We start from the raw sequence: 72,089 nt of genomic DNA, 5'->3' as shown, positions 1-72,089 counted from the left end.
TGATTTAAACCATTTGAGCACTGTCCCATTCATATCACAGTACTTGAGCTTATCTAGAAGTATTCCATGATTTACACAATGAAAAGCCTTTGAGTTTATCAGCAGCATGATTGGTAATAATCCCTAAACTCTCCAGAGGCTAGGTATGCTTAAGAGAGGCTGAATGGCTATGGATCTTGTAGCTTGTCACTGATGCAGACTGCAATCCTGGAGGCACTGCATGTAGATTTGCTTTGGAAACATTGTTCATGTTGATGTCCTGTGTTCGTACTATGGCCAGTGAGTAAGTACATCACTTGGGACATCTAGTGCTATCAGGATGCTGCTACACCGTGTAACATCATCGAGCATTTCCCTCTCTGGGCAGAACCATTGTGAGGTGTATTCAGTGAGACAATTCTGGCTAGTTTCTATGCTGGTGCTTTAGGGAGAGATCAGGACCTGTACGCAGATGTGGGCTTGACATTAGCTGAGCCAAGTGATGTCTAGGGTGGTGGTTATGGTGGTGGTATGTGAGACCACCACAGTCACATTTGGTTTGGATGACTTCATTATGGGCCATTTCTGTTGGTGACTTTGCACATCAGGTAACCCTTGAAGAACTCTACAGTATTGAGGGTCCAGGAATTTTTGGGATCAGAATTGTGATCTTTTATCCAAAACCATGGTTTGGGGCAGCCTTCAATGAGCAGTGGTAGATACCATGTTGCTGATGTTTGAAAAATTTGTCACTGAATCCACCACCACTAATTATGTGGAACTGATAAATGTCCCAGCAAATCAATGTGTACTCGTTCCCAGGGTACATCAGGCCTGCTTTTGCATACTAGCATTTTGATATCTCTCATGTGATGTGGCCAATACACATTATGTTGAGCCAGACTGTTCATTTGTGTCATACCCCAGTGACTTCACAGTACAGGAAAAATTTCTTACTTCAAAGTTATGGGAATGATGACACAATTTTGCTTGCTGTTTACACTGCTAAGTAGTATGCTGCATGCAATTGCTAGTTGGTGGCACAACAGGTAGGAAGAAGTGGGCAAAAACTTTGTCATTGTGCCTCACTTAGGTAAGAGTGATGTTACTGGGAAGTAGTTTCCCAGGGCTCATAAGGTAATTGGAAACATATTACCCTTTCCATGTGAAGATTGAGTTCTGTCCCAGGGGTAAGTAGGACAGTGTGTTGGCATTTCTGTGTTTCTTTCTTGTCTAGAAAAATATATCTTGTAGTACTGTGCATTCAGGAAAATAGCCCACTATGGCAACATCTGAAGCATTTTTTTTTTCTACTGGGCTAAATGGTACAGAAGCAGCTTGTGATAAGATGAAACTTAGTCGTACATAGATCATAATGCCTTTAATATGCTGTTAACATCTTTGAAATGAAATGAAGGCTGCTGAGAGCCAAATGTGTTTCTGTTAATGAGGGACTGTGCATAAATTGTACTGAGACACATCACCTGCTATCATGAAATTATCCGAGGAATGTATTTATCCAGAGCGTAACTTTTACTTTAGTTTCTGGAATGCATACTCATATGCGTCAGATGACAAGAAAGTGGCACCATTGTAACAAGCTTGTTGAATGGATGTATTATGTTTTCTGCTTGAGGGTTTAGCATAGTGGTTAATCTTCCTAGGAACGCTTGAAATTTTGTACAGGCCTTTGGATAATGAAGTGCATCAATTGAGCGTAGATACTTGGTGGAGTATCCTCTGCAAAGAGACTTCCAGTCACATGACAGTAAATCAAGGTCTGCTGTTGAAGCCACCTTACATAATATCTGAAACTGTTTGGGCCCAACCATGACAGAAAAAAAAAAATGCTTTCAGGCTGAATGTGTCATTTACCTTACACTCTGAGAACTGTTTTTGCAATCCCTTGACATAGGATTCACAGTCCTCTTGGTCATTATTATTAAGATATTTGGTATGTGGGGAGAGAGCATTAAACAGCTTAATGCTGGAGTAATAAATTCTTTTTTGAACCCAATTTAGACTTTTCAGTCCAATCTGCAGACTGTTTTTGGTTCTTGTGTTGTAGTTAGATATTCACTCTTGTCTTTGTATAGAGAAACGTTATTACAGACAAAGGTCATCAAGGAAAAATATGCTGTGAGGAGGTGGTAATGAACTCTATCTTTCGAACCAAGTATGTGCAAGAGAGTCTATGATGGATAGCACTTATTATTATGATTGCTTACTTTTTCTTTTTTGTGAAGTGAAAGTTCCTTTTTTTAGCCAGAATATGGTTCCCATAGAATATAATAGCCTACAATAGTAATGAATGAAAGCAGTCAGATTAGGAATCCTTAATGGTATCTACTTCAGCCACTGAAGCAATAATTCATAGTGCAAATACTGCTGAGCTATGCACCCGTGAATTTTGTAACTTCATCTTTTTCTGTTACTAATCCCTACACTTTACATTAATTGTTTCAAGATACATTTGTGGTGTATGGAACCTCATGTTATGTGTTTCACCTGCATTGAGTGAGGAACCATTTGATGAAAACCAATATAAAATATCAGTGAAAACTTTTTGTTCATTGTTTGCCAAAGATTGTTATGTGACAGTTCACCAGTTAGAATTGTAGTATCACCTACAAAAAGTGCAAATTTACTCTTAGTATCAGGACAAAGAGGGAGCTCATTAATGAAAATAAGAAATAGCTGTCACCCTACAACAGAGCCCTGTGGAATACTGTAATTTAAGATCTCCCACACAGGTGAGGCAGATTCTCTGGATGAGCCATTCAGAATTACAATCAGCTTTTGGTCCTTTAGGTATGGATGAATCAACAGTACCACCTAAACCATAATATTCTGCATGTTTCAAAAGAATTTTGTGGTTTTCACAGCTGAAGGCCTGATTGTTAAAAGAGAATCTTGCTTGTTCAGTACAGAGACCAGCACAAAATCCATACTGATTTTTGTTATAGATATTGTGGAAGTTGAGATGACTGCGTCACTCCGTGCACAAGTTTTTCAAGAATTTTTCAAAAGAGAGCTAAAAGAGAGATTGTACAAAAGTTTGGGAATGCATACAGTATATTTTTTTATCTCTTATGCACACTGATATACGGAGTCAGGTGAACGGTTTTGTAGGGGGCCTAAGGTTCTGAGGATTCCTTGAAGCTCCGCCTGGACATCAGGAATGGGATTACCTTGGCAAACTTTGTATGTAGTGTTGTCTGAAAGCTGACGCAGTCCCCCAGCCACATACTCCCGGCGATCAAGTACCACTGTCGTGGAATCCTTGTCCGCCGGAAGAATGACGATGGATCGGTCAGCCTTCAGATCACGGATACCCTGGGCTTCAGCAGTGGTGATGTTGGGAGTAGGATTAATTTTTTAAGAAAGATTGAGAGGCAAGGCTGGAAGTCAGAAATTCCTGGAAGGTTTGGAGAGGGTGATTATGAGGAAGAGGAGGTGGGTACCACTGCGATGGAGGATGGAACTGTTCCAGGCAGGGTTCAATTTGGATAGTGCCACTTTCCTTTATGTTGACCTCCATCTGTCCAATGGCCAGCTTCACACGTCCGTCCACATCAAACCCACCAACAAACAACAGTACCTCCATTATGTCAGCTGCCACCCATTTCACATCAAACGGTCCCTTCACTACAGCCTAGGTCTTCGTGGCAAACGAATCTGCTTCAAGCTGGAATCCCTGAACCATTACACCGACAACCTGAAAACAGCTTTCGCATCCCGCAACTACCCTCCCAACCTGGTACAGAAGCAAATAACCTGAGCCACTTCCTCATCCCCTCAAACCCAGAACCTCCCACAGAAGAACCCCAAAAGTGCCCCACTTGTGACAGGATACTTTCCAGGACTGGATCAGACTCTGACTGTGGCTCTCCAGCAGGGATACGACTTCCTCAAATCCTGCTCTGAAATGAGATCCATCCTTCATGAAATCCTCCCCACTCCACCAAGAGTGTCTTTCCGCCATCCACCTACCCTTTGTAATCTCTTACTTCATCCCTATGAAATCCCCAAACCACCTTCCCTACTCTCTGGCTCCTACCCTTGTAACCGCCCCCGGTGTAAAACCTGCCCCATGCACCCTCCCACCACCACCTACTCCAGTCCTGTAACCCGGAAGGTGTACACGATCAAAGGCAGAGCCACGTGTGAAAGCACCCACGTGATTTACCAACTGACCTGCCTACACTGTGAAGCTTTCTATGTGGGAATGACCAGCAACAAACTGTCCACTCTCATGAATGGACACAGGCAGACAGTGTTTGTTGGTAATGAGGATCACCCTGTGGCTAAACATGCCTTGGTGCACGGCCAGCACATCATGGCACAGTGTTACACCGTCCGGGTTATCTGGATACTTCCCACTAACACCAACCTGTCAGAACTCTGGAGATGGGAACTTGCCCTTCAGTATATCCTCTCTTCTCGTTACCTGCCAGGCCTCAACCTCCGCTAATTTCAAGTTGCCACTGCTCATACCTCACCTGTCATTCAACAACATATTTGCCTTTGTACTTCCACCTCGACTGACATCTCTGCCCAAACTCTTTGCATTTACACATGTCTGCTTGTGTCTGTGTATGTGCGGATGGATATGTGTGTGTATGCGAGTGTATACCTGTCCTTTTTTCCCCCTAAGGTAAGTCTTTCCGCTCCCGGGATTGGAATGACTCCTTACCCTCTCCCTTAAAACCCACATCCTTTCATCTTTCCCTCTCCTTCCCTCTTTCCTGATGAAGCAATCATTGGTTGCAAAAGCTTGGATTTTGTGTGTATGTTTGTGTTTGTTTGTGTGTCTATCAACCTGCCAGCACTTTCGTTTGGTGAGTCACAACATCTTTGTTTTTAGATATATTTTTCCCACGTGGAATGTTTCGATAGACACACAAACAAACACAAACATACACACAAAATTCAAGCTTTCGCAACAAACTGTTGCCTCATCAGGAAAGAGGGAAGGAGAGGGGAAGACGAAAGGAAGTGGGTTTTAAGGGAGAGGGTAAGGAGTCATTCCAATCCCGGGAGCGGAAAGACTTACCTTAGGGAGAAAAAAGGACAGGTATACACTCACATACACACACACACACACACATCCATCCACATATATACAGACACAAGCAGACATATTTAAAGGCCTTGCCTGTTGCCTTTAAATATGTCTGCTTGTGTCAGTATATGTGTGGATGGATATGTGTGTGTGTGCGAGTGTATACCTGTCCTTTTTTCCTCCTAAGGTAAGTCTTTCCACTCCCAGGATTGGAATGTCTCCTTACCCTCTCCTTTAAAACCCTCCCTTCGTATTTCCCTCTCCTTCCCTCTTTCCTGACGAAGCAACGGTTAGTTGCGAAAGCTTGAATTTTGTGTGTATGTTTGTGTTTGTTTGTGTGTCTATCAACCTGCCAGCACTTTCATTATCTGGATACTTCCCACTAACACCAACCTGTCAGAACTCCAGAGATGGGAACTTGCCCTTCAGTGTATCCTCTCTTCTCGTTACCCGCCAGGCCTCAACCTCCGCTAATTTCAAGCTGCCGCTGCTCTTACCTCACCTGTCATTCAACTACATCTTTGCCTTTCTACTTCCGCCTCGACTGACATCTCTGCCCAAACTCTTTGCATTTACTCATGTCTCCTTGTGTCTGTGTATGTGCGGATGGATACGTGTGTGTATGCGAGTGTATACCTGTCCTTTTTTCCCCCTAAGGTAAGTCTTTCCGCTCCCGGGATTGGAATGACTCCTTACCCTCTCCCTTAAAACCCATATCCTTTTGTCTTTCCCTCTACTTCCCTCTTTCCTGATGAAGCAATCATTGGTTGCGAAAGCTTGGATTTTGTGTGTATGTTTGTGTTTGTTTGTGTGTCTGTCGACCTGCCAGCACTTTCATTTGGTAAGTCACATCATCTTTGTTTTTAGATATATTTTTCCTACGTGGAATGTTTCCGTATATATATATATATATATATATATATATATATATATATATATATACACTTTTTTTTAAAGATATGTATCACGACACTCAGGTTTAGTCTATGAGGGACAGTTCCCTGTTGCAGAGATGTATTGAATATGTTGTGTAACACTGGACTTACATATTTATAACAATATTTCAATTTTTTAATAGAAATATTGTTTACACTAATGGACTTTTTATGTTTAATAATTTATTTATTCTTTCAGTGGCAGGTAAGGATATCTTTTGGGGTCTGTTTGCTGAAATACTGAAACCTTTCTGTAGAAAAGGGATTGCTTCATATACAGGTCCTTTACAGCCTGCCTTCTCTGCTGCTGTCAAAAAATTTTGTTCAATATTTCTGTGATCATCTCTGGTTTCTTTATAATATGTTGTTACTTTGTTTACTTGCTGTGTTATGTTCTCTGTTTTTCTGCCAATTTCCCTGTTTATCATATTCCAAATTATTTTTATTTTGTTCTCTCAGTTCTCAATTTTCAGATTTTAAACACATACTCATAGAAGATTAATTTATTACCTTCTTCAGGGTGCTAGATCAAAATTTGTAATGATGATGATTCTATGGGTCATTTCAAGTTTTGAGAGAACTATGTAGCATTCCTCTCTGATCTGCAGGATGATTTTATTCCTGCAGTGAGCCACATTTTTTTTGTCAGTGGCTACATCAGTTTCCTTCTTTTTTTGGAGGAGGGGTTCAAAGGAAGGCATGGATTCATTTAAAAATGTATTACACTTTTTATTTACAAACTTGACTCTAGTCTACCTCTTGCCAGCTGTAGTTGAGCTTTTTAAGCATCTCATCATTTATTGTCATAAATGGTGTCCGGCAATGCTCAAAACTGTTGCACACATTGATGTCAGTGAGTGTAAGCAATTGACCATTATAATCAGATAGGTCATTCACAATTGGACATCCATTGATACTGCTGACTCTTGAATTTCTATACGTATGTTGGCAATCAGACTTTGATAGTTATTAGTAATCCCAGTTGGAAACTTTTCTCCTATCATTAGGTTAAAAGACTTAAGTAGATGTAAATCTACTTCACTACTGCTCTCACTAGAAAATTTATCATAGTTGGGAATTTAAAAAATCTAGGTGCCTAGGAACACATTCTTGTTTCCTGTAGAAGCTCTGTGAAGTGCTAAAACTAAAACTGACAAGTCATTTATAATAATCTCTATTCCACATATTTCAACATGTTTATGATGTGTATGCTCTGTATGATATGTCACTTTTTAAGTAAATTCCTCCAAGGTAGTTCCAGGATAATGTGTAGCTAGACAGTAATCACTCATCTACAACATTCCAGTGTCTCTCAGGTGGTGTTCACTAAAAATCCTTTGTGGATCCCCTAAGAGAACAAAAATTCCATTTGCTTTACTTGCAAGACCTCATATATTTATGTGAGAAACTGTAATTGCTTTGTTATTTGCTGAAAATGTATACTTTCATCTAAAAGCTTTGAAATGACAAGCTTGAAGTGGGAACATGTGGAATCACCACGTACAAGCTAATGGTGTAATGGGCTGGTCTTATTGCCACACCCACACACCATGCTTGGGGTGTAAGGCATGGTGACAGTAATTGACAGAAAACAACACAAATGGTACATTTATTTGTGGCAAGGAAATACACAACCAATTAACAATGTCTTGTAATGCAAAAAGTCCATGCTTTTGCGATCACATGGTCACAGTAATGGGCATTGCACAATAAATTTGCTTGAAAACTCTTCCTGTAGGGTATTTTACACTCCTTAGTGGTTGAGCATATGGCCCTTTCATGTAACCACAGGAAAAATAATGGATGCATGACTGGATGAAACTGATAACCAACCATCTTCTGACCTACAGGGTGCTGTGAACTTTGCAGATGCAGTGCAAGGAGGCAGATGAGTGGACAGCAATGTCTAAATGGTCCTGTATTCATTGGGGGAGCTCATGGTAAGCTCAATCATGTAAGTATGGTGTGGTAATCAAGCTGGCCATGATGATAGAGGCAGCAGAGGTAGGGGGTCTGTGTGAAGTATCCTAACGCGCGCAAGTTTTGTGTTGTTTCAACTCGATAGCGGGTCCTAGAATTGCGATGGTGACATTGTGTGCAAAATCCAGAGTTCAGTGGAAATGCAAACACAGAAACAGGGACAGCTTTGATCCAGCCTCAAAGCTGAATATGATGGAGGCAAAGGGGCATGAATGTGGGCCTAGAGCTGTGATGGACAATGGGAGGTGATGACTGGAGCTCGACAGGAGATCAGCTGATGATGCAATCCTCTGGGGATAGGGTGTTTACAGCAAGCAGCAGTTTGGGGGGGGGGGCATTTTCTAACCCTGTATGATGGTTGGGGTGCACGTGCGGGTGCATCACGCTGTGTGACTTCGTTATTACGTAGCATGGGCATTTGATACGGATTCCGCGGCTGGACATGGGATGTGGTCCACCGGTGGCTGGGAAGAGTGTGGTCAGTATGGGTGTGGTGGGTGCAGCCTGGACAGTTGTGCTGGCTCCCTGGGCAAGGTGGGTGGACACTGAGGTATACATGGTGGTGTGATAACAGCTGTTGGTATCCATGGATCAAAGAAATGAGCAGCTGCTGGAGTGGACAATGTGTCCACTGTCACTTGGTTGATCAAAACTGTAGTTGGCTTGCCATTGTATGCGATGTCGAATGTTTTTTTGCTGTGGGTGACCACACAGTGTGGCCCTAAGTAGGGTGGCTGAAGTAGTGGCTGTACTGCATTGGTGTGCAGCATTATAAATGTACAGCTCTGCAGATCAGCATGTACAAATACTTTGCTGGTGACATGTTGCGTAGGTGCATATAATTGGAGCAATAGTGGGGTCTAGGAGTTGTGTGGTGGTGGTACTTTCCTCACGAAATCTCCAGAAATGGTGCAGTGTCCATTGATGAGATTGGCTAGTGAAGCACTGATCTCTTCCTTTAATGATACTTGGAGGCCAAGGAGTAGCAAGTGAGGGTGGCTTTCAGCATGCCACGGAGCCAGTAGACATGTAGCTAGTGGTGAACAGTGCGCAGTCAAAGTGGCATCCTCGGTCTGTTGTGGTGTAACTGGGACATCTGTAACATGTTATCCAGGTGTCAACAAGCGCTGTAGCAACAGTCTCAGTGGTGATGTAAGGTATGGGCATTGCCTCTGGCCAATGAGCAAACTGGTCCACCATGGTTACCAGGTACCACTTGCCACTGGACAGAGGAAATGGGCCTATGATGTCCACTTGGACATGCACAAAGCACCGTGTCATGTCAGGAAAGGCGCTTCAGGTCCACGGATGTGCCTCTCGACTTTGACGCTTTGGCATTTGGTGCAGGTGTATGCCCATTGACAACAGTGTTTCTGGAGTTGTAGCCAGATGAAATGAATGGTGATGAGTGACATGGTAGTGTTGACACTGGGTTTTGACAGTCTGTGGATGTGATTGAAAGTGCTGCACTGGAATTTCTCTGTGAGAAACAGGCTGTTTGTGCCTGTTGATATATCACACCAAATCTTATGGGAGGAGCTGGAAATGAGCACTAGATTGAGTCATATGCTGCTTCAAGCATCATGATGGAGACTGTCCATTGCTCTTCTGTTTGTGGGCAATGTCCTCAAACATCACAGGAGGAGAGACAATGGCACAAGTGTGGGACAAACAGTAGGCAATGATGTTGCATATCCTGAAAGAGAATATGGCCATTATCTGTGGAGCCTTGTGACACGTACTCCAACTGCTAGGATTGGTGCAGCAAACATTTGGTGTTGTTGGCCCAGAATGCATGAATGATCAGCTTGTGGTTGGTGCAAATATGAAGGAATGAGCTTCTACTGATGGGCGGAAGTATTTTATCGCTTCATACACTACAAGCAACTGATAGTCATAGGAACTCCAAGGGCACTACGATGTTGATAGCTTCTGTAAGAAGAAACTGGTTGACTGCCAATTACTACTGATGCCCTGCTGAAGCACGACACATATGGTGATCTGGCTAGCAGCAACACCATGGCCAGTTCAGTGTCGCACACTGAATGTGCAAGCAGTGTCACTTCTATGAGATTTCATTTGGTTTCAATGACATTTTTCTCCTTAGCGTCCATCCAGACACAGAAGTCCTTCTGTTCATGGTGGGGCTGCACAAAGGTGTTGTCAGCAGCTCCTGTGCAGTGGTGGCATTAGGGAGATTATGCTGATAAAAGTTCAGCATGCCGAGGTAGCAGCATAACTTTATGTGCATGTGAATGTGGCATGTTTAAGAACTCAGGTAGTCATGTGGATCCACTTGGAATGATTAAGTGTCCAAGAAACTCTGTTTCTGTGGCCCAAATACTCATTTCATGGGTTAATAAAGATGCCAGTGTCTTTCAGGTGCTTAAAGACAGTTGTTAGGTGGCAGTGATAGAGCTTGGATGTCTTTGAGAAGACAGAGTTGCTTTCAAGATATGTGAAACAATATGGTAAACCTCACAAAATGCCATCCAGATATCGTACCAAGCTCCAAGGACTGGGCAGCATTCTGAAGGCTGAACGTCATGTACATGCTCTTTAAGAGCCCAAATGGTGTGATGATTGCCATTTTTTTATTGTCTTCAGGTGCCACTGGAGTTTGCACGAACACATTCACACAGTTGATTTTGCTGAAAATTACTGAATCTACCTCACTAAAATCCAGAAGGTACAGTACAGCATATCAGCCTGGCACCAGTTTTGAGTTCAAGGCACAATGGTCTCCACATGGGTGCTACAAATTGTCTGTTTTGGGGACTATGTACAAGGCAGAGGACCATGGGCTGCTTGATGGTCAGTCAATGTCTTGTTGCAGCATTGCCTCGAACTCAGTCTCTGCCGGATTTAGCCTGCAGGCATGAGTCAACATGGACAGCACAAACTGGAATGACTGGGTGTAGTTATGATTTGGTGGACTGTCGAATGTTTCACATCCCTAAAAACACCATTTGGGTGAGTGAGATCCAGAAATTTGTCAAGGATGTTGGTGTACTGTCCAGGGCACATAACTTGTTTTACACTGAAGAAAGTGGACTGCCACTGGCGTACATCTATTTTTAAAGTTGTGGTTGCATTTGCGTGCTGGGCATTTGTGATATCAGCAAGCAGCAGTGTCTGAGAAAATCTGCACCCAGGATTGGCTTATTGACATCAGCCACAGTGAAGGTTCATGTGAATGTGTGACATAGTACAAGATCCAAATTTCATTGGCGTGTGCATTACATTTTGGTTGTTGAATTATTTTCAGCTCTGAAAGGCAGTGCCTTGATGGCCCTGCAGCACCTCAGCTTGTCTCTCAGGAATATTGAGAGGTCAGAACCTGTGTCTACAAGGTATCTGACACCACCAGCCTGTTCCACCTCAAAGATATGCTTTGGTATTGTGTTGTAGCAAATGCATCTAAGCCCAATTGCAGCTGGCATTTGAGGGCGATCAGGGCTGCCAGAACTTGTTCCCATCATTTCTGAAGTGGGCGTGGTTCCAGCAGATACTGTTTGGCAGCTAATCTGACATCTGCAGCATACTGCTAGAGCAGCTAATGCTGCATTGATGCTTGCATGTGCCAGATTGCCAGTAGCTGGATCAGGAGCCACTATAATAGCTGCTGCCATCTGTCTGCTAGTGTGACAATCTGTCAACCCGCATGCTGAGAGCTGCCATTTGTGTGGCCTTTGGCATGTGTAACTGTAAAGGTGAGGGAACAGTGTTGCTGGCTGCTACTGCTGCAGTACAGGGTGGTGTCATTCACCTAATCAGCCAAGTCGGCAGTGGCATCCAGCTGCATGCTGGTCTGCAGGGCTATGACTGCTTGCACCTATGCTGGGAAGCTGCACACCCAGATAGCACGCAACAACAATTGCAGAACAATATCACTGTGCTACGCTCCGCAGATGATGCAGCTACTTAGATGGCCTCTTGTCACTGCACTGGTGTTGGCACAGTAACTGATGCACTCATTGTTCTCGCCATGACAAAATCCAATGGATCAACTCCTCCTTCGACCATTTATGTGGGGACTACATTGGTGGGGTAGTAATTACATTCTGAACTTTGGAGGCATAATTCTGGTCGAGCGGTCTCATGGCGTGCCCGAATTTGGCAACAGTATGTTATTGCTCAAGAAGAACACCTCCACTTTCCTGAACAACATGAATGTGTTGCAAGGCCAAAAGGGAGACAAGCTGACCATCCAGTGCTTGTCACTACACCAGAGGCAGTAGGAAGTATCAGTATGGTGGGCTTTGCATGCCGAAATTTTCATGAGCTGTCTCCAGGCACGTGAAGACCATGTGTGTGCAGGGTGTGCCTATAACTCACTCTCAGGCCTCTGATTGTGCATTAGCAGGTTTTCTATACTCTTTTGCAGGTCCTGTAATGTCCCATTGTGGCTTGGAGTCAAGTTCTTGCACAAGGGGAAAGGAAACAATTTAAAAAAAGAAAGTTAACACAAAAAGATACATTCACCCACCCACCCACCGAAACACACACACACACACACACACACACACACACACACACACACACACACACACACACCAAAAATAAAGAGGTCGTACAAAGTACAAATGTTTCACGGATGAGCACAGAATTGTTCATTTGCTAATAAGGTATTGTCCACACACGAGGATGTCAGTGTCACTCCACTCACAGTTCCACGTTACACAAGCCAATGAGAGTTCCTAACTAGTGAAGTGGGAATGTGTGGGATTGCTGCTTACAAGTTAGTGGTGCAGTGGGCTGGTCTTAATGCTGCACCCATGCAGTATGCTCAGGGTGTACGAAGTGATGATGGTAATTGACAAAAAACATGACCACACAATGGTACATTTACTTGTGCCAAAAACACACACAACCAATTAACAACATCTTGTAATGCTGAAAGTCTGTGCTGTCACTATTGTTTGGTTGTGGTAATGGGTGTTGCGCAATAGATGTGCTCTAACACTGTTCCATGGAGAGTGTACACTCCTCAGTGATTGACCATGTGGTCTGATCACATAACTGTGGGAAAAATGATGTACAATGAATGGATGGAACTGATAACAGTGTTCCAACTTGTGGGGTGCCCTACACTTCATGGTTGCAATATAGTGAGATAGATGAACTGACAGCACAGTCTAAATAATCCTGTACACACTGTGGAAGCTCCCATTAAGTTCACACCACATGGGTTGTGGCAAGCAGATTCATACACCTGGAGACTTGTCTACAATGGCCCATTGCTTAGCTTGGCACTGGTCTGTACTTTGTCTTGTGCATGTCCATGCGGATCACACTGTTCCCAAGATTTTGCCTAATGGTAAATCTGCAGTCTCACCAGTGGATGCTGGGTACTGCTAGCTTGTACTGGCTTAATAATGGTTTACACATTTTTTGGCATGGCTGCCACAGGCTTGATGTTAGAGTTTCAAAGATATTTCCAGCTTGAAAATTGGCCTTATCAGGTTGCTGCAGCCATTTGAGACAAATATGTCCTAAGTGTGGAGTTATTTTCTTGTCTTCTTCCATAATCACTGCATTTAGAAGGGTACCTGATGCTTTTTTCCTTCACCTGTTAAGATGCATGCCTTGGCTGATGATAAACAACTTTCTACTAAAATTATTTATCTATAACACAAGTATTCCTGAAATGCTTGCAAGTCTTTGATAGTTTAAAATTCAAAGCCTCATTTACACAAAAATGGGACCAAGCAATATCTCTTTGGAATGTTCACAACATGACTGATGAAGTGCCAAAAATTTCTTCTTGAATGTTTACACATAATCATAACCTTATTGCAGGCTGCTTAGTTGGAATTACCGATTAGGATCACATAATTGTTCTAGAACTAAAACCTCTCCTTTTCGCCTCTGGAGTGTGTGTGTGTGTGTGTGTGTGTGTGTGTGTGTGTGTGTGTCTGTGTGTAACATTCGAGAAAATAAAACAGTAATTATTGAAATGTTCCGAATATGTGACTTACAATTAAAAACAATAATTAAAAAGTTCTTGCTGCAGTAGTTTTACATGAAGTAAAGAGCCAGATTGATACGTAGTGGTTGTAATTGTGAATTTTTTAAGTAACTATGCAAAATAATCTTTTGTATCCATTTTTTTTTCTTCTTTACAGATGGGTTTTGTGTGAATAACGTTTTTCATGAACTCCAGACATATTGCTTGATATGCTCATTAAGCTAGGTTTTTTTTTATGAAGTGAATAGATTTTAGTGAAATATGAAAATATAACATTATTTACAATAGATTTCATAAGCTTGTTCCTGAAAGGCCAGTTACATATGTTTCTATTACTGTGTTTTTACTTTGGGATGAAGTGTAAATTTAACACATATTAATGGTTATTTTGGATTTCATGGTTTTCTATACAAAATAATGTTTTAGTCTGCTCCAGTGATGCAAAACATGTAATGTTGATTTTCTTTTTAATTAAAATTTGGAACTTTGTAGCTAACAGTTTCAGATATATTGCTGGAAAATATAAATATAATGTAGCTAACAGTTTCAGATATATTGCTGGAAAATATAAATATAATGTAGATCAAAAATCTACTCACCAAGTGGTGGCAGAAGAGCACAAATAAATAAAAACATATTACAGTTTGCAAGTTTTTAGAGCCAATGGCTCTTTCTTTTGACTGAAGGGTTGAACGGGAAGGAAGAGGGTTGTAGGAAAAGAGCTAGTGAGATTTAAGAAAAGGGGGCAGAGTTTGGAGAACTCATCCAGGATCTTGGGTCAGGGAGACTTACCAGATGGGATGAGAAGGAAAGACATATTGCTTGGTGTGATTTACAAGGTGATTTTTTATGAAATGCACATATTTCATCAGAATATGAAAATATGCTATTTGTTTACAATTTGTTTCAAGAAGTTACTTTTGAAATACTACTCTGTTACTTCATTAGCTACTCAGAGCTTTACAGGTGTCTTTAACATTGCATTCTGTCATATAGCTTGTGGCAATATGTGCAGGTAAAATATAGAGATATGTGAGATGTTTGCTATCAGGTTGTATACTGGTATGTAGTGCTGTAGTATTCAGTTGATATACTTGTTTGTCCCATTACAACTGATACTCTCTGCTACCTTAACTGTTAAATGATGGAAAAGCTGGAGGCAGCATTGCAGTTGATGAAGGTATTGCTGGAAGCACTTGTTGGACAGTCAAGGGCATTTTCCGTTCTGGAAGTTGCAGAATATGCTTCGAGAATTGTCTTTTCTGTGGTTTCCTGGCATCATGGTTCTTGCGATGCTAGTTGTTGGTGCTGTTCCCCCACCACCCACCCACCCACCCATTGTTTCTGCTGTTATTTGGCCAAAGCTGTTCAGTTTGTTACTGCCAAGGTGTAAGAAATTGAGTCCATTTTGTTGTTCATTGGTAAATTTGTAATGTCTGAACTACCTCATTGCTAATTTAATATCATCATCTGACCACATTGGATTAAAATCACACACAATTCAAAAATGTTTCTGGGACAAGGGCAATCTGTAGAAAGCAGACAAATAATAGTTCCAACCATTCCCTTTCCATTCGGAAACCAGTCTGTAGCCATATTTTGACAGCAGCACGATCACTAAGAATTATAGGAATGCATTTGTCATGGACAAATCCATCTAGTGAGGTCTGGAGGTGATAACTTCCTCGAAGATGTCAGTTAATAGTGCCCATGCCATTGCAATCACCTTTATTTGCAATCTGGCACTATTGGACATATCCATGTTATAGAGTTTGGCCTTTGTATACATGGAAACATGTTTGTTGTGCATCATGTTGGCCTGGTAGTTGAAAACTTTGCTGGAAGCACATCTCTGGAGGTTCAGTACTGATAGTGCTATCGGACAATAACCCCTTAACATAGGATCCGGTGGAGCCATTACTCATCTACATTCACTCTTTCCTCAGCTCAGAATAGTTATACATGTTGCTTCCTCTGGGCCTGCCTCTATAGCTGAGTGGTCGGTCTACATGACTGCCAAGCAGATGACACGGTTTTGATTCCTGATACTGGTAGAGATTTGTCCTTGGTCAGAGGACTGGCGCTGGCTCCACTCAGCCCTGTGATAGGAAATTGACTGATTAGTAGCAGCTCGAGTTCTGCTGATCAAGCTGGTAGAGCAGTATGCTGACCGCACACTCCTGCATACTGCATTGAATTGACGCAATTGGCTGACGAATCATTCGGGCCCGATTGGCCCGTCAGTCACCAGCATGGTGGAGATTTTCTTTCCCTTTCCTTTTATTTTCCCTGACGCTTTGCAGAAACTTCAAGGTTTTTGTCTTCCCATGAAAATCAGAAGTGTCTATTTGAAGTAGATTGTTTGGCCACTGTTACGAGTTTTTGATGAAAATTCTCACAGCATAAAGACATATTTAAAAATTGGTAAATAGTTATACAATATTATACCAAGATAAGTAATCCCCTAGTGACATGAGCAGTCTCTTAGCTTCCATGAAAAAAGTAGTACATACACTCTTGTTCAGAAAAAACAGAACACCTTCAATGAGTAGAGATAGGACGTTCATATTCACAGGACATGTACGTTAGTATGTTCTGCAGAAATGATCAGCATTTGAACAATGTTGACCCTTGGGTTCAAGGTCAGCATTTACATTCTGGTGCAACACCACCCACTGGTAAAATATGCCTGCAGCTCTAATTGTCACTATAAACTGAAAGTAATGGATCAGTGTGAGTTGAAGAGATGTGCAGGATACCTCACAGTTGGCTGCACGAACCACACCATCAAGTCAGTGAATTTGAAAGAGGGCGCATCATTGGCATGAGAGAATGTGATACATCCATCCAGGAAGTTTCTGCTTTTGTAGGACCAAGTGTTTTAGCAGTACAATGGGTGTGTGTAGGATGGCTCACAGAAAGCCACAGAATATGACGAAATTGGCCAGGTGGCACTACCCATTAGATTGACACCTCATCCTAAGCCATTGCATTACAGATATGTGTCCTCTTCAGCTCTGGTGCAACAGTGTAATGCATCATACACTATCAGGGGCGACAGTCCATCAGTGTTTATTATGGAATGAGTGTGTGTTGTCCACTTCTCTGCCTACATTTGACGAATGTACAGAAACATGTTTGATAGCAGTGGTGTATGGAACATGTCACTGTAGACAGAAATGGCATTAGATAGTGTTTTTGGACGAATCCAGGCTCTCTTTGTTTGAAAATTATGGCTGCATTTTGGTTCACCACAGACAGAGGGAGCAGCATCACAGTGACTGCATTCCCACATACAGTGCCAACTCGATGCTTTATGGTGTGGGGTGCTATTGGATATGACCACAAACCACAGGTGGAGCATGTCCAGGGCAGTGTGACCTATGTGAATGACATCCTGTTGCCTGTAGCCATACCCTTTCTACACAACACCCCAGATGCCATTTTTCAGCAAGCCAATGCCTGACCACATGTAGCTACATGTACATATGCGTTCTTGGTATAACAGGATGTCAGCATTTGCCCAGGACCACCAGATCAACAGACTAGTTGCCAATCGAATATGTGCAGGATATGATGAAATAATGGGTGCAAAGCTGTGATCCATTGCTGACCACCGCAGATGAGCTTTGGAACCAGGGTGAACGAAGCAAGGATGGCTATATAACAGGATGCCATTTGCGCCTTATAGATGTCAAAGCCATCATGTATGGAACAAGTTATCTGGGCCCAGGGCAGAGCCTGTGCCTCCTAGGCAACAGGGCACATGCTGAACCGAGGTGACTGAAATGCTAATCATTTCTGCAGGACATACTAATGTACATGTCCTGCAAGTATAAATGTTCTATCTCTAGTGGTTAAAAATGTTCTGTTTTTTCTGAACATGAGTGTTTATTTCTCTATGGAGATGGCATCATTTTAACCAGACTATATTTTTGTTTGTACAGAATTACTTCATGAATTACATGCTTAATAAGTAAATAAACTAAATAAAGAAAAGATATGTTAATGAAATGGAGTCAGAAAATAGTGTACTCATCAAAATAAAAGATAACAGCATGTAACTGTAACATATGTAAATTTTGAATTTGTAAAAAAATCTTTGAGACCAAAAGTTCTGTTAGATAAGGGGAAACAAAGATGAGAACATGTAGTGAAATCAGCATCTAAAAGATGGTTTAGACTCTGAATCAGAGGAGACACAACTGTTTAATATGTGATGCAAATTTACATTGGAATATGAAACAAGTTTTTAAAACCTGAGAGGAAAAAAGTTACATTGAGAACAGTCACTAGATGACAAATTAGGGGTGAAGAGATCGGAATAATACATATATCAGAGATGGAAAAGAGGCAGTGGTGACAGAAAGAGAAGAAGGTATCAAGATATAAACTCTTATATTAAAAGATACCTCAAAACCTGACAAATCTGGATAAAAGAGGCTGACTGGGAAAAAGAGGTTACAAAACAATGAAACCCGTGAAGATGGACAAAATATGTAAATTATGCCGATAAAGCCAAAACCCTGGAAAGAGGAAGACGGGGTTAACAAAACTGTAGAAAAAAATAATGAAGGACATCAGTAAGCAACATCAGAACAACAGAAATTATTTAAGATTGAGGTCAAATGCAATGCACATGAACATGCTGGAGACCAAGTTGTCAAGAGCAAGATTCTCTGATTCTGTTATTGTAAGAAAGTATCCGCATTATATATTTGATGAAGCAGGTTCAGGTTCCTGTCATAAAGAAGACAAGGTTCACAGCAGAATATTGTAATTTACTGATATTGTCAGTGTACGTGCATTTAATCATTTGTAATGAAATCTGTGATTCACATGATATGTTATGTGACATGTCTATCCACAAAGAAAATTGTCTTTGGTCAAGTAGGTTTTATCTGAGGTAGAATTGTAGTAGAGAGTTAATGGTGGGCATGTAAGACATGTTCTGTAATATATAAAAAAATATGATGTATAAAAAGCATTATGTAAGTAATAATTATTTTTAATTTTGTAATCTGTTTTACAGAAATCATTCTTTCAGACGAGGGAAGAGAGGGTGAAGGTGAAGGAGATATGGAAACACAGCTGGCATCTCTTCGACATAGGGTGTCTAACAAGGTAGTTTCTTTGACATTATTTTTAGCTTTGTATGGCAATTTTAATGGTGTATAAATGTACTTATACAATTTTAGATTGTGTCAGTGTTCTGGTTAAATTCAGATAGCTGTTTTAAATCTTACATTAGGAGTACAAAATTGATGCTCAGAAAACAATTGGCAGCAATTAATTTCTTAGTGTAGGAAAAATGTCTTTGAATAAGTGGTTTTGAATAACTGCTTCAGAATTTTTTAATTCTTACTTGATTTGGATAATTGCTTTAGAAATGTTTTATTCTTATTTGATTTATAAGCAGGTCAGCTGCTATTTTTTTCTTTTAAGAAGATTTTTTTCTGTTAGGAGTTTAAGAAATCACTTACAAATTTAGAGTGGCTTCTTGTCAATTAGCAGACATTTTTGGATGGTGTAAATATAAAAGAGACTGCTCCCAAGGTGTTTTTGCCTTACGCAGGAAATGTTCCGACTAAAATCTGTCATCTTTTTGGCAAACACAATATGCAATGTACGTTTCTTGATAGCCCTCAATGAACAGGTCTCTTCGAGGTTCTTTTATGGATGATATTACCTGAAGGTTGCTGATGTAAGTGATATACTAGGCTCCAACAGCCAAGAAGATCTGCTGTTCCAGAACACTGCCTTTCTAAGGGCTATCTAATGGGCTAGTCCTGCATGGGGATGAATACCCTCACTTCAAACTGTTGCAACAGTGTTCCTACAGAATCAAATGAGATTCAGAACTTCCTGACTGATCAAAACCATGTGCTGAAACATTACCAATACTCTTTCTGGCTGACTATCCAGATGTGACTCATGACCGATCCTCCGAGCTTTACTTCTTTTAGTATCTACCTCTTGTTTCCCAAATTTCACAGAAGCCTTTGATGTTATGTTGGACTTTGGTATTTTTTAAGGCTGTTTCTTCATTATGTTTTGTGTTCTTTGTCATGACCTCACATATGGCTGTTATCCATGTTGCATATAACTGCACTCGTATTACTGTTGAGAGAAACTATACCACAATTTTAAACTTCCTGTAAATAATGCTTTTGTAACTGATCTATTTAATCTTCAAACATACAGTGCCATACAAAGTATAATAAGACTTCTTGTCAATATGAAATGTCCAACAATTGAGTCCACATACGGAACATTGAATCAGTATTAAAAGAACATTCAATTTGTTTTGTAATATAAGGAGAACTGCATTGTTGAAAGTATTTGTAGATCTCCTTAGGGCTTCTGTGTCTCCTCTGAACTGGCTACTGATCCCTGTAACAGATATTTTTGTGTATGAGCAGCTATTTCCTCTTGGAAATTTGCTGCAATCAATGACCCGTCTTGAAGACGTGCCACCTGCAAATGAAAATAAATATCTCACACATTTTCTGTATATATCTACTGTTACTATGATAACTTATTTTACAGTTTTCTTTTGCGAGTAGCATTTCTTGGCAGGAAGATGTAGGAATAAATATCGCTCCCCTGGGGTAAGTAGAAGAGAGGTATTGACAGAAGTGCAGCAGGAAAGATTTTATGTTTGTCTTATAATCCATTGCACATATTTAACCTACCAGGAAGTTTTAAAACTGCATGTATTGTAATGTAGAGATAGGGTTTATTCTAAAATTGACATTTGATTGCCTTATGACTCCCAAAATATTGATAATCTTCTTCTTTTTTCTGTCTTTCCTTTACTTATTTTTTATGTATCCCGCTTGGCACCAAGCTCTTTCTTTGCTAAACAGCAGATTGATCATCTGCTACTCTGTGCAATAACATGTTCTAATTAGAAAATTCTTGATGCAGTCATATCCGTTTCCAGTTATTTTACTGTGCGTATAGCAGTGAACCCTGCAGTATTTTCCAATTACTAAATATGAGTGGGAATTGGATATACATACTAAACTCCTTCCACCCCCTTGTCTGTCCCATCTCTTTGCCCCCTTCCCCCTCTTTGGTGACCTCCTCCTCTTCCTCCTCCTCCTCCTCCCCCTCTCTCTGTGTACATAACCTCCTCCTCTTGTAACGCCGGAAATGCATATTCTCCTCTTTCCATCTATTGTACTATAATTTTTTTCCTTGTTTTGTTACCTCAAGATATGACATTTCTGTGTCTTTATATATTGTAATTATTTTACTGTTCGTGTGTGTGTGTGTGTGTGTGTGTGTCTATATATATATATATATATATTTTTTTTTTTTTTCCACGTGGGAAAAATTTATCAAAAAACAAAGATGATGTGACTTACCAAACAAAAGCGCTGGCAGGTCAAAAGACACACAAACAAACACAAACATACACACAAAATTCAAGCTTTCGCAACAAACTGTTGCCGCATCAGGAAAGAGGGAAGGAGAGGGAAAGACGAAAGGATGTGGGATTTAAGGGAGAGGGTAAGGAGTCATTCCAATCCCGGGAGCAGAAAGACTTACCTTAGGGGGAAAAAAGGACGGGTATACACTTGCACACACACACATATCCATCCACACATATACAGACACAAGCAGACATATTTAAAGACAAAGAGAAAGACAAAGAGTTTGCCCAAACTCTTTGTCTTTAAATATGTCTGCTTGTGTCTGTATATGTGTGGATGGATATGTGTGTGTGTGCGAGTGTATACCCGTCCTTTTTTCCCCCTAAGGTAAGTCTTTCCGCTCCCGGGATTGGAATGACTCCTTACCCTCTCCCTTAAAACCCACATCCTTTCGTCTTTCCCTCTCCTTCTTTCTTTCCTGATGAGGCAACTGTTTGTTGCGAAAGCTTGAATTTTGTGTGTATGTTTGTGTTTGTTTGTGTGTCTTTCGACCTGCCAGCGCTTTCGTTTGGTAAGTCACATCATCTTTGTTTTTTGATATATATATATATATATATATATATATATATATATATATATATATATATATATATGATATCAATATAATGGAAGGAAACATTCCACGTGGGAAAAATTATATATAAAAACAAAGATGAGGTGACTTACCGAACAAAAGCGCTGGCAGGTCGATAGACACACAAACAAACACAAACATACACACAAAATTCAAGCTTTCGCAACAAACTGTTGCCTCATCAGGAAAGAGGGAAGGAGAGGGGAAGACGAAAGGAAGTGGGTTTTAAGGGAGAGGGTAAGGAGTCATTCCAATCCCGGGAGCGGAAAGACTTACCTTAGGGGGAAAAGAGGACAGGTATACACTCGCACACACGCACATATCCATCCACACATACAGACACAAGCAGACATATTTAAAGACAAAGAGTTTGGGCAGAGATGTCAGTCGAGGCAGAAGTGTAGAGGCAAAGAAGTTGTTGAAAGACAGGTGAGGTATGAGTGGCGGCAACTTGAAATTAGCGGAGATTGAGGCCTGGCGGATGACGAGAAGAGAGGATATACTGAAGGGCGAGTTCCCATCTCCGGAGTTCGGATAGGTTGGTGTTGGTGGGAAGTATCCAGATAACCCGGACGGTGTAACACTGTGCCAAGATGTGCTGGCTGTGCACCAAGGCATGTTTAGCCACAGGGTGATCCTCATTACCAACAAACACTGTCTGCCTGTGTCCATTCATGCGAATGGACAGTTTGTTGCTGGTCATTCCCACATAGAATGCATCACAGTGTAGGCAGGTCAGTTGGTAAATCACGTGGGTGCTTTCACACGTGGCTCTGCCTCTGATCGTGTACACCTTCCGGGTTACAGGACTGGAGTAGGTGGTGGTGGGAGGGTGCATGGGACAGGTTTTGCATCGGGGGCGGTTACAAGGATAGGAGCCAGAGGGTAGGGAAGGTGGTTTGGGGATTTCATAGGGATGAACTAACAGGTTACGAAGGTTAGGTGGACGGCGGAAAGACACTCTTGGCGGAGTGGGGAGGATTTCATGAAGGATGGATCTCATTTCAGGGCAGGATTTGAGGAAGTCGTATCCCTGCTGGAGAGCCACATTCAGAGTCTGGTCCAGTCCCGGAAAGTATCCTGTCACAAGTGGGGCACTTTTGTGGTTCTTCTGTGGGGAATTCTGGGTTTGAGGGGACGAGGAAGTGGCTCTGGTTATTTGCTTTTGTACCAGGTCGGAAGGGTAGTTGCGGGATGCGAAAGCTGTTTTCAGGTTGTTGGTGTAATGATTCAGGGATTCCGGACTGGAGCAGATTCGTTTGCCACGAAGACCTAGGCTGTAGGGAAGGGACCGTTTGATGTGGAATGGGTGGCAGCTGTCATAATCATCTCCCAATCCGAAACCTCTGTCCTATCCAAAGGCCTCACCTTCAGCCCCACTCCCAGATTCAACCAAACAGCCCTCGTCAAAGATTTACTGTCCTACACTCGTACTCTCTGCTGGAAGTATCACTTTGCCACGAAGAAAAATGATCCTAATCCTACTCCTAATGATCCAACTCCTCAAGACACCATCCAAATTGAACCCTGCCTGGAACAGTTCCGTCCTCCGTCACAGTGGGACCCACCTCCTCTTCCTCAAAATCACCCTCTCCAAACCTTCCAGGAATTTCTGACTTCCAGCCTTGCATCTCAATCCTTCTTAAAAAACCTTAATCCTACACCAAACATCACCACTGCTGAAGCCCAGGCTATCCGTGATCTGAAGGCTGACCGATCCATAGTCATTCTTCCGGCGGACAAGGGTTCCACGACCGTGGTACTTGATCGTCGGGAGTATGTGGCTGAGGGACTGCGTCAGCTTTCAGACAACACCACATACAAAGTTTGCCAAGGTAACCCCATTCCTGATGTCCAGGCAGAGCTTCAAGGAATCCTCAGAAACTTAGGCCCCCTGCAAAACCTTTCACCTGACTCCATCAACCTCCTGACCCCACCGACACCCCGCACCCCTACCTTCTACCTTCTTCCTAAAATCCACAAACCCAATCATCCCGGCCGCCCCATTGTAGCTGGTTACCAAGCCCCCACAGAGCGTATCTCTGCCTACGTAGATCAACACCTTCAACCCATTACTTGCAGTCTCCCATCCTTCATCAAGGACACCAACCACTTCCTTGAACGCCTGGAATCCTTACCCAATCTGTTACCCCCGGAAACCATCCTTGTAACCATTGATGCCACGTCCTTATACACAAATATTCCGCACGTCCAGGGCCTCGCTGCGATGGAGCATTTCCTTTCACGCCGATCACCTGCCACCCTACCTAAAACTTCTTCACTTTTGAGGGCCAGACATACCAACAATTAAAGGGAACAGCCATGGGCACCAGGATGGCCCCCTCGTACGCCAACCTATTCATGGGTCGCTTAGAGGAAGCCTTCCTGGTTACCCAAGTCTGCCAACCCAAAGTTTGGTACAGATTTATTGATGACATCTTCATGATCTGGACTCACAGTGAAGAAGAACTCCAGAATTTCCTCTCCAACCTCAACTCCTTTGGTTCCATCAGTTTCACCTGGTCCTACTCCAAATCCCATGCCACTTTCCTTGACGTTGACCTCCACCTGTCCAATGGCCAACTTCACACGTCCGTCCACATCAAACCCACCAACAAGCAACAGTACCTCCATTATGACAGCTGCCACCCATTCCACATCAAACGGTCCCTTCCCTACAGCCTAGGTCTTCATGGCAAACGAATCTGCTCCAGTCCGGAATCCCTGAATCATTACACCAACAACCTGAAAACAGCTTTCGCATCCCGCAACTACCCTCCCGACCTGGTACAAAAGCAAATAACCAGAGCCACTTCCTCGTCCCCTCAAACCCAGAATCCCCCACAGAAGAACCACAAAAGTGCCCCACTTGTGACAGGATACTTTCCGGGACTGGACCAGACTCTGAATGTGGCTCTCCAGCAGGGATACGACTTCCACAAATCCTGCCCTGAAATGAGATCCATCCTTCATGAAATCCTCCCCACTCTGCCAAGAGTGTCTTTCCGCCGTCCACCTAACCTTCGTAACCTGTTAGTTCATCCCTATGAAATCCCCAAACCACCTTCCCTACCCTCTGGCTCCTATCCTTGTAACCGCCCCCAATGCAAAACCTGTCCCATGCACCCTCCCACCACCACCTACTCCAGTCCTGTAACCCGGAAGATGTACACGATCAGAGGCAGAGCCACGTGTGAAAGCACCCACGTGATTTACCAACTGACCTGCCTACACTGTGATGCATTCTATGTGGGAATGACCAGCAACAAACTGTCCATTCGCATGAATGGACACAGGCAGACAGTGTTTGTTGGTAATGAGGATCACCCTGTGGCTAAACATGCCTTGGTGCACAGCCAGCACATCTTGGCACAGTGTTACACCGTCCGGGTTATCTGGATACTTCCCACCAACACCAACCTATCCGAACTCCGGAGATGGGAACTCGCCCTTCAGTATATCCTCTCTTCTCGTCATCTGCCAGGCCTCAATCTCCGCTAATTTCAAGTTGCCGCCACTCATACCTCACCTGTCTTTCAACAACTTCTTTGCCTCTACACTTCTGCCTCGACTGACATCTCTGCCCAAACTCTTTGTCTTTAAATATGTCTGCTTGTGTCTGTATGTGTGGATGGATATGTGCGTGTGTGCGAGTGTATACCTGTCCTTTTTTCCCCCTAAGGTAAGTCTTTCCGCTCCCGGGATTGGAATGACTCCTTACCCTCTCCCTTAAAACCCACTTCCTTTCGTCTTCCCCTCTCCTTCCCTCTTTCCTGATGAGGCAACAGTTTGTTGCGAAAGCTTGAATTTTGTGTGTATGTTTGTGTTTGTTTGTGTGTCTATCGACCTGCCAGCTATATATATATATATATATATATATATATATATATATATATATATATATATATATATATATATATATATATATATATATATATATATATATATATATATATATATATATATATATATAATGCATTTATGTCAATGTATAATTGGTTTGTTTTGTAAATATTATTTGTATTTTTACGCTGGGTCTGGCCTAGGGAAAACTATGCTCTCGAACGATTACATCGATAGGTCGTGTGGAGAACCAAAGTGTTTAGGATCTTTGGTAGTGTTAACTTTGCCGCATGGAACGTGGGAGAGGGAGTCTGGCAGGAGTAGGGCAGTGGAGCAGGTGTATTGTGTGACGCTCTCACGAGTTGCCGCGTTTTCGGGGTTTGGCAGCATGTAATTGCGCTCGACTTGCTATGATAGTTTCTGACATGGTGTCGCGGACGAGAAACATTAGCTGTTGGACATCAAGAGCCCGTTTCGCCTGGTGACAGTGTCGAGAAGAAGGTGCGCCGACATCCAGCTTCTGCAACAGCGACGGCTGACAATGAGTGACTGTCGCCGCCTCCTCGACTGACAACTTCAAACCTTCAATCAACCAACAAGGAAGACTGGAAGCACGTAAAGTTTTAGAACTGTATGGCAGACCCCAGCTTTTAAAATTGTTCCATTCACAAAATTACAGCAACTTAGCATGAACCTTTGTTGCTCATTGTCCCAATTGTATTACCAAGCAGGTTCCCTTCCTTTTCCGGAATGAACCCGAGTGTCGTTGAAATTCAAACGCCACCATTAAAGTAATATCATTCCATTTCACTTCTTTAATTTCATAGTTCAGTTAAAGTATTCATAGCTGGCTACAATATTTAGATTCCACAAGCACAAGCAAGTTTTGTCACCATATTTTAGCTTACCTGTGACGGCAGCTCAGCTTGGTATGTACTAAATTTTACTATTGTTAATTGTTCAGAATCATTTAATTCAGGTTCAAAGTTAAATCTCTTATTTCTAATTTGCATAGATTCAAGTAGCTTTTGAAATGATTGTTGAGGTAGCCCAAGACTAACCTTATTTTATTGAATTTCGTAGTGCTTCAGAAACAAAGTTCACTATTAAGTTCAGCCACTAAATTAACTTTCAATTTTCAGCTTTTATTGATTCTTTTGCTAAATTAAGTCAGAGTGTAGCGAAATTTATTACTTCTGACAAACATTCAGTTTTCACACAAGACGTGTCAACCTTCAGTTGCCACGCTTTGAGTGCTAATTATATGTGCTTTAATCTTTCATTTTCAGTTATTATAGTAGTTGTCCATAGGACTGGCGACCGTAATTTTCCCCAAATCTCAATTATCTAATTAATGACACTTAATTGTTAACGTAATGACCGCACATTTACTTTCTTTATTAATTTTACCCTTTTCTCAAAATTAATTTCCACCAATCTCATTTTCATTTTTCGTTTCATTTAGATGTAGCCCTTTCCTCCCTCTTTACCGATGAATTAACTTTGGAGACGATTGCTTTTTCCCAAATTTCCATTAGGTGCACGCGGTTTAATTTTTCACTGTCATTAAGGTCGATAAGTGAGGTGGAGGTTACACTCTCCTCTCTCTGGCCATCCCCTCCTCCCCCTTCTCTATGTCCACTGCCCCCACCCCTCTACACACACACACCCATCCCCATTCTCATATTCCCCTTATGATTTTGAGCCTTGTTTATTGTTATTGCAAGTGAAACCTTGAATCTAGATTCAGGTATGAAGTTACTTAAAACGAATGGGTAAATTGGTTGGGATCATTGACATATGAAGTTAGAGAGACACCTCTGCAGCTGTTGGACCTATGAGAATAGCAGCTTCAATTATAATATTTTGTGTAGTTTTAATTTGTGAATGGACTATTCAGATTCTGTAGTGTAGCATAATATAATAAATATACAGCGTATATTCATCTGTGTTACGGCATAAAGCCAGGTGACGGCACACCAGTCGGTGTCATTCCTGACTGGTGTGCCGTCACCTGGCTTTATGCCGTAACACAGATGAATGTACGCTGTATATTTATTATATTATGCTACCTTACAGAATCATTTAATTCAGGTTCAAAGTTAAATCTCTTATTTCTAAATTGCATAGATTCAAGTAGCTTTTGAAATGATTGTTGAGGTAGCCCAAGACTATTTACTATTAAGAGAAGGCTGTGAGGAGGGGTCAGCCAATCACATGCTGACCGATCTGCCTTCCAGGATGACAATGTGACAGCAGCATTCCCTAGGTGAAGACGACATAAGCCCCATGCCCGAATGGTGGCAGCCCAGTTCAATAGCTGCTTCTAGATTGGCCACTTGGATAGCAGCATTAAAGTTAGCCACTTTGATAGCATTTCAGGACAGACTTTTGTCAGTTGGAGATTAGCAGTGACTGCAGAGATATTATTTCATATGTTGCCCTTGTTTGAGATACAGCTGTGTAATTGCCAAAGTTAAGTATTGTAAGTTTGTTATTGTCAGCATTTTCTTATTGTCTAGCAAACCGAGTAGGCAGGATTCCTAAACACAACAAGATTGGTGATGGGGTGTAAGAATAACATAGCGACAACCTGTTAACATCTGAACCCTGAGCAACAGCTGCCAAAGATCTATTTTTTGTTGTGGGCTTTTGTGTTTTGCTGGCATCTTAATTTTGCCTTGTCTTTTCTTTGTGGGGGTATGTTTACATGTTTTAACAGTGTCTCTTATAGTGTTTTTCTTCTATTCAGCGTTGTCAGGTGGGCATTGCAGACATTTTCTTTGTTTGTGTGCTTATTTTTACTGCTTGCATTGTCTGTTTATGGCATTTACCTATTCCAAAATGGGCAACCCACCTCTTCCAGCCCTGCTCAGGCACCTCAGCTGCAAGCAATAGATACTTTGCAGCTAACACAGGTGTTTCAGTTTCAGACGCAGCAGATTGCAACCCTTATCAATACGGTACATCAGTTACTAACAAACCAAATAACTAATGCAGCGCAACATGCTCCGAGTGCAATGCCACCTTTTCACCAGTTAAAGAAATAGCAGATTAATGGCTCGAGTGGTTGCAACAGTATGACGCCCACATCATTGCTCACAAAGTATCAGTTAATGTGAAACTGCATTACTTTTTGTCAATGGTAGGAAGTGCAGTCTTTCGCCTCATTCAGAAATTGTTTCCTAATACCATTCTGAGTGAACTTTCCTATGATCAGGTTATAGGTTCTCAAACTAACTATTGTGACCACTGAGTGACTATGGTGGCAACTATGTACCAATTCTTTCTTTGCAAGAAAAGGTAAGAACAAACTTATTGTGATAGGGGAACAGATGTATAGGGTATGACAAGGAAATGCAAATTCAAATGTGCTTGAGGTGCTTTATATTCAGATGTTACATTGCTTGATGCAATTGGGTACAATGTAATTGATGTCAAACATCATTTCATCATTTAGTGCAAATTCTAGATGAGTATGATTCAGGTGCTGTAGCGGCAGATAAATTTGAGCATCCACCAATTTGTCGGGTTGAGTCTTCCCTTGCTCATAACTGGCCCAGTAGGCAGCAACAGAATGTGCATGCCAAGCCCCATAAACAGTTCTCTAAACAGGCAAACAGAATTAAGTCATGCCCTCGGTGCTGTTCAAGGCACAAACGCCAAGATTGCCCATCCAGATAAGCACAGTGTTACTCTTGTGGCAAGAAGTGTCATGTACAATCCATATGTTTGCAACAGAACAAACATAAGAATTCTGCCCACTCTCAAAAATCTAGTCACAAGGCCCATGTAATCAATGCAATTTATTCAAAGCTTGCTGTGGGCATTAGCACAACTAGCAAGCAAACAGTTTCTTCAGTGCTATGCCAGTCCAATGAACGTTTTATTCATTTGCATCTTAGTGGAAAACGTATGAAATTTCAGCTGCTGGAATGTAACACGTATGAACTGTTAGGCTCCTCATGCCTGTCCAAAACTAGCATGCACTTGACAGTTTGTAATGGACAAGACATTCCCATTCTCAGAACATGTACTTTGGCTGCTATGTATTGCTCGCATACATGAACTGTGACTTCCGCTGTGCTACAATTATGCAATTGTGAGAACATATTTGGCCTTGATTTGTTTGGCTTTCAAATTCAGGACAATTTGTTGTCAGTGACTGCATTCAATGCCAAAGACAGTGTAGCTAGCTTGCTGAATGAATACCCTGAACTCTTTTCTGAAGATTTAGGCAAGGCTAACAATTTTCTTGCATATATTACTATGAAAGACAATGCTCAGCCCAAATTTTGCTGGGCCAGAACTGTTCCTTTTCCAATTCGGGACAAAGTGGCTGCTGAACTGAAAAGAATTGCAAGACAGCAGAGCTATTGAATCCATACAAGCTAGGCAGTATGCAAGTCCACTGGTTATGCTCCCCAAACCTACAAGTTGCATTCGCTTCTGTGTTGACTTTAAGTCTACAGTCAACCCACAAACTGTGATTGATACTTATCCATTGCCATGCAGCAGACAGATTAGGCACTTGTTGCTACTGTTCAAAAATTGATTTGCGTGATGCATATCTTCAAATAACACAAGAAGAAGAATCTCCAAAAGTGAGTGTTGTGAACACTCATTTGGGCTTGTTTAAATATTTGCTTTTGCCCATTGGCAGTGCTTCTGCACCCACCATTTTCCAATGGTATTTGGAACAGCTGACTAGTCAAATACCAAACTGTTCAAACTATTTGGACAATGTTGTCATAGCAGGTTGTACACGTGAAGAATACATTGCAAATTTGCGTGCTTTGTTTTGTGTGTTATGCAGGACTAAAGTGTAGACTGAACAGGTGTGATTTTGTTAAACCTGAGTTGCAGTATCTTGGCTATGTCATAAACAGTCAAGGTGGACATCCTCTTCAGTTACATTTGTTAGCCATATGTGACCGGCCAGTTCCTCACAATGTCACAGAATTGCAGTCAGTATTTGGGAAAATGAACTATTATATGAGGTTCACATTGAATGCTGCACAAATTGCAGCTCCATTGCATCACTTGCATTGCAAGAATGTTCCCTTTGTTTGGACAGATGAGTGCCAAGAAGCTTTTGAAAAACTTAAAGATACATTGCTCAGTGATCGACACTTGATTCGCTTCGATTCTGACAAACCAGTTGTGTTGCAATTTGATGCTTCTTCTTACAGAATCAGTGCAGTGCTTTCACACAGAATTGGTGATAAAGACAGGCCTATTACTTTCACATCAAAAGTATTGTCCAAAGCTCAATGTAACTGTTTACAAATAGAGAAAGAGGCATTGGCTATTGTGTATGATGTCACCAAATTCTACCACTATTTGTATGGCAAAAAGTTCTACTTAGTAACAGATCACAAGCCATTTCAGTCCTTATTTCATCCAATGAAGCCAGTTCCTGTTTGAAATGTCCAAAAATTCAAAGACAGGCTTCATTGTTGTCTCAATACCAGTACGAGATTGTGTATCATGTGACAGCTCAACATGGTAATGCGGATGCACTTTCTTGTCTTCCGATTGGCCCCAATACAGATTTTGACACTTCTGCTGCATCTTGTTGTCACACAATGCTCAGGCTTCTGAACCGCTTCAGTCTGTCTGTAAGAAAATTGCACAGGCCACAGAAGTTGATTCAGATTTTAACGTTTTGCTAAAAGAAATTTGCACATCTTGGCCTTGCTCATTACACAGAATAAAGAGCTCTGTAGTGTGCCAATACTTTGGACATCAGCAAAGCCTTGCTATACAGCAAGGTGTGATTCTTGTTCAGAATGACAGTGGACAGTCACATGTGTTGATCCCCAAAGCTTTGCAAAAAGAAGTGTTGCAGTTACTTCACCAAGAACACTAGAGGATTGTTCGTATGAAACAGTTCACGCATTGACACTGTACTTGGCGGGGTATGGACACCCAAATAGAACAATAGAACAGATGATGTCACAGTGCCATGCATGTGCAGAAAATCAGTCTGTTCTGCCACAGAAATTCTCTGCTTGGCCTAAGTTGCAACTACCATGGAAACGGGTGCACATCGACTTTGCAGGACCTTTTTGGAACACTCGTTGGTTGATTGTGGTAGACTCTTATGGCAAGTTTCCTTCTGCTGTGCTTATGAACTTGATGATTTCATGTAGCACAGTTCAGGCACTGTCCTCTGTTTTTTGCCCTGAAGGTTTGCCTGAAGTCATAGTGTCAGACAACAGCCCTCAGTCCACAGCAGATGAATTTGAAACATTCTGTGAATGCAATAGCATATAGCATCTAACTATTGCAGTGTTCCATTTTCAGTCAAATGCCAAAGCAGAATGTTTTATCAGAACCTTGAAGCAGCAGATGGTCAAACTTCGCACCGCACATGCCAGGAATCAAGCATTGCAGCTGTTTGTCACCTCCTATTATTTGCATCCATGAGATGGACCATCACCAGCAGAATTGCTTCACGGCTGCCACCATCAGACACTGCCAACTACTGTTTCCCTTATTTTCATTATGGTTAACTGGAACAGCATTGCTTTCAACACTGTTGTTTACCTGCTTTTTCATTACGAACAAAATTACTATCATCAAGTTGCCATTGTTGGTTATGGTTATTATTTCTCCATTTCCTACCTTTCTTAGGATGGCAAACACCTAATGTTTGAATGTTTACATTGCCATTCTGTTCATTCTTAAAATTACTATTAGTGTTATTACTATTTCTGTTATTACCCGCCTGCTCCTCATTGTCAGCAACACGCTCTACACATGCCAAATATTCAATGAAACGGTCAAGATTGTCTCTAGGGGCAGACATCTACATCTACATCCATACTCTGCAAGCCACCTGACAGTGTGTTGCGGAGGGTACCTTGAGTACCTCTATCGGTTCTCCCTTCTATTCCAGTATCTTATTGTTCGTGGAAAGAAGGATTGTCGGTATGCTTCTGTGTGGGCTCTAATCTCTCTGATTTTATCCTCATGGTTTCTTCATGAGATATACGTAGGAGGCAGCAATATACTGCTTGACTCCTGGGTGAAAGTATGTTCTCGAAACTTTAACAAAAGCCCGTATCGAGCTACTGAGCGTCTCTCCTGCAGAGTCTTCCACTGGAGTTTATCTATCATCTCCGCAACGCTTTTGTGATTACTAAATGATCCTGTAACGAAGCGCGCTGGATCTTGTCTATCTCTTCTATGAACTTATCTGGTACGGATCCCACACTGCTTAGCAGTATTCAAGCAATGGGCGAACAAGTGTACTGTAACCTACTTCCTTTGTTTTCGGATTGCATTTCCTTAGGATTCTTCCAATGAATCTCAATCTGGCATCTGCTTTACCAACGATCACCTTTATGTGATCATTCTATTTTAAATCACTCCTAATGCGTACTCCCAGATAATTTGTGGAATTAACTGCTTCCAGTTGCTGACCTGCTATATTGTAGCTAAATGATAAGGGATCTATCTTTCTATGAATTCACAGCACATTACACTTGTCTACATTGAGATTCAATTGCCATTCCCTGCACCATGTGTCAATTCGTTGCAGATCCTCCTGCATTTCAGTACAATTTTCCAATGTTACAACCTCTTGATATACCACAGCATCATCCGCAAAAAGCCTCAGTGAACTTCCGATGTCGTCCACAAGGTCATTTATGTATATTGTGAATAGCAATGGTCCTACGACACTCCCCTGCGGCACACCTGAAATCACTCTTACTTCGGAAGACTTCTCTCCATTGAGAATGACATGCTGTGTTCTGTTATCTAGGAACTCTTCAATCCAATCACAAAGTTGGTCTGATAGTCCATATGCTCTTACTTTGTTCATTAAATGACTGTGGAGAACTGTATCGAACGCCTTGCAGAAGTCAAGAAACACGGCATCTACCTGTGAACCCGTGTCTATTGCCCTCTGAGTCTTGTGGACGAATAGCGCGAGCTGGGTTTCACACAAGTGTCTTTTTCGATACCCATGCTGATTCCTACAGAGTAGATTTCTAGTCTCCAGAAAAGTCATTATACTCGAACATAATACATGTTCCAAAATTCTACAACTGATCGACGTTAGAGATATAGGTCTATAGTTCTGCACATCTGTTCGACGTACCTTCTTGAAAACGGGGATGACCTGTTATATCCCTGTTTTTTTTATATATATATATATATATATATATATATATATATATATATATATATATATATATATATATATATATATATAAAAAAAACAAAGATGAGGTGACTTACCGAACAAAAGCGCTGGCAGGTCGATAGACACACAAACAAACACAAACATACACACAAAATTCAAGCTTTCGCAACAAACTGTTGCCTCATCAGGAAAGAGGGAAGGAGAGGGGAAGACGAAAGGAAGTGGGTTTTAAGGGAGAGGGTAAGGAGTCATTCCAATCCCGGGAGCGGAAAGACTTACCTTAGGGGGAAAAAAGGACAGGTATACACTCGCACACACGCACATATCCATCCACACATACAGACACAAGCAGACATATTTAAAGACAAAGAGTTTGGGCAGAGATGTCAGTCGAGGCAGAAGTGTAGAGGCAAAGAAGTTGTTGAAAGACAGGTGAGGTATGAGTGGCGGCAACTTGAAATTAGCGGAGATTGAGGCCTGGCGGATGACGAGAAGAGAGGATATACTGAAGGGCAAGTTCCCATCTCCGGAGTTCGGATAGGTTGGTGTTGGTGGGAAGTATCCAGATAACCCGGACGGTGTAACACTGAGACAAGATGTGCTGGCTGTGCACCAAGGCATGTTTAGCCACAGGGTGATCCTCATTACCAACAAACACTGTCTGCCTGTGTCCATTCATGCGAATGGACAGTTTGTTGCTGGTCATTCCCACATAGAATGCATCACAGTGTAGGCAGGTCAGTTGGTAAATCACGTGGGTGCTTTCACACGTGGCTCTGCCTCTGATCGTGTACACCTTCCGGGTTACAGGACTGGAGTAGGTGGTGGTGGGAGGGTGCATGGGACAGGTTTTGCATCGGGGGCGGTTACAAGGATAGGAGCCAGAGGGTAGGGAAGGTGGTTTGGGGATTTCATAGGGGTGAACTAACAGGTTACGAAGGTTAGGTGGACGGCGGAAAGACACTCTTGGCGGAGTGGGGAGGATTTCATGAAGGATGGATCTCATTTCAGGGCAGGATTTGAGGAAATCGTATCCCTGCTGGAGAGCCACATTCAGAGTCTGGTCCAGTCCCGGAAAGTATCCTGTCACAAGTGGGGCACTTTTGTGGTTCTTCTGTGGGGCATTCTGGGTTTGAGGGGACGAGGAAGTGGCTCTGGTTATTTGCTTCTGTACCAGGTCGGGAGGGTAGTTGCGGGATGCGAAAGCTGTTTTCAGGTTGTTGGTGTAATGATTCAGGGATTCCGGACTGGAGCAGATTCGTTTGCCACGAAGACCTAGGCTGTAGGGAAGGGACCGTTTGATGTGGAATGGGTGGCAGCTGTCATAATGGAGGTACTGTTGCTTGTTGGTGGGTTTGATGTGGACGGACGTGTGAAGCTGGCCATTGGACAGATGGAGGTCAATGTCAAGGAAAGTGGCATGGGATTTGGAGTAGGACCAGGTGAAACTGATGGAACCAAAATTTCACCTGGTCCTACTCCAAATCCCATGCCACTTTCCTTGACGTTGACCTCCACCTGTCCAATGGCCAACTTCACACGTCCGTCCACATCAAACCCACCAACAAGCAACAGTACCTCCATTATGACAGCTGCCACCCATTCCACATCAAACGGTCCCTTCCCTACAGCCTAGGTCTTCGTGGCAAATGAATCTGCTCCAGTCCGGAATCCCTGAATCATTACACCAACAACCTGAAAACAGCTTTCGCATCCCGCAACTACCCTCCCGACCTGGTACAGAAGCAAATAACCAGAGCCACTTCCTCGTCCCCTCAAACCCAGAATGCCCCACAGAAGAACCACAAAAGTGCCCCACTTGTGACAGGATACTTTCCGGGACTGGACCAGACTCTGAATGTGGCTCTCCAGCAGGGATACGATTTCCTCAAATCCTGCCCTGAAATGAGATCCATCCTTCATGAAATCCTCCCCACTCCGCCAAGAGTGTCTTTCCGCCGTCCACCTAACCTTCGTAACCTGTTAGTTCACCCCTATGAAATCCCCAAACCACCTTCCCTACCCTCTGGCTCCTATCCTTGTAACCGCCCCCGATGCAAAACCTGTCCCATGCACCCTCCCACCACCACCTACTCCAGTCCTGTAACCCGGAAGGTGTACACGATCAGAGGCAGAGCCACGTGTGAAAGCACCCACGTGATTTACCAACTGACCTGCCTACACTGTGATGCATTCTATGTGGGAATGACCAGCAACAAACTGTCCATTCGCATGAATGGACACAGGCAGACAGTGTTTGTTGGTAATGAGGATCACCCTGTGGCTAAACATGCCTTGGTGCACAGCCAGCACATCTTGTCTCAGTGTTACACCGTCCGGGTTATCTGGATACTTCCCACCAACACCAACCTATCCAAACTCCGGAGATGGGAACTTGCCCTTCAGTATATCCTCTCTTCTCGTCATCCGCCAGGCCTCAATCTCCGCTAATTTCAAGTTGCCGCCACTCATACCTCACCTGTCTTTCAACAACTTCTTTGCCTCTACACTTCTGCCTCGACTGACATCTCTGCCCAAACTCTTTGTCTTTAAATATGTCTGCTTGTGTCTGTATGTGTGGATGGATATGTGCGTGTGTGCGAGTGTATACCTGTCCTTTTTTCCCCCTAAGGTAAGTCTTTCCGCTCCCGGGATTGGAATGACTCCTTACCCTCTCCCTTAAAACCCACTTCCTTTCGTCTTCCCCTCTCCTTCCCTCTTTCCTGATGAGGCAACAGTTTGTTGCGAAAGCTTGAATTTTGTGTGTATGTTTGTGTTTGTTTGTGTGTCTATCGACCTGCCAGCGCTTTTGTTCGGTAAGTCACCTCATCTTTGTTTTTATATATAATTTTTCCCACGTGGAATGTTTCCTTCCATTATATATATATATATATATATATATATATATATATATATATATATATATATATATATATATATATATATATATATATATATATATATATATATCTGTTATGTACTTGTTGTACACTGCCGGAGATGATATGATTCTAATTTGCCAATACCATGGCAATTTAGCTTCAAGACTTAGTATTATGATTTCAGGTTTCAGCTTTCCCATCAAATGTGACAGACGTGAAATCCAAGATCTGGCAAACTCTTTCATAGATTCCCTACCTGCATTGAATCGTTTCCCACTCCAAAATTCTCTCAACACCTCATTCTGCTTATGACTAGACCAGTATTTATTAATGAAAGCTGTCTTTAATTCCGCTAATGTGCTACACTTCAACATGACATCAGCTGATCAACCCATTGCATCAACTGCCACATTACTTCTAATAAATGAAATTTTCTTGCATTCAGACCAAATTGATGGAAACAAATCTTCAAAATCATTCCAGAAATCGAGCAGATGGATATTTTTGTCAAGATCGAACGGTAAGAACTGCCAACACCCAATAAAAGCGGCGTTTGCAGCTACAACTTGTTGTACACTACCAGTAACATAAGCTACAGAAGCTACTTTACTCTAAATTTTAGTTGTGTTAGTGCTAATCATTTCTACTTTCATTTCAGCATTACCTACTCTTTGCACAATGTGAGCAGTATCAGTCTTAATTGCTTCTACATCTGCTTACATTAATATCTTTAAATCTATCTGAGCACAGTTCAGATTCCGCCATCTATCTTTTCTGTTAACATCTGCTCCAGTTTTGCATCTTCCTTTTGGAACTCTTTGTGAACCTCGCCAACTTCGGACTTTACCTTTTTATGCAACTCAGATAACTGCTGAGCAGCCTTTTCCTTAATGTCAGCATGGTTGGAATCAATCTTATAATTAAACTGTCCAGATCTGCTTTGAGCTCAGCTTTTAAATCCTCTTTCAACTTATTGTATCCAGCCTTAAAGGTATTGTCCATTACCTCAAATCTTTTATTAAAATTAGTTTGGCTGGCCACAATCCTGTTACTTACCTCAGTTATATCAAATTTTAATCCAGCCATTATTTTAGCATTACTGGCTGTCATTTTAGCATTACTGGCTGATATTGCCTGCAATATTACATTTAAATCAATTGCCCCAGTATCTTTGGGTTGCTCATTGGCTTTTTTCTTATCACACTCAGGTGACGAAAAACTAGACTCAATACCAGAATCACCAAAACTAAATGAAACATCTGATTGATCTGTTATATCCAACTTCTCCTTTTTAAACATTACCACCTCTGATGATTGTTTCATTTTTAAATCATCAGAGAACCTACCATCCAGTAAATTAACAATCTCTGATTTCTGATGCACTACAGGAGTTTCTGTTATTGAATCATTGCCTCTTTTCACATTATTGTCAGGAGACAATGGTTCAGATTTCACTTTAACATCACTATTTTCAAGCAGATTTGCATTTGAACCATTGTCTGGATTTGCACTTTCTTCATCAGACATAGGTTCTGATTTAATTTTAACCTCAGATTCTTTTGGCGGCTCCATCACCGACAGTCTTTTAGTGAAGGTTAGTAAAAAGTTGAACTGCTTTCCACTGAACTTACTTCCTTCTGCATGATGTATGGTGATGCTGGCGCAGTGTACCACAATTACTGATGTGGCGCAGCGCGTTGAACTGTAGACGGCACCTTGACAGCTGCTGTGTGAGCGTGTGGCCCGCAACCACAGGCGCGGCTGCGGCCGCAACGGACGACTGCAGTGGGGTGAGACTGGCTTCTTGCGATGCCAGCCGCACAGCTAGATTCAGCACCAGCTTTGTCAATCCAGATACATTGTAATCCAAGGTGTCCTTAATGTGCACACGTAACACAGTTCATCACTGTTCTATTGTTCAGTTCCGTGTCGCATTTCACTCACAAATTCGAATAATTAAAATCACTTTCACTCAGTTTAACAGTGTTTTTCCTGCCCGATTAGCACCGTATGTGGTGTGGTAGGTGGAAAAATAAAGAATTATATTCTTTTTGTATTGCCCTTCTCAACACAGGCTCTCTAACTATAATGTTGGCAACCAGAAAGTGATTAGCAAAATGTGATGGCTGCAACTAAAGTTCACTGTGCCCACTCTGATGGAGAAAAAGTTATTGATTATTGAAGTTAATTATTCTGAGGATTTAGGATGATGTCTGGGATTAATAGAAAATGCAGTTTACTATAACCATTTTCGCCATATTCTGAAAATGATAAAGCATAAAATTCCAGGCAAATGATTACCCATATCAGTTACAGTACTATCAGAGCTGTTCAGAGTCTATTGCGAGGATCCTGTTATACCTAGATAACGAAACTGTTCAGTAACTGTTATCGATGAAAATGTTCAAAGTGAATGCTCGCCAAAATTTGATGTTAACACACATCAAACGCCACTCTAGTAATGGTAGAAAGTCTGTCCTGCAGGGACATGTGAAAATGTGACATATGCAAATTGAGAATAAATCACTGGACTCATTCCGTTATTAACTCTTTACCCCAATGTGAACCCATTGTTAAGTGCATATCGAGTTATGTAATACGGCATCAAAGGGTGTTCTTTGCAACTGCACAAATGCGACATGGCTTCCAACATGGAATGCACGCTGATACAAATCTAGAAGAGAAGTAGGGCCTTACTCTAGCTTGCATGCTCTTATTTATATAGCCACGGTGCAGATCGTCGAAGGTGCAGCTGGCAACATTTGCCTTACTGACTAGCCACTGGGCTAACAAACTACTTCAAGTTACTAAATAATTAATTGCTTCATTCGCTAAAGGCCAATGAAGCTCTTGATTTAATTGTGCTATCACCACACAGGTAAGTATCTATAATAAAATTCTAATGTGGCTAGGTTAAATACTTTAGGCGAGAGAATTATTTTAGTTGTACTGCACGCAATAGGTGAGCTCTGAACTTGCCATTTGGAGAGACGCTACAGCTATAGTTTTATAGCTACCTTTTTGAAACTTCTCACATCTTTGTTATTATATTGTCTCTCCATTCTACCTAAATCTAAACATCCTAGCTTTATCTAATCATTTATTTAATCTACCTTGCTTCCGAACTTTTAGGACACAAAAACAGAAAATCATGAATTTCAATCAAAATATTAGTTCGTGAGATCCAGCATGCTCTTTCCATTAAATTACAATGAAAAAGGAATCCAAATATAAATTTTGAACTTCCTAGCTCCTTCCTGTTGTGCCAGTGATTTTTACTTAAAACGTCCAAATTTCTAAAACTGTTTAAGTTACCAAACTGAAACTTAACACATTATTATTTTAGCATCACTCCTGACATGCTATCAACTTTTCAGATTATTTACTTTATTTTTAAGGTATTGCACAACATTTGTGATGTCATAGCTAGTTACAGCCGACTAGGATGGCACACAATGGAAAGCATATGAATTTTATATGGCGTGAGTAGGCTGCTTCCCTACAATGGGTTCCCCAAGGTCTTTGTACATGATGATGTTAAGCAGTGCAAATTATGATAAGATATGATACAATTTGCCAGTTACTTCAACATCCATACACAGGACCACATAGTGTGCTGTACCGAGGTGGAAACACGTTTGTCATTTCACTTCACGGGAAGCAGAAGCCAGCTTGGGTCCCGCAAGATGGAAACACAGACCGAGATCCACAACAGCTAGTGGAAAAGCAACTTCCATGAGTTATTAGGAAAGACGACCTCCTCATCTGACACCAGCAAACTGCTCTGGACCACACCCATTCAGCTACAGTGGAAGCCACAATGCAGTCTTCCTGTGGTCACTGGTGCAGGTCCCCAGCTCACCTGCAGGATTTTTACTTGTCATAGTGGGTCATTTCCCTGGCTGCAGTCTTATCAGATACTTGTTTCTCAGGTGTTAGGTTATTCCGCATGTATACTGAGATGTCCTTTTCAGTTTGTTTCGGTAGTGTAATGTTTTTGTTCCTTACTTCATCAATTGTACTTTTATACTGTTGCTTTCTCTCTCTCTCTCTCATTTTACTGTATTGATCCCTTTGTTTGGGTTCATAGAGTCTATTCATGTTTTGTCTTCTTCTTAACAATTCTCATTCCCATGGTTTTCTGCAATGGAAGGGGGGGGGGGGGGCTATATAGTAATATGCCAAAACAAATATTCCATAGAAGAAACAAAAAAAAAGGATTTTTACATGTCATAGTGGGTCATTTCCCTGGCTGCAATCTTATCAGATACTTGTTTCTCAGGTGTTAGGTTATTCTGCATGTATACTGAGATATCCTTTTCAGTTTGTTTTGGTAGTGTAATGTTTTTGTTCCTTACTTCATCAATTGTACTTTTATACTGTTGTTTTCTCTCTCCATCTCATTTTACCGTATTGATCCTTTTGTTTGGGTTCATAGAGTCTATTCATGTTTTGTCTTCTTCTTAACAATTCTCACTCCCATGGTGTTCTGCAATGGAAGGGGGAGGCTATATAGTAATATGCCAAAACAAATATTCCATAGAACAAACAAAATAATAAAAAAAAAAGGTCCCTTAAACAATCAGTTAAAAGAGAAAATGTAGGTTCTCTCTGAGCAGGGTGAAGTAATTAGGAGAGCTCTTTGTTTTACTGTAGAGGATGTATGGAATTCTGGAGAGCAAGTCAGGTAATGTGATGTGTACAAAGTAGCACTAAAGTAGTTGATGTGATAAATTGTGAGTGTCGACTGCTTGTTCCTGATTCCCAGTGGCATTTTAACTACAGTTGCTTTGAGCCTTTTATTTGGTCTCCCCTTAAATATTTTTAAGAAAATGTGCTTTCCCTTAGTACGTGTCTGTGGATCCCAGAATGTAATAAGTATTTATGTAAATTTATTTCTGCTTATTTTAAAAGTATAGTATTGCTTGTAAAAGTCCTTTAACTGTCTAAAATAATACTTTATTTTTATGTAAATCAACGTAATCATGCATGTATATATTTTACAAAAGTGAAATGACAAAGGCTGCAATTGATTTCTGAGTGTTGCTGTGCATCTACTGGTTTTCGTACCATCCCTTGCCACTTGGTGAGAAATTATTAAATGATATTTGTTCTACAATCATTAGCATTTTGCATCACAACTCTTTTTACCAGTGAGTTCAACTTCATAAATCACATGTAAGCAATGATTTTGCTTGATATCAACACAATGCATTGCATACTGGTACTCAGTGTGAGAGGGTGTTAGTACTTCACTAAGGTTGGAGTTCACTGCTGCCTTGCTCAGTAGGCTCAGAATTGTTTTAGAATTACTGATTACTAAGAGTTGCAGTTCACAGGGATGTGTACAGGCATTGGACCGAAAAGAAACTAGAACTACTTTCATGCATGTTGATGGACAACAGGGAAGGGTTATCCTGCTTGGTGTTTCTTGTGCACTGTAATTTGAATCAGTTTTCCAGCTGTCACCCATGCTAAAGTGCCATTTAGGTTGGGGAGTTTGTTCCCATGAGTTCTGTTTTACATGTTATATGATTTTTATGTAATGTGTCATATGTTTTGAAAAAAAAAATTCCTTTTCATTTCCTCATCAATATAATCCTTGTGGTGTATGTATAACAATTTTGGTAGAACTTATACTTACCTGTTTTAAACATTTTGAGATTATGTCTGTGTTCAACAGAGTAAATGCTGCTATACACGTTTTGCCTTGATTTATTAAAACGCCTTATGTATCAGTGTACATCCTTGTTTTCCTGCTAGTGGGGCCATTCTTCCTCCTCCAGTCCTGTTAACATTTATTGTAACAGTATGCTAACTGTAGACATACTTTTCCAACACAAATTGCATTTATTCACTTGCACAGACAAAGCATCAAATCATTAGTATCATATTACTGAGAACTAAGGATTAACAGATCATCTTAATGAGATAGGAGCTCATGGCTTGGCTGGGAAATTGCTTTCTATTATTGTATGAGTTCGAAGATTTTGTCTTTCTTTAAAGCTTGTATTTGTTAAACAGTGTGCAGCTGGAAATTGTTGATCACAGTGCTTTACACTAATTAAAATACACATTTTGTCACAAGCTGGAAAGAATAATTTTTTAAGATAATACGACTATATGCTTAAAATGCTAATCTGTGTATTGTACATATTGTTGAAACATATTAATTCATTTATAACATAACACTGTTGCAGAAAGTGCTTCAAAGTAAATTATTCTTACACCAGTCATACGTCTGCAATTAATGTCAAAAGAGAATTATGCATTTGCTTTATCCTTTTCTTTAAGGAAGAAAGCAAAAGACAAGTCATAAATATTTTATTGATAGCATCAATATTTGTAGCAGTAATATCACTTCAGTGTGCAATTAACAAATATTCATTTTTCCCTTTCATGAAGTCAAAAGAAATCATCGAAATCAAGACGCTGCTGTCGCAACTGCAGCAACAACAAACACGTTTGGAAGGGAAATTGGGTGTGGAGCCATCACAGTTTCCTGAAATGGTTGTGGCTGAAGAAGACTATACAAAACCTGTTGCAATAGGGCCTGGTGCTCGACCTTCTCCCTCAGAACTACAAGCTGCCATCTCCTCTCTTCAAGACAAATGTAAACTTAAAGATCATATGATAGGTGCTATGGTGGAAGAGCTGCGAGCTCGTGCCCAGAGTGGCATATGGAACGAGCTGAAAACACGAATTGCATCACCAGAATTGCCTCAGCCAGACTACACACGATCACAAGTTGTTGAGTACCTTACACCTGAAGTAAGTACCCTTTCTTAGTTGACTAAAATTTATCAAGTTATGCAATAGATGATCTCTGCTTTTTCAAAATAAGACCTTTTTTCTTGTTAGTTTCTACTCAAGAAGAGGAAGGAGTATAACTGTTTATTTGATAACAATATTATGAAAAGAACAGATTGCCACTTATCTCAAAGAGGAGTACTGAGTAGCAAACAGGCACAATGAAAAGACTGCTAAACATATGAGCTTTCAGAGAGAAAAGGCCTTAGTCAAAAATAGAAAACACACATACAATCACACATACGCAACTCACGTACATATGGCCACTGTGCCTAGCCACTGTGGTCTGAATTAGGCATTTTCATCCAGAAACTTATGTTCTGCAGTTTTTCATTGTGCCAGTCTATGACTCAGTGCCTCCTCTATTAGTGAGTAGCAGTCTATTCCTTTGGTAATACTGTTGTTGTTCCATCCTGGATTTTCCATTGTTTATATGATAAGTTAGTTAAAATTGGGAACAGACTCTCTATGTTGTAAAAAGGACATTGATATCATGGCAGAATTCTTTTTAGAGTAAACAAAAATTTAAATTGAACATTTCTCTTCTGCTAGTTAGCTATTTTTAAGTTCTATGGATTGCAATGGCAGTCTTTTGCTACAGCATGGAATAAGTCAGTTTATAATTATAGATACTGTGTCAAAGAAAAATGTGGCAATATGCTGATTATTTACATAGTTGTCTATGCAGTAATATTAAACTACTTCTCTGCCTGTCCAGTAAGTGTCCCCTGACTTGGGGTCTGGGTGACTTTTCTGAAATCTTCCCATTTCCTTAACCTTGCCAGTCATTTTCTGTCACATCTACTCCTTCCTCTTCAACCCTTCTGACAAGAGGAGGAGTTTTTGGCTCGGTAATCTTAAATTTAAATGCCCTTTTATATGTGTTCTCTTGCTGCCACTTGGTGAACAGATTTTTTTATCAACTTAATTACATCGTATTTTCAAAAATGATTATTTTCATTGATATATTTTTAGTATATTTTTGTACACTTAGTGTATAAATGGATTGCAAAGCAGTCAAAAGACTGAAAGAAGGTTCAGATCATGTAACATAAATCGCATCGAAATCACATTCTTAGAAAACTGATAAAAATAGCCAGAAAACTTGATCAGTGGTTGGTATAAAGACTGCAGCTGTTGATGAGCATAAATAAATGCTATGTAATGGTTACAAAAATATGAAAAGATCCAACATCATTTCACTATATGATCAGCAAACATTGGAACCAGTCACAATCATCACTTATCTGAGAGTATCTCTTTCACGTGTTTAAGATGTAACTACCACACAAATCTAGCCATGGCAAAGGCATGTGCTAGAATTGAGATTTATCAGAAAGTAGCTAAGGAAATGTAATTCACCTATGAAGAAAGGTTGCTTACAAAAACCTTGTTTGATTTTTCTTGAACAGTTTTATCAGTCTGGGATTGTTACTAAGTAGTATTAGTGTCAGAGATGAGGAAGATTAAAAAATGAGTTGCACACTCACTTGAAAATTTAGTTAGCATCAAAGAAATTCGAAAAAATAATACAAAATGCTACAAGAGAATCACTGAACATCATAATCATTATTTGGACTTACTCTCAGAATACTGAGAGGGACTCTTCCAATATAGGTAAAAAAAATAGTACTTTCTCCAACTTATCTTGGATAATGACCAAGTTGGAAAAATGAGATAAATTCTGGCAAACATTGGGATATTGAAAAAGGTGATTCTGAGCATTAAAGTCAAAGTTAAAATGATCAGTGTTTGCTTTTCAGTAAATCTCTTCTCCTCTCTGAATTTTTGAAACCAACAACTGTGTAATATCCAACAAAGTCTTCTCCTTTTATTTTATTTCTCTGATTATTACAGCTTTGATTTTCAACATTTTGTGTAGTAAGAGTACCTTTTTGTCATAATGATCTATTGTTTATATATCTTCTGATCCTCAATAAATTAAACGATTCCTGTATTTTTGAATTGCAACAAACTTGTACGATGTAAAAGTGAGTACAAACATCTAGTTTGATCAGTAGCTAAGCTCATACTAACAGTTTTACATTACTTTCATTCATTTGTTCTCCTTGTACATTGTTCTCTTGCATGTTCATGCCACAGTATGCCTCTGTATGACATTGGTATATCTAAGGAGCATCTGCCATGATGTAGGGATTTCTCCCGTTGAACTGCATCTGCTGCATGCTGCCCAAGGAGCAACTTTATGCCAATTTCTTAAAAAAGGAGATGCCATAAAAGTAGAAAATTATCGAGGAATCTTGCTGCTTGACATAGGTTATAAAGTCTTAACTAACCTGTCACGTAGTTGCCTGTAACCTGCTCTACAGGAGCAGAGGAGATCATAGGATCATATCAATATGGATTCATGGCAGATTGCTCAACCATAGATCACATCTTTATGCTATGACAGCTAATGGAAAAGTACTATGAATTTGATAGAGAATCACTCCTCATATTTATAGATTTCTGATAGGCCTATGACAGTATTAATCGGATGGTAGTATGGAGGATAATGCAGGAGTTAAACATCATAAGCAAATAAATCAAAGTGACTGAAGCATGTTACACAGATACAAGCTGCCAAGTATGGTTTGGAAACAAAATGTCAGAGCCTTTCGCTGTCCAACATGGTTTGAGACAAGGAGATCCTTTGTCCCCAGTGCTATTCAACATAGCATTGGAAAAGGCATGACATGAAATTGGTAATGACAGGGAGATGGATATGATTGGAACTGACACAATCTTGGCCTTTGCCGATGATGTGGTGATTATGGGAGACTCACTCAAATAGATAGTGTCTGACACCACTAGGTTCATAAAAGAGGCAAGCATTTTTGTCATTTTTCCTGTACAGTTGATGATAACTGACACAAGTTACCAATAGAGTAAAGGCATTACGGTGGGCTGTGTTCATACCTGGTTTCTTGGCGTACATTCTGATTTGAGAGTACTGTGAACCTATGCATTAGCACATTTCTTGACATATTTCCTTTCAAACATATTTGAAAAATTTACTTCAATAAAATGTAAATGAGTCGTATCATCAGAATAGCTTTTCTCTCTTCTGTTACAAAAGTTTTTACACTCCTGTTCAGAAAAAACAGAGCGCCTTGAACAACTAGAGAGTCCGTTTGCATCCACAGGACTTGTACATTAGTATGTCCTGCAGAAATGATTAGTATTTGAACGACGGTGGCTCACAGGTTTGATCAACATCGATAATCCTGGCACAACACCATCCACCAGTAAAATGTGCCTGTGGCTCTCATTATCGCAATACATCGAAGGAAATGGATCAGTGTGACTTGAGCAGATATTCAGGATGCCTTGCAGATGTATGTGCTAACCGTACTGTCAAATCAGTGAGTTTTGAAAGAGGGTGCATTATTGGTATGAGAGAATGTGATGCATTCATCTGGGAAATTGCTGCTCATGTAAGACCAAGTGTTTTGGCAATGCAACATGTGTGTGCAGAATGGCTCACAGAAGGCTGTAGAACATGACGAGATGGGTCATGTTGCCCACCCACATCACTCCCCGAGAAGATTGACAACTCATTCTAATGGAACTGCTGGACAGATCTGCGCCCTCCTTGGCTCCAGTGGAACAGTGTAATAGATCATACACTGCCAGGGGTGACAGTGCATTGCCATTTATTATGGTACAGATTACTTGTGCATTGTCCATTTTTCTGCCTACCTTTTGACGAATGTGCAGAAACATGCTAGACAGCGGTGGTGTATGGACTGGCACCAGATAGGAGTTTTCGAATGAATTCAGGTTCTGTTTGTTTGAAAACTATGGTCGCATTTTGCTTCACCACAGACAGGGAGAGCGGCATCACAGTGATAGCATTCACACAAGGTATGCAGTGCCAACTCAAGGCCTTATGGCATGAGTACAACCACAAATCACAGTTGGTGCTTGTACAGGGTACTGTGAACAGTGTGGCCTAGGTGAATGACATCCTCTGACCCACAGGCATACCTTTTTTGCACAACACTCTAGATGCCATTTTTCAGCAAGTCAGTGCGTGACTGCATGTTGCTAAATGTGATAGGATGTCAGCCTTTTGCCTGGCCTGACAGATCACCAGACTTGTCGCCAATTGAAATAGTATGGGTGATGGCGAAATGACAGGTGCAGTGCTGTGATCCAATGCTGACCATAAAACATGAACTTTGAAACCAGGTGACTGTAGCATGGATGTTTATACCATAGGACATCATTCACACCCTATATGTGTCAATGCCAGCATGCGTGGAACATTTTAGAGACAATGGCGGACCCTTTGGCTACTAGTCAGCAGGATACATGCTGAACTAAGGTGACTGAAATGCTAATCATTTGTGTAGGACATACTAATGTGTATGTCCTGTGAATATGAATGTCCTACCTTTAGTCATTTAAGTCATTCTGTGTTTTCTGAACGTGAGTGTATTGGAACGCTTAAGAGAAGTAGAAGAAACTCTGCCATTAATATCCAATGGGTAGACTGAGTAATAAAAGCAGATGGCACCAGAAAGTAAAAAATGAACTTTCTGTATCATTTTACAGTCCTAGACACTCTGAGATCGTGGCATGTCATAGAGAGCTATTTACCTATACTCAAGATTTAATCAATAAATTGCAATTTCTTGTTTTCATCATTTCTCCTTTCTGATTTTCCATCTCAGATATATCTTTGATGCTGCAGATGTCAATGTCCATGATTATCTTGCATTTCTTAGCTTGATTGTCATGCCGTGCAGTATATCCATATTTTCCATCTCAAGTGTTTCTGTAATGCTACAGACAGTCAAAATCACTGGTTTTCTTGTGTTGCTCTTGACAGATATTTTCTTGCAATATCTAGATTTTCTTTTTTTACTAGGCTTTCTGTCAATCTTTTTCATCTTAATCCTATCTGTGATGCTGTAGGTATTCAACATGCATGCTTCTCTTATGTTGTGCAGCTTTACTCACAAGAGGCATATCAGTTGACATAAAAGGTTATCTTTTGGATTTGGTTTCTTCTGTAGTTTTGATATGATGCATTCTTTCATACATATCCTACCAAATTTTATGGTTCTGTGGTTGTGAAATCAGAAAATTATGTCAGCTCTTGAATACCAGTTGTTAACCTTAAAAAATACTTCATTTCAATGAAAAAATTGTGTAACAGAAAATATCAAAATGTCCTTTTTCACTTAAGAGTGTTTACCGAAAATAAAATTCGGTATGGCATTGCTCACAAACTTGTCGTAGTTTTGAATGATCTGTCCCCTCCAGTACTGGTAGAGTTGACAGAGATGTGAAGCATTCTCAATAATAACGTAACAGACAGTTGGACCATACTTTCATAGAAAATTGAAAGTTCAAAAGCACATCTCTGAGCCAACATAACTTTTGGCTTCAACTATGAGAAGAAAACAATTTGTGAAACAATAAAGTTTGTCAAATCCTGTATCTCTCTGCTTGTGCAACCAAGAATTTGCTGAGTCCTGCATATTTGCCTTGATGTCTGAGTGTAATTGATTGGTTTAATTTACTATAAACATCAATAAGTCAAATATCACCAAATATGACAACTACCTACATGATATTTTCATATGGAAGTTACATCATAAAATACTTCTGAAAATTGGTAAATATGTTTTGTCAATAAAATATGTTGCCGAAGCATGCTCAATTCCCAAGGATTTTAGCATCTATTTTAGACTCTGAAGAACTCGTAAACTGCTGGCACAGAAGGAGGAATAGTGTGATGTGCTGTGCATGCTGAAGTGTATGGTCCAAGATTGTTACTTTGAGATTCTGTAGAAGATTCACTACAATTTATGATTTGATACAAAAGATCAGTTTTAACTGTCATTCCAACTGCTTCTAGGATTTCTTTCTCTTTGTAAATGTAATGATATGTCATTTTCTTCACAGTGCTGCAATGTTGTGTAGAACAGAATAATGAGAAAACAGTATCCGTAATATTGCAACTAAACAACCTTAACTGATGAGTGTTAAGACAACCACAGCACCTGTGGGAAAATACAATGCTGCATCTAAATGCATTCATGGTAGTGAAAGAGTTGAGTGCATGTGTGGTTTTGAAAATAATCATACTCTTCAATATGCACTGACAGTAACTCCAGTGTTAGTTGTAGAAATGGATGCAGTTTAATTTGGGGGAGAGAAAAAAAAAAAAACAGAGAATTACAGAAATAAAAAAGATATTCAATAGCTAACGCAGTGGATTCTGATGTACAGAAAAATTCTACATAACAATTTGTAATGCAGTGTGTATATCATTACAAATGTGTGTTCATAAAATTTCTTAATGTGTTAATTTCAAGTCAATGCAATTAAATTTACTAAACATGTTGTTTATTCTGTTTAATAGGCACAGTTTCCACAACTCACTCCTGGGCCTACTGGTCCATGTTCATGCTCTGGGGATTCCAAGCCCACATCAATGGCTTTGTCTCTTCCTCCTGCAAAAGAAGAACGTGCATGTGTAGCCACAGCACCATTATCTCTACAAGTACCTATTACAACATGTACTTGCCCAGGTGATTTCAAGATTGTGCGAAAAATAGGAGCTGACAGCTTGCTGCTTGGGTGGCAAGTCCCATCAACTTCTGCAAATCTTTCAGGCTATGATGTAAGTTTTATTATGTTGCAAATAGCAAAATCAAGAGATGTATTATTTTGTGCCTTACCTTCACTATATGATATTGAGTTCAGTTATTTAGAACCCAATGTTTGAAGAGGAATACTGCTGGAACAGAAATAAAAGGAAGGAAGGTTGTATTTTAATGTTTCATTGGCATTGGAAATGGAGTACTACTTCAGTTTGGCAGGGGAAAAGGAAGGAACCGACCATGGTCTTATTAAATGAATCATCTGGTTTTTCACCTTAAATAGCTTTTAGATATCAGATTAAACCTAAATTTTCATAGCTGCATGGTGTTTGAAATCAATTCATTGCAAATTTTATCTGAGTGCATGAACAGCAGTGTTGTATTGATTGGGGGGAATTGGGGAGGTGGAGGGGAGAGTGTCACATAAAGAAACTGGGAAAGACAGTTTGATTTCTCAGTTTCACATTGACTCAGACACACTAGTGTTACATGTGATCATTAGTTAAATAAAAAAGTCAGTTCTGGTATCTTGCTCACATTAAGTAATTGTAAGTTTTTTTTGACAACAGTTGCCCTTGAATTAACAGTGTTTCCACATGGAAACAAAGATGATACAAAATTTTGTGATATTTTATGAAGACTTCCTATTTTGTGTTATGAAATTAAAAATTGGTAACTGTACATGATTTATTCAATCATTAATCAAACAAAATTTTCAATTTACTTATGGTGTGTTCTTTCTGCCATATAGTTCTTGAATATGACCCTTCCAGATTTCAAGAGTTTTACAACTGTTTGTAAAATATACTCCATTGAAGTCTTTGGTTACAAACAAGTAGCTAATCAGATTGTTATATTCATCATTCATTCCAGATTATTTAAACAGTGGAAAATCTGGGATGGAATAACAGCAATGTGGGTTTGAATGGATTCCTACCCACCACACAGAGGAGGCATTGAGTGTCAGAGAGACACATTTAAAAGTAGATTAAGCTATTGAACAAAGTCCTTCATTAGATTTAGAAAAACCTGCATACATTCATAAACAAACAACTCACTCAAACACACACACACACGCACACACACACACACACACACACACACACACACACACAGACACACACACACACACATGGCAGCCACTGCCATCTCCAGGCATTGAGGCACCCATGCCTCCTCCATACCCTCATTACACATCCCAACAGAGATCGCTATTTCCTGCAGTTGGACCTCACTGCCCTGAGCTTTGATAAATAATCCTGTAGATAAACAACAAAATAGAAAAAAAATAGGGATAGACAAATCATGGTCTCTTCCCAAGCTGGAAAACATAAAGTGTGTTGGTTTGCTGCTAAATGACCCAGTTAAAACAGCAACAGATGCCAGGGCCAAAGATGTGTTTCACTCATATTATGTAAAAGCTAAAAGAATCTACAGGAAGAAGTAGAGCAGCCAAGACGGTATGTAATGTTAAGTTCATATCTGAAGATCTCAACCCATCCAAAGCGGACTGGGAACTGGTTAACCCCCTTTGCCCCAATAAAGTCTTGGAGCCCTGATGATTTTAACAAACAGTTTATTAATGTTATTGAGAATAATGTAGCTCAAATGCCAGATTTAGAAATTGATATTATAGGCAGAAGCAATTGTTGTACCTTGACCAGGTGGAGGAAAGTGCTTCCAGAGGACAAAGTAAAAATTGCAAAAAGTAGTAAACACTCTGCTAGCACAGATATATATGGCATGTCAGGTGCTGTTCTGAAGGATACTGTATCTGGTATTGCTGAACCTTTGGCTGCTGTCATTAACCAATGCCTTGAGGTGGGTACTTTTCCAGACTTCTTAAAATTGGGAAAGACAGGACCAGTGTGATTCCAACAGTCCATCAATTCTAGGTCAGCTTCTATAACACCTATACTAGCAAAAGTGATTGAAACTGTAATAAAAGAACTGCATGGTATTAATTCTTTGTGATCTAGGCAAGGAATTTGATTACATCTGTCATAAGATATTGTCAGAAAAATAAATCTTATAATGTAAAGGGTGTCTTTTTGAGACTCTGTCATCTTGCCTATGAGACAGGTAGCAGAGTGTTTGTATCAAGGGAGTGATGTCTCATGAAATGGCACTCGAACATGGGATACCATAGGGCTCTGTATTCGGCTCTCTGCGCTTTTTAATATTTGTCAACAACTTAAGTTGTGATGGTCATACCCTGCTCTTTGCAGACGATACAACATTAATGACTAAGGTTATAAATTCAGCTGAGGCACTAAAGGATGCTGAAATTTTCTCTGAAGTAGACAAAAAGTGGTCCAAAGCAAATAAACTGGAATTAAATGAAGATATAACCCAGAAAATATTATGCTGCCTTGGTGACTGTGAATCCATAGCAAACGTTGATAGTGTCAAGCTCCTGGGAATCACAGCTGATAGTAAAATGTAATTGGATAGATAAAAAAAATTACTCACTAAATAGCAGCAGGAGAACACACATATAAAAAAATGTTTCACTTATGCAAGCTTTCAGAGCCAATGTCTGCTTCTTCTTGCAGAATGGTTGAAGGGGAAGGAAGATGGGTGAAGGGAAAGGAACTGAAGAGGTTTGGGAAAAGGGGTAGAGTTGCAAAAGTTGCCCAGAACCCTGGATCAGGGGAAACTTAATGGATAGGATGAGAAGGAAAGACCAATTGACAATTGGCGAAAGACAATTGATAATAAGCTGATGTGGAGTGAACACACTGCACATGTATGTTCTAAGCTCTCAAGGGCAATTTACCTCCTCAAGAAGCTCAGATATGTGATAACAGATCAGTACTTAATCACAATGTGTGATACACTGTTTCACGGCCACATCACATATAGACTGCTGCTGTGGGGACACTCTGCTGAAAGTAAAAACATATAGTTCCTACAAAAGAAGCTTGTAAGAACAATATCTTCCACTAAAAATTTTGACCATTGTAGACCCATTTTCAAGCAGTTAAAAATAATGATAACATTTAGCCAGTATGTTCACAATTCTCTTGGCTATATAAAAGAAAATCAAGGATCCTTCCACAAGAGACTGGAGATTCATAACTACAACACACAAAATAAGGTCGACATTGATATTCTAACCTCTTGCTAAGTAAGACACTGGACAGTTTTCCCACAGCAGCGCTTGATGTTCGACTACCCACTACCAGGTGTTTGAATATTTCCACTGAGGATGTTCAGAGTTAGACTGTTGTGTGTGCTCAAACAACAGACACTATAGTCTGTAAATGAATTTTTCTCTATAAGTGGAACTGTAGAGTGATCTTCATGATACCATCACATGTGAAGCCACAAACTGGAAACATTAAACATCTGTAAATGGTTGTTTATAACCATTGTTTATAACTTCAGTGTTGTGTAATGCTTCTTGTCTGTTATCTTAGTTTTAGTAGTGGTTTTCATATATAATCAGTAAGATGTGACACAGTCTGTGTGGCCATGGCCAGTGAATGATTTTGACTTAGTAATAATAATAGTGATACATTGATATTTGATTCATTCAGTCAATTTAAATTACATGTCCTATTTTTAACAATTTTTCTAAAAATTTTTTCTGATTTTCAGACATTTTTATCAATGTACATTATACTTCTGAAAAAATATGGCATTAAAAATGTAAAGATTTAACAGTGGAGTACACAGCTATTATTAATAAACAGCTTTATTTGTTGGCAGAAGTTGGAAACCATTGAGTGAAATATATTTGCCTGGAGGACTGCATCTTCTTCAATCTCTTTTCATTATTTGGATTTCTTCACATATAGGTTCTTTAAAGTTTCAGTGCCTTGAGTCCCTTCTTTCAGTTATTAATATTCCTCCTTTAGGAACTTACTGAACTTTTGTCACCTCCTTCAGATTTAGTTCAGTCATCCATTGATAGAACTGGGGCTTTGCTTTAATACAGTAGGAGAGTCTGCCCGGCCAGGATCCAGTTTCTGCCAACTAAGGACTATGAAGGGAATGTGAACAAGTTGCAGAAATAGTGACTGTGGTTGAGGCGGAGAAGAGCCATTTTTTTATTACTTAATCCTGTGGCAACCACTTTCATACTTCATTGGTACCATCCTATCTTGCTATGTAAGTTCAATGACATGTTTTCTGTTCTCTAGATACAAGCTTGATCACACATATTTTGGTCCCTTAATGCTTAAACATTTCAGTTTACTCAACCAGATGCTGTGATCAGTAGCCTCAAAAGCTTATCTACAAGTGTTCCACGCAATGGCAATTGTCACCCTCTGTGATTAAGCCTACATTAAAAAACACAAGTTGCAGTCAATGGATCTGCTTTTATTGAAGTCCTCTTGGTTTCCTGAAAAGGTATAGAGGAATGAGTATTATTTGACTCAAGCAGAATATTTGTTAAAAAGATCAGTTTTGTGTTACATACTCTTTTTTACAGTTAAATGTTGCATTAATAGTTTTGTACATGAATTTTGGCTTTATCAGCACTGCAGTTCGGGTTGGTGTCCTTCCTACTACAGCTGGGCAAATATTCTTGATTTCTATATCAGAGTGCCATATTTCTGTAAGATAATGAGTTTCACATTTGTTGTAATGTGATTTTCTTTAATGTTTGCTTCATAAGTACCCACAGACTGTCTACTGTGCTATTCACAGCCTATGATAACGTTTTTACACAATTTTCAGCCAAGAATTGTGTGATTGACTTGGTGCTATGATACGAGGTTCCATTGTGCATGAAAAAAATCATCACCAGGAAACCATCACTCCAACGGAGGCAGGACATCTTTTCCAGAACTTTCTTGTAATGCTGTTGATCCGTTGTACCAACTACACCAAGTGATGCCATTTTCCTTGACTTCCGGAAGGCATTCGATACAGTTCCGCACTGTCGCCTGATAAACAAAGTAAGAATCTACGGAATATCAGACCAGCTGTGTGGCTGGATTGAAGAGTTTTTAGCAAACAGAACACAGCATGTTGTTGTCAATGGAGAGACGTCTACAGACGTTAAAATAACCTCTGGCATGCCACACTGGAGTGTTATGGGACCAATGCTTTTCACAATATATATATATAAATGACCTAATAGATATATCTAAAAAGAAAGATGATGAAACTTACCAAACAAAAGCGCTGGCAGGTCGATAGACACACAAACAAACACAAACATACACACAAAATTCTAGCTTTCGCAACCAATGGTTGCCTCGTCAGGAAAGAGGGAAGGAGAAGGAAAGACAAAAGGATATGGGTTTTAAGGGAGAGGGTAAGGAGTCATTCCAATCCCGGGAGCGGAAAGACTTACCTTAGGGGGAAAAAAGGACAGGTATACACTCGCACACACACACATATCCATCCACACATACACAGACACAAGCAGACATTTGTAAAGGCAAAGAGTTTGGGCAGAGATGTCAGTCGGGGCAGATGTACAGAGGCAAAGATGAAGTTGAAAGACAGGTGAGGTATGAGCGGCGGCAAATTGAAATTAGAAATTAGCGGAGATTGAGGCCTGGCGGATAGCGAGAAGAAAGGATATGCTGAAGGGCAAGTTCCCATCTCCGGAGTTCTGACAGGTTGGTGTTAGTGGGAAGTATCCAGATAACCCGGACGGTGTAACACTGTGCCAAGATGTGCTGGCCGTGCACCAAGGCATGTTTAGCCACAGGGTGATCCTCATTACCAACAAACACTGTCTGCCTGTGTCCATTCATGCGAATGGACAGTTTGTTGCTGGTCATTCCCACATAGAACGCTTCACAGTGTAGGCAGGTCAGTTGGTAAATCACGTGGGTGCTTTCACACGTGGCTCTGCCTTTGATCGTGTACACCTTCCGGGTTACAGGACTGGAATAGGTGGTGGTGGGAGGGTGCATGGGACAGGTTTTACACCGGGGGCGGTTACAGGGGTAGGAGCCAGAGGGTAGGGAAGGTGGTTTGGGGATTTCATAGGGATGAACTAAGAGGTTGCGAAGGTTAGGTGGACGGCGGAAAGACACTCTTGGTGGAGTGGGGAGGATTTCATGAAGGATGGATCTCATTTCAGGGCAGGATTTGAGGAAGTCGTATCCCTGCTGGAGAGCCACATTCAGAATCTGATCCAGTCCCGGAAAGTATCCCGTCACAAGTGGGGCACTTTTGGGGTTCTTCTGTGGAAGGTTCCGGGTTTGAGGAGATGAGGATGTGGCTCTGGTTATTTGCTTCTGTACCAGGTCGGGAGGGTAAGAAGTTCCATGCACCTTTTCACGGACGATGCTGTAGTATACAGAAAAGTTGCAGCATTAGAAAATTGCATCAAAATGCAGGAAGATCTGCAGCGGATAGGCACTTGGTGCAGGGAGTGGCAACTGACCTTTAACATAGACAAATGTAATGTATTGCAAATACATAGAAAGAAGGATCCTTTATTGTGTGATTACATGATAGTGGAACAAACACTGGTAGCAGTTACTTCTGTAAAATTTCTGGGAGTATGCGTACCGAACGATTTTAAGTGGAATGATCATATAAAATTAATTGTTGGTAAGACGGGTGCCAGGTTGAGATTCATTGGGAGAGTCCTTAGAAAATGTAGTCCATCAACAAAGGAGGTGGCTTACAAAACACTTGTTTGACCTGTACTTGAGTATTGCTCATCAGTGTGGGATCCATACCAGGTCGGGTTGACAGAGGAGATAGAGAAGATCCAAAGAACAGTAGCACGTTTCGTCACAGGGTTATATGGTAAGCGTGACAGCATTACGGAGATGTTTAGCAAACTCAAGTGGCAGACTCTGCAAGAGAGGCGCTCTGTATCGTGGTGTAGCTTGCTGTCCAGGTTTCGAGAGGGTGCGTTTCTGGATGAGGTATTGAATATATTGCTTCCCCCTACTTATACCTCCTGAGGAGGTCACAAATGTAAAATTAGAGAGATTCGAGTGCACATGGAGGCTTTCCAGTAGTCGTTCTTCCCGCGAACCATACGCGATTGTAACAGGAAAGGGAAGTAATGACAGTGACATATAAAGTGCCCTCCGCCATATACTGTTGGGTGGCTTGCGGAGTATAAATGTAGATGTAGATGTGCAGAAACAGTGCCCCAAACAACACCAGAAGTTGAGTGCTTCAAAGATTGAGTCATAACATGAAGAAAGATACTCTTGATCCATTACTTTCCCCACAAGCTGTCTGCAAGTGACAACTGAAGATAAAAAATATTTTCCAGACTGAAATACGGATATAAATATAATTACTAAGGACTGTAAGTTTCAAAACTCAGATTTACGTCCAGACATGACAGTATTTCATCAAAATGTACAATTGCTATGCAAAAAACTAAACGAATTTCATATTTTGTTAGAAAATGACATGAAAAACACTTCTGTATTATGTTTTACTGAAAATTGGCTTGACAAAGAGAAATTTCATATGTTATCCCTTCCAAATTTTGTATTGGGTAGATATTTTTGTAGGAAATTGTGTACACATTGTGGGAGTTGCATTTATGTTAAGAATGGTATAAATTTTAAACAGATACCTTACTCAGAAAAATTATCCATAGAGAAAGTTATTGAGGTAACTGGAACTGCAATCACTAATGAAAAAATAGATGTAATTTGCCCATACAGGGCACCATCTGGTGATATTAACATCTTGTTAAAGACCATTGAAAATATTTTACACAAGACTACATACAGAAATAGAAAAGTAGTTATATACGGTGATTTCAATATTCACTTTGCGAGTGAGTCCAAGCAAAAATCTGTTTTGCCGAACCTCTTAGCTTCTTTCAATTCAAAGGCTGCTATAAAAACACCAACACATCCGAAAACCTTGGCCACAAACCTTAATCAAATATTTATAAATGTATCTTTGAAATATTCAACATAATCCTTCAATAAAAGTTTTGGGGACCACACAGCCCAAGATATTAATGTAAGAGTAGAAAAACAGTTTGGTTCAACCTAATGCCTAACAACTGCATCTATGAAGTATAATGACCAGAACATACAACATTTCCTTCACTGTCTGAGTAAAAAAACTTGGGAGGATATCTATGAATGTAAAAACACAAATGATAATTTCAACAAATTCTTAAACAGATTTAGCTGTTATTTTGAACTTTGCCTTCCACTTCATAAAAATACAGTCACAAAAAGGGATTTGAAAATAAAATGGATCACAACAGGGATGTAAATGTCAGTGAAGAAAATAAGACTACTTCATGAAATATCTAGATAGCACACCACACTTCCAGAATTTGGTACCTTTTTTAAGAATTATGAAAAGATTTTAACTAAAGTTCTAAAAGAAGCAAAAAGAATGGATGCAAAAAGAATGGCAATGAGTTCCTTCATAACAAATGCACCAAATGAAATTAAAGCCAGGGTACATTTGAAACAGTGGAAATACCAGGATGGAATGCAACAATATTATGGAAAGGATAGTTGCTACTCACCATATAGCAGAGATGCTGAGTTGTAGATAGGCACAACAAAAAGACTGTCACACAATAAGCTTTCAGCCAACGAGGCTGCCCACCAAACCTACACAATATCCTCATCCGTCTCTACACTATCTCTGCTCCCAATCCTTTGCCTCATGGCTCAGATCCCTGTAATAGATCTAGTTGCAAGACCTGTCCCATACATCCTCCCACCATCACCTAATTCAGTCTGGTCACAAGTATCACCTATCCCATCAATGGCCGGGCTACCTGTGAAACCAGTCATGTGATCTACAAGCTAAGCTGCAACCACCGGGCTGCATTATATGTGGGCATGTCAACCAACAAGCTGTCTGTCCACTTGAATGGCCACCAACAAACAGTGGCCAAAAAACAGCTGTTGCTGAGCATATGGCCCAACATGACATTCTTAATTTCAGTTACTGATTCACAGCCTGTGCCATCTGGAAACTTCCCACGAACATCAGCTTTTATGAATTGAACAGGTGGGAACTCTCCCTGCAATATATCCTACATTCCCATAACCCTCCTGGCCTCAACCTTTATTAGACAATCTCTTTACCCATGTAGCACCTTCCCTGTTCCCATTCCAGCACTACACAGCCCTCTGTTCCACATAGTCTGGCTTCAGCTGCCAGAGACTGATATATATATATATATATATATATATATATATATATATATATATATATATATATATATATATATATATATATATATATATGTCTGCTTGTATCTGTATATGTGTGGATGGATATGTGTGTGTGTGCGAGTGTATACCCGTCCTTTTTTCCCCCCTAAGGTAAGTCTTTCCGCTCCCGGGATTGGAATGACTCCTTACCCTCTCCCGTAAAACCCACATCCTTTCGTCTTTCCCTCTCCTTCCCTCTTTCCTGATGAGGCAACAGTTTGTTGCGAAAGCTTGAATTTTGTGTGTATGTTTGTGTTTGTTTGTATGTCTGTCGACCTGCCAGCACTTTAATTTGGTAAGTCACATCATCTTTGTTTTTTGATATATTTTTCCTACGTGAATTGTTTCCCTCTATTATATATATATATGAGAGGGAAAAATTCCATGTGGGAAAAATATATATAAAAAAACAAAGATGCCGTGACTTACCAAACAGGAAAGTGCTGGTAGATAGACACAATAAAAAACACACAAACAAACACAGAAATTTCAAGCTTTCACAACCCAAGGTTTCTTCATCAGGAAGGAAGGAAGGAGAGGGAAAGACGAAAGGATGTGGGTTTTAAGGGAGAGGGTAAGGAGTCATTCCAATCCCGGGAGCGGAAAGACTTACCTTTGGGGGAAAAAAGGACAGGTATACACTCGCACACACACACATATCCATCCACACATACACAGACACAAGCAGACATATGTAAATGCAAAGAGGTTGGGCAGAGATGTCAGTCGAGGCAGAAGTACAGAGGCAAAGATGTTGTTGAATGACAGGTGAGGTACGAGCGGCAGCAACTTGTAATTAGCGGAGGTTGAGGCCTGGTGGGTAACGGGAAGAGAGAATATATTAAAGGGCAAGTTCCCATCTTCGGAGTTCTGATAGGTTGGTGTCAGCGGGAAGTATCCAGATAGCCCGGACGGTGTAACACTGTGCCAAGATGTGCTGGCCGTGCACCAAGGTATGTTTAGCCACAGGGTGATCCTCATTAGCAACAAACACTGTCTGCCTGTGGCAGTTCATGCAAATGGACAGTATGAAGGCTAAACATGCCTTGGTGCACGGCTAGCACATCTTCGCACAGTGTTACACCATCCGGGTTATCTGGATACTTCCCACTGACACCAACCTATCAGAACTATGGACATGGGAACTTGTCCTTCAATATATTCTCTCTTCCCGTTACCCATCAGGCCTCAACCTCCACTAATTTCAAGTTGCTGCCACTCGTACCTCACCTGTCATTCAACAACATCTTTACCTCTGTACTTCCGCCTCGACTGACATCTCTGTCCAACTTCTTTGTATTTACATATGTCTGCCTGTGTCTGTGTATGTGTGGATGGATATGTGTTTGTGTGCGCGAGTATATACCTGTCCTTTTTTTCCCTTTTCCTCTTGTTTTGCCTCTGCATAAGAGGATTTCGAACTGAGTCAGACCTGTGTCTTTTACCCGTTCTCCTTGTTCGCTGTCCGTCTTCATCCCTTCACCGCATGTGTTCCTGTTTCTATGCATTTGGGCACTGATGACCATGCTGTTTAGTGCCCGAAAACCTCAAACCACACACACACACACTCCGCTCCCGGGATTGGAATGACTCCTTACCCTCCCCCTAACCCACATCCTTTCATCTTTCCCTCTCCTTCCCTCCTTCCTGATGAAGCAACCTTGGGTTGCGAAAGCTTGAAATTTGTGTGTGTGTTTTTTGTTGTCTCTATCAACATGCCAACACTTTCTTGTTTGGTAAGTTAAATCATCTTTGTTTTTATATATATATTTCCCATGTGGAATGTTTCCCTCTCTGTGTGTGTGTGTGTGTGTGTGTGTGTGTGTGTGTGTGCGTGTGTGCGTGTGTGTGTGTTTGTTTGGCTGAAAGCTTATTATGCGACAGTTGTTTTGTGGTGTCTGTCTGCAACTCAGCATCTCCATTTTATGGTGAGTAGCAACTACCCTTTTCATAATATTGCTGTTTATTTGTTATAAATTTTAAAAGTCTTGATCACAATATAACAACCAGATGATAACTGGTTTCAGTTGACTTGCAACCATTCTCAGATCTATGGAAACAAACAGAAATATTGCTTTCAGCTAATGTGAAAACCTCCTAACAATATTTTAAAAAAATCAATTTTTAAAAGAAGTATTAAAGCATAAAGGTATGCCAAGAAATGTAATTTCTATGTTTTTAAAACTGGTAAGGGCACCGCTTCAATTCATTATTAAAATTGTTGTTAATCACCAAAGGTTGTCCACCATGGCTGAGGCACAGCCTTTCTGCAGGTCAGCGTGGCAGAGCCAATGTTGAAATATAAGCACAGTGGGCCATGGGGAAGATGGCAAGTCTTTGTTGGTAGTCTTCCACATGGAACATATTCAAGATTTGGACTTTCCTGTCTGTTGTTCTTGTCATCTTCAGTCGGAAGACTTGTTTGATTCATCTCTCCATGCTACTCTATCATATACGAGCCTCTTCATATCCAAATAAGTACTGCAACCTACATCCCACTGAATCTGCTTACTGTATTCATCTGTTGGTAACCCTCTACAATTTTTACCTCCTCCCCACCCCCTTCCTCCCCACATTTCCCTCCAAAGCTAAATTGGTGATCCTTTAACATCTCAGAATGTGTTGTATCAATTGATCCCTTCTTTTGTCTCCCCAATGGTGGTTCATATCCCCTCTTTAGTGACATGATTGACCCATCTAATCTTCAACATCCTTCTGTAGCACCACATTTCAAAAGCTTCTATTCCTTTTTTGTCTAACCTGCTTATGAGCTATGTTTCGCTTCCATATATGGCTACACTCCAGACAAATACCTCCAGAAAAGACTTCCTAACAGCTACATCTGTATTCGATGTTGTCAAATTCACTTCTTCAGAAATGCTCTTCTTGTCATTGCCACTCTACATTTTATGTACTCTACTTCAGTTATCATCAGTTATTTTGCTGCCCATGTAGCAAAACTCATCTACTCCTTTAAGTGTTTGGTTTACTAATTTAATTCCCTTAGCATCACCTGATTTAATTCAGCTACATTCCATTATCCTAATTTTACTTTTGTTGATGATGTTTGTCTTATATCCTACTTCCAAGACACTGTCCATTCTGTTCAATTGCTCTTCCAAGTCCTTTCCTTTCTCTGACAGAATTACAATGTCATTGGCAAACTTTAAAAGTTTTTATTTCTTCTCCCTGAACCTTAATTCCTACTCCAAATTTTTCTTTGGTTTCCTTTACTAATTGTTCAATGTTCAGACTAAATAACATTGAGGATAGACCCCTATCTCAGTCTCTTCTCAACCAAGCCTTCCCTTTCATGCCCTTCAGTTCTTATAACTACTGTCTGGTTTCTGTGCAAGTTATAAATTGTGTTTTGCTCACTGTATTTTACCCATGCTACCTTCAAAATTTCAAGGAGAGAGTATTCCAGCCAACATTGTCAAAGGCTGTCTCTAAGTCTACAAATACTAAAAATATACATTTGCTTTTTCTTACCATATCCTCTAAGATAAGTCACAGGGCCAGTATTGCCTTGTGTGTCTCTACATTTCTCCAGAATCCAAACTGATCTTCACATAGGTCAGCTTCTATCAGTCTTTCCATTTTTCTGTAAATAATTTGTTTTAGTGTTTTGCAACCATGACTTATTAGACTGACAGTTCACTAAGCAACTGTTTTCTTTGGAATTGGAACTGCTACATTATTCTGGAAGTCAGTTGGCATTTCACCAGTTTCATGCATTTTGGATGCCAGATGGAAGAGTTCTGTCATGGATGGCTCTCCCAAGGCTATCAGTTGTTCTGAAGGAATATCGTCTGCCCTCAGGGCCTTTTTTTGATTTAGATCTTTCAGAGAGCTGTCAAATTCTTCTTGCAGTATCATATCTCTCCTTTCATCTTCATCTACATCCACTTTCCTTTGTAACAATGCTGCCTTGAAGTTCATCACACTTTTACAGATCCTCTATATACTTCTTCCAACTTTCAGCTTCCCCTTCTTTGCTTAGGACTGGTTTGCCATCTCAGCTCTTGATATTCATACAACTGTTTCTATTTTCCCCCAAAGGCCTCTTAGTTTTCCTGCAAGTGATATCTATCTCTCCCCTAGTGAAATAGGCTTCTAAATTCTAACACCTGTTCACTAGCCATCCCTGCTTAGCTATTCTGCACTTACTGTCAATCTCATATTTTACATTTTCGTGTTCCCTTTCACTTGCTTAATTTGCAGCATTTTTAAATTTTCTCCTTTCATTAATTAAATTCATTATCTCTTGTGTTATGCAAGGTTTCTACCTGGCCTTGTCTTTTTACCTGTTTCATCATCTGCTGCCCCTCACTATTTCATCTCTCAGTGCTACCTGTTCATCTGCTCCTGTATTCCTTTCCCCTATTCTACCCAACTGTTGTCTAATGCTCCCTCTGAAACTCTCAAAAACCTCTGGTTCTTTCAGCTTATCTGGGTTCTGTCTTCTTAATTTCCTACCTAATCAATAAATAGTGGTCAGAGACCTGAGTTTCTCCTGGCGTATACAACTTTCAAATAACTTCCGGGAATTCAGCCAGGTAACACTTTCAGCGACCGCCGATATTTCGGCGGGAGAACACCCCGCCATTTTCAAGGCAAACTGCAACGGACAGGCGGCGTACATGCAAATTTAATACCTCGGTTCTCAGTCCAAGCAGGAAAGATAACACACACACACTGAACACTAGTGCCACCAAAGATGGCCAAAGTCAGAGCTATCGATAGTGAGACTAGTGACCAGTATTACGAGCAGACAGATGGAGTTGCGATGGGTAGTCCGTTGTCTCCTGTGATCGCAAATTTGTTTATGGAAGACTTCGAGGAACGTGCATTGGAGTCGGCGCCTTTAAAACCCGCCTGTTTCTATAGATACGTTGACGATACCTTCGTTGTTTGGCCTCACGGTAGGGAGAATTTGAACGTCTTTCTAGAACATCTGAACTCGATCCACCCGAACATTCGTTTTACGATGGAGGTGGAAAAGGATGGTTGCCTTCCCTTTCTCGACGTGTTGGTTAGGAGGAAGGATGATGGATCATTGGGACATGCAGTCTACAGGAAACGTACTCACACCGACTTGTACTTACAAGCTAATAGTTGTCACCATTCGGCTCAGCGTGAAGGGGTACTTCGTACCTTGGTACACAGGGCACATATCGTTTCTGACGCTGAGACTTTGCCAGCTGAGCTGTCCCATCTTGAAGTTACATTTCGTCAAAATGGTTACAGTGATAGACAGATTGAACGTGCGTTGCGCTATCGACCAACTGTACATCAGGTGATTGATGATAATTCTGAGTCAACACCTAAGTCTACTGCCTTCTTGCCTTACATAGGAAACACGTCCAATAAGATCGGTCGAATTTTATGGAAATACAATGTGAAATGTGTTTTCCGACCTCCATCTAAAATTAGAGCACTTTTGAGTTCCGTTAAGGATGATCTTGGACTGCGTAAGGCGGGTGTATATCGTGTCCCTTGTAGCTGCGGCATGGCATATATTGGTCAAACTATCAGGACCGTGGAGGACAGATGTACTGAGCATAAACAGCACACACGATTACAGCAGGCAAATAGATCTGCTATTGCCGAACATTGCTTGGATACTGGTCACTCCATGTTATATAATAACACCGAGATATTGGCATGCACGTCCAGCTATTGGGACAGTGTGATTCGGGAGGCAGTTGAGATTAAATTAGCGAGCAACCTTGTTAACAGGGATGGAGGTTTCTGTTTAAACTCTGTTTGGAATCCGGCTCTCTCCCTTGTCAAGAAACAGAGGGACAGACTCAATGCTACCTCACCTGCGAATTCATAGTCTCACTATCGATAGCTCTGACTTTGGCCATCTTTGGTGGCACTAGTGTTCAGTGTGTGTGTGTTATCTTTCCTGCTTGGACTGAGAACCGAAGTATTAAATTTGCATGTACGCCGCCTGTCCGTTGCAGTTTGCCTTGAAAATGGCGGGGTGTTCTCCCGCCGAAATATCGGCGGTCGCTGAAAGTGTTACCTGGCTGAATTCCCGGAAGTTATTTGAAAGTGGTCAGAGTCCGCATCTGCCCCTTGAAATCTCTTACAATTTAAAATCTGGATTCTAACTCTCTGTTGGACCATCACATTAATGTCCTTAAATCACTAAGTTTCCACTATATAAAGTAGGTCATCGAAAATATTAAACTAATAGTTCTCACACAAAATACAGGAAAGCCAACCATTCACCTATAGCTGGCTGATGTGTGGCACATACATCCTACAGGAAACAGTATTCAGACTGGCTTTCAAGCCCTTTCTCTTTTTCTAGCAAAAGTACACACATTTGCACACACACACACTCACACACCCAAATGCTCACACCCTGTTGGTGATTTTCTTTGCACTTTCTATGAAGTAAATCTTTGGAGGACACATTAGTAGCTTTCATGACAAAGAGAATTATGACAGCATACCAGAAGTTCCAGTATCCACAACCAATCCACCCAGTTTCATTTATAAAGTCCTAGAGAAAGTGATCTACTCATCTTGTGGTTCTGAAATTTTTTCAGTTGTAGAACACAGAGAAAATTTATCTAGGAGCACATTGGCTTGGAAGTTGTCATCTTGAAATATCTCAGCATCTGATGCTTCCCCTTATGACACTTTGCCTTGTGGATCTTCGGTTTGAAGCACTATACCAGTGGCTTCATCTCTTATGATTCTTGAAACAAAAGGAGCTAGCTGGTCGATGTTTGCTGCTGCTGGGCAAACAAGTGGTCTGGGAAAATACTTTTATTGGATGGAAATATGCCTGTATTTTTCAAGCCTTTCAGACCTGTTTGCAACAAGAGCAAGTGTATCCTCAAACAGTCTCACTACTTGACATATTGAAACTGCTCAAACAGGTTGTTTGAATGTCCATTGCCTGATGTCTTGTTCATAATAAGAGTACAAAGGCACCACGAATGCAACGTCCAACAGTTGCAGACAATGAGTGAGATGGGATGAATAATTACATCTTTCAGCCCGGCTAATTCAAAAAGAGCAAGGCTCTTTCCATGTGATGAATGGCCATGTAATATTAGTAAGACTGGCTTTCTGTGTGATGAATTTGAATACTGAACAAATCTTTCAAACTATAATATAAAAGATTCTTTTGTTATCCACTGACTTTTACACTGAGATCCGTATTGATAGGCCGGATGCTATGATTTTTATAAATTGACTCCAATAATAATAAAAAAACTCTTAACTTATTAAAGCCTCTGGCTTCATGGTTACTAGATAAAGTTGTGGTTGTGTCTTGAGGAATCTGTACATTCAACATTTACCTGCCATTTGTCTCTGTTTGTTAAAAGAACATTCGACACCATTCTTATCTGACAGTTCACAGACCAGTTTTCTTAGACCATTAAAAATGGCTCCAAATAATTGCCTCTAACAGTAAACAATGGTTAACAAGCTCAAATTCATGTTCATATGTAAATATTGTTTGATATCTTGTTATAACTTATGATATTATGACGCAGTATGATATGATATTGCAGTGCCTGTCTTGTTAAGAAGTACGATGCAGTATTCGTTTGGACATACATGCATGTCCAAAGGAACAGGCACTGCAGCAACAACAGCCTTCATGAAATATGTGAAATGTATTCACAGTGCTGGATTGGGACTCAAACCTCGATTTCCTGCTTTATGCGAGCATTCGCTTCAACCACCTTGGCTATCCATGCATGGCTCGTGGCCGGACCCAAACTTCCATATATTGTCATTCACACATCACAACCGGCACTTGTATGCAGTACACTTCTAATTCGAAGTAGCTGCCTGTTATCAGTGGATAAGTATGAGGTGTGTTTTTTAAGTAAGTACTGTTTTGAAATTTAAAAAAGACGTGCTAAGATATCTTAATAATTTTATTTTACACAAAAGCCTGTACCTTAATCTACTTTTCTACATAATTTCCATCAATATTTAGGCTCTTGTCATAACGTTGTACCAGTTTTTGAATACCCTCCTCATAGAAGTCTGCCACCTGACTTGTTAACCTCTGCATCACCATTGTTTTGACTTCGTCATTGTCTTGAAGATGCTGACCGCCCAGATGTTTCTTCAAGTTCAGGAACAGTCGGTAGTCACTGGGTACAAAATCAGGGCTGTACAGACGATGATCTAGAGTTTCCCATCAAAAAGATGTGATGAGATCTTTGGTCTGATTCGTCACAAGCAGACAGGCATTATTTTGCAGCAAAACGATGCCCTTGCTCAACTTGCCAAGTCTTTTGTTCTGAATTGAATGGCGCAGATTGTGCAATGTCGTACAGTAAGTTGCTGCACTGATTGTCTCATTATGAGGCAGAAATTCCACAAGCAATACTCCTTTTCTGTCCCAAAAAACTGTGCACATGATTTTCTGGGCAGAAATTGTTTGCTTAAACTTCACTTTTCTGGGTGATTCTGAATGCCACCATTCCATGGACTGTTGCTTTGATTCTGGTGTGATATAGGCCACCCATGTTTCATAGCCCATAACAATTTGGCTTAAGAAATCATCACCATCATTGTAGTACCACTCAAGGGAAGTCAGTGCACTGTCTAAACGTTTGGTTTTGTGCACATCCATCAACATTTTCAGTAGCCAATGTGCGCACAATTTTCAGTAATTCAAGTGCTCAGTCACAGTGCCATACAAAACACTACGAGAAACATTAGGAAAGTCATCCCACAAGGAGGAAATCGTAAAGCATTTGTTTTCTCTCACCTTATTGTACACTTCCTGCACCAAACTTTCATCCTGAAGTCATCCTCAGTTCGTACAGGCGGTTGGCGAAATTGGTGAAGGCGGAAAGCCTCACTCATGTGGTGGAATCAGAGCTAACTATTTGTAGTATCGTTCCCAGAACCAATTGCGGTCCTCTGGTTTGGAGCTGAGTGGAAGGCTTAAACCAGGCTCAGACGATTCTGCAGAGAACTGGGGTGCAAATTTCTCAACCTCCGCTATCGGGTGGAGAAATGTAGGGTCCCCCTGAATAGGTCAGGCTTGCACTACATGCCGGAAGCGGCTACAAGGGTAGCAGAGTATGTGTGGAGTGCACATGTGGGTTTTTTAGGTTAGAGAAGTCCCTTCCTAGGCCCGACAAGACGCCTACTGAGACGCGGCAAGGTAGGAGTAGGCAAAATGCAACAGGGAATAACAATATTAATGTGCTAATAGTAAACTGCAGGAGCGTCTATAGAAAGGTCCCAGAACTGCTCTCATTAATAAACGGTCACAACGCCCATATAGTACTCGGGACAGAAAGTTGGCTGAAACCAGACGTAAACAGTAATGAAATCCTGAACTCAGATTGGAATGTATACCACAGAGACAGGGGGAGGTGTGTTTATAGAGATAAGAAGTGCAATAATATCGAAGGAAACTGACAGAGATCCGAAATGTGAAATAATTTGGGTGAAGGTCGTGGTTAAAGCAGGCTCAGACATGGTAATTGGATGTCTCTATAGGCCCCCTGGCTCAGCAGCTATTGTGGCTGAGCACCTGAAGGACAATTTGGAAAATATTTTGAGTAGATTTCCCCACCATGTTATAGTTCTGGGTGGAGATTATAATTTGCCGGATATAGACTGGGAGACTCAAACATTCATAATGGGTGGCAGGGACAAAGAATCCAGTGAAACTTTTTTGAGTGCTTTATCTGAACACTACCTTGAGCAGTTAAACAGAGAACTGACTCGTGGCGATAACATATTAGACCTTCTGGTGACAAACAGACCCGAACTATTTGAAACAGTTAACGCAGAATACGGAATCAGTGATCATAAAGCGGTTACTGCATCGAATATTTCAGCCGTAAATAGAAATATTAAAAAAGGTAGGAAGATTTTTCTGTTTAGCAAAAGTGACAAAAAGCAGATTACAGAGTACCTGATGGCTCAACACAAAAGTTTTGTCTCAAGTACAGATTCTATTGAGGATCAGTGGACAAAGTTCAAAACCATCATACAATATTTGTTAGATGAGTATGTGCCAAGCAAGATCGTAACAGATGGAAAAGAGCCACAGTGGTGCAACAACCAAGTTAGGAAACTGCTGCGGAAGCAAAGGGAACTTCACAGCAAACATAAACAGAACCAAAGCCTTGCAGACAAACAAAAATTACGCGAAGTGAAATGTAGTGTGAGGAGGGCTATGCGAGAGGCATTCAATGAATTCGAAAGTAAAGCTCTAAGTACTGACTTTGCAGAAAATCCTAAGAAATTTTGGTCTTATGTCAAAGCGGTAAGTGGATCAAAACAAAATGTCCAGACACTCTGTGACCAAAATGGTACTGAAACAGAGGATGACAGACTAAAGGCCGAAATACTAAACGTCTTTTTCCACAGCTGTTTCACAGAGGAAGACTGCACTGTAGTTCCTGCTCTAGATTGTCGCACAGATGACAAAATGGTAGATATTGAAGTAGATGACAGAGGGATAGAGAAACAATTAAAATCGCTCAAAAGAGGAAAGGCCGCTGGACGTGATGGGATACCAGTTCGATTTTACACAGAGTACGCGAAGGAACTTGCCCCCCTTCTTGCAGCGGTGTACCGTAGGTCTCTAGAAGAGCGTAGCATTCCAAAGGATTTGAAAATGGCACAGGTCATACCCGTTTTCAAGAAGGGACGTCGAACAGATGTGCAGAACTATAGACCTATATCTCTAATGTCGATCAGTTGTAGAATTTTGGAACATGTATTATGTTCGAGTATAATGACTTTTCTGAAGACTATAAATCTACTCTGTAGGAATCAGCATGGGTTTTGAAAAAGACAGTCGTGTGAAACCCAGCTCGTGCTATTTGTCCACAAGACTCAGAGGGCCATAGACACAGGTTCACAGGTAGATGCCGTGTTTCTTGACTTCCACAAGGCATTCGATACAGTCCCCCACAGTCGTTTAATGAACAAAGTAAGAGCATATGGACTATCAGACCAATTGTGTGATTGGATTGAAGAGTTCCTAGATAACAGAACGCAGCATGTCATTCTCAATGGAGAGAAGTCTTCCGAAGTAAGAGTGATTTCAGGTGTGCCGCAGGGGAGTGTCATAGGACCATTGCTATTCACAATATACATAAATGACCTTGTGGATGATATCGGAAGTTCACTGAGGCTTTTTGCAGATGATGCTGTGGTGTATCGAGAGGTTGTAACAATGGAAAATTGTACTGAAATGCAGGAGGATCTGCAGCGAATTGACGCATGGTGCAGGGAATGGCAATTGAATCTCAATGTAGACAAGTGTAATGTGCTGCGAATATATAGAAAGATAGTTCCCTTATCATTTAGCTACAAAATAGCAGGTCAGCAACTGGAAGCAATTAATTCCATAAATTATCTGGGAGTACGCATTAGGAGTGATTTAAAATGGAATGATCATATAAAGTTGATTGTCAGTAAAGCAGATCCCAGACCGAGATTCATTGGAAGAATCCTAAGGAAATGCAATCCGAAAACAAAGGAAGTAGGTTACAGTACGCTTGTTCACCCACTGCTTGAATACTGCTCAGCAGTGTGGGATCCGTACCAGATAGGGTTGATAGAAGAGATAGCGAAGATCCAACGGAGAGCAGCGCGCTTCATTACAGGATCATTTAGTAATCGCGACAGTGTTACGGAGATGATAGATAAACTCCAGTGGAAGACTCTGCAGGAGAGACACTCAGTAGCTCGGTACAGGCTTTTGTTAAAGTTTTGAGAACATACCTTCACCGAAGAGTCAAGCAGTATATTGCTCTCTCCTACGTATATCTCGCGAAGAGACCATGAGGATAAAATCAGAGAGATTAGAGCCCACACAGAAGCATATCGACAGTCGTTCTTTCCACGAACAATATGAGACTGGAATAGAAGGGAGAACTGATAGAGGTACTCAAGGTACCCTCCGCCACACACCGTGAGGTGGCTTGCAGAGTATGGATGTAGATGTAGATGTAATGACCGAAGGATGCCCACTCCGTTTTTCATCATGCACATTTGTACGGCCATCTTTAAATTCTCTCACCCACTTTCTTACCATTCCGTCACTCAAGATGTTTTCTCCATAAACTGCACAGATCTCACGATATCAATTGCTTTTAGGCCTTTTGCACAAAGAAATCTTATAACAGCCCATACTACACAGTCGGAGGGACTCACAATTATCGGAGGCATCTTAAACACTCAGAACACAACATTAACAAGGAAGAATCAGACTGTAATGGCATCAGTGCATAGACAACAGATGTAGGTACCCAGTGCGCATGTGCAGAATGCCGACCACAGCACTGCGGCCACGGTGTGGCAAAGTGGTACTTACTTCGAAAACACGCCTCATATGATATTGCAGTGACTGCATCATTCCTATAGATATGCATGCATGCCAAAAGGAAAATGCACTATGGTGACTACAGGCCTAATGAAATACATGAAATGTTCACGGAGTTGGGAGTTCAGACAACCATCAGCTGTCTAATGAAATTACAACAGTGAAAATTCATGCCAGACTGGGATTCAAACCTAGATTTATCACTTTACATGAGCAGTCACCTTAACTGCTTTGGCTATTTATACATGACTTGTGGCCAGATCCAAACCTCCATATGTCATTGTTCATGCATCACAACCTGCACTAATATGCATTATGTAAGACCTGTACAGGGGAGG

General features: G+C 40.7%; 1 protein-coding gene across 1 annotated transcript; it reads left to right on the top strand.

Moving 5' to 3' along the window:
- Positions 1 to 43,228: 43,228 nt before the first annotated feature.
- Positions 43,229 to 53,925, top strand: LOC124613631. Its single transcript, XM_047142346.1, has 3 exons — positions 43,229 to 43,600; positions 50,019 to 50,279; positions 53,863 to 53,925. Exons 1-3 carry the CDS (start codon positions 43,229 to 43,231, stop codon positions 53,923 to 53,925), a joined length of 696 nt encoding a protein of 231 aa, XP_046998302.1.
- The last annotated feature ends 18,164 nt before the right edge of the window (positions 53,926 to 72,089 follow it).

The sequence above is a fragment of the Schistocerca americana genome, chromosome 4 (genome assembly GCF_021461395.2).
Source record: "Schistocerca americana isolate TAMUIC-IGC-003095 chromosome 4, iqSchAmer2.1, whole genome shotgun sequence".
Classification (NCBI taxonomy): domain Eukaryota; kingdom Metazoa; phylum Arthropoda; class Insecta; order Orthoptera; family Acrididae; genus Schistocerca; species Schistocerca americana.
This window is presented reverse-complemented; position numbering and strand designations above follow the sequence as displayed.

Excerpts from the sequence above, each read along its gene's own strand:
- LOC124613631 (XM_047142346.1), top strand. The coding sequence starts at position 43,229 with ATGAAGTCAAAAGAAATCATCGAAATCAAGACGCTGCTGTCGCAACTG. Across the intron at positions 43,601-50,018 it reads TTGAGTACCTTACACCTGAA|GCACAGTTTCCACAACTCAC; the intron begins GTAAGTACCCTT and ends TCTGTTTAATAG. Across the intron at positions 50,280-53,862 it reads CAAATCTTTCAGGCTATGAT|ACATTTTTATCAATGTACAT; the intron begins GTAAGTTTTATT and ends TCTGATTTTCAG.